The sequence below is a fragment of the Apostichopus japonicus genome, chromosome 9 (assembly GCF_037975245.1).
Source record: "Apostichopus japonicus isolate 1M-3 chromosome 9, ASM3797524v1, whole genome shotgun sequence".
Lineage (NCBI taxonomy): Eukaryota > Metazoa > Echinodermata > Holothuroidea > Aspidochirotida > Stichopodidae > Apostichopus > Apostichopus japonicus.
The window spans coordinates 18,862,162-18,934,250 of NC_092569.1; the positions used below are offsets into that span (position 1 = coordinate 18,862,162).

The 72,089-nt window shown below is 37.1% G+C and overlaps 1 protein-coding gene across 1 annotated transcript; it reads right to left on the bottom strand.

Annotated features, from left to right (window-relative positions):
- Nucleotides 1–31,509: 31,509 nt before the first annotated feature.
- Nucleotides 31,510–44,438, bottom strand: LOC139973251 (uncharacterized). The gene is made up of 2 exons (XM_071979800.1): nt 43,924–44,438; nt 31,510–35,229 (listed from the first exon to the last, which is right to left on the bottom strand). The coding sequence occupies exons 1-2, from the start codon at nt 44,222–44,224 to the stop codon at nt 33,965–33,967; spliced, it is 1,566 nt and encodes a 521-aa protein (XP_071835901.1). The 5' UTR covers nt 44,225–44,438; the 3' UTR covers nt 31,510–33,964.
- Between the last annotated feature and the right edge of the window lie 27,651 nt (nt 44,439–72,089).

The window sequence follows — 72,089 nt, forward strand, 5'->3', positions numbered from 1 at the left end:
TTTTGTTCCCTAGTATGATACAGTCAGTTGTGTAGTTGGAATCTTACAGAGGTATATATATATATATATATATATATATATATATATATATATATATATATATCTGTAAGATGTATATATATATATATATATATATATATAGGTTATACATATGCTATATATTATATAGTATACGTATGTTATAGTATATAGTATACGTATATGCTATATGAATACCATGGAAGCAATTTAAAGTTTACCGGACTATTATACACAGCCATTAAACTTACAATATATTAGTATGTATATATATATATATATATATATATATATAAAGGCTCTATATACAGGCTATATATATAAATATATATATATTTGGCTTTTGTTGCAACACTTTTGGGTGAGGTTGGACTGGTTGTTCAGAATCAGGGCGGGCCCCGGGGGACATTCGTACAGCCGTGCCCACACCCTGAAGTCTTCATTTTTACGGATACTAGTTATTAATATGAAATATTTAACACAGGCCTCCCGGGCTGTCTCCCTGACCCCCTATTGCCAAGGGTTGTGGATCAAATAGACCTATATGTAGGAAATTATCAAAAACAAATAGAAAATGTCCAAGAAATGAGTTCATGAACCCGGAGATATCACTTCAATCTGAGATCCATTTTTAACCCAATCTTATATAATAAAATCGAGATTACTTTGGTACTGACTGCTGTGTTTTGTATTACGTTTGTTATATACATATATATTAAGCTATAGTATATAGTAGGTTATACACATGCTATATATTATATAGTATACGTATGCTATAGTATCTAGTATACGTATGCTATATAAATACCATGGAAGCACTTTAAAGTTTACCGGACTATTACACTGCAGCCATTAAACTTACAATATATAGTATGTATATACAGCCTATCAAATTGTAGGAATTTGAACGACATGCACGAGTTGCAGGGGTTTGGGTTCATGACCTCCGCTCCCCCCCCCCCTCCATCCAATTATAGTCTTGGTTAATGAGGCATTGAGTGATATCAAAGAGTGTATAACGACTTCCTCAAGTAATTACCAGGTGTTTAAAATTTCCGTTTAAAGCCTCTAAAAGCGATTTATTTGATACACATTCAGATACGATATTATATACATTTACTTTAATGATTTCTCTGTCAAAGGTTCATTGCCATTCATCACTTATAAACTGTAGGTATATAAACTTGACTAAGCTGACATGCGTGTGTATATACTATATATAAGCGTTCCAAGTTTAAACGAACTCGTACAGTATACGTTGTCCAAAACGGATTTTACTGCACAAGTGCGGTATAACAAATTCATGTTATACCTTGTATCTCTTGGGGGAGGGAAAGAGGAGGGGATGGGGAGAAGTAGGGAGGGTGTGAGAGGGAACTAGGGAAGAAAATCTGGTCAACTTTTGAAAAGTCCTCGGAAATCTTTCATCGTTGAAATTAGAAAATAAATAGAAGTCAGATTGTGTATATTGTGAGCTTTACCGCAACGAAAAGTTAAATTGATTATAGGTCTAACGTAAAAGCAAAACTGAAGAAAATAATTGAAGTTTTCCTGAATATTCTGGTTTAGGTCGTGATTGAGATGACGTCAAAATATCAGCTTCGATCACAAGATTGATTACGATTTTTTTTTTTGTAAAGCTTGGATTGCGTCTTTTGCGAAATTCATAGGCTTAAAACATTCCTTGTCAAAATTAGTTGCTTCTATCCGCAGTTTCAGGAGAAAATAACAAGGTGACATTAGAAAACGTTGCAATGTTATAACTCGTTCTTCGGTATACATGAAAGTCACGAGGGGCAAGGGGGGGGGGGTGGTGGAACGGCGTGCATGTGGAAGACGGAAGGGAGGGGGAGTGGTTGATATGCTTGGCACATGGTGAAATCATTTTCTTTTATATCAACCATAGTTTCGTTTTTAGACCTTTGTTTAAAATAGAAAGCTGGCCAGGTGATTCAACGCATGCGTGCTTAAGAACGGAAAAAACACTCTTGACAGAGGGAACACATAGCAATTCAATTCAGCGCTTTCTGCTTTTCTACGAAATTGATGAGGTCAACATGGAGTTGCAACCATCGTGCCATCTGTAGTCACGTTTTTATTTTTACTTTTCTTTTTCTCTCTTTTTCTTTTCCGCTGTTAAGAAGTTGTCAAATTTGACTACACCATTATACCATGTTACCTCCATTTTGCTTTCCAATAGAGTCACTTTGGTTTTGTGTGATATCACAACCCGGCATGACATCTCAAACCAAAGAGTGAGAAGTCACTGTCTGAGAGAACGTGTCCTTGATGGCACCTTTGTTAAAGAGGAATGAATTCCACTCTTATTAACGAATAAATCTAGATCTTAGCCAAGTAAACTGTGTAAGTTCTTTTTTTATTACTTAAAGTCTCAATACCTGTTTGCTGATGAATTTCGGGATACAAACTTCCGAAGTATATTCAATGTTTCTTATTCTAAATGCACTCTGACCAGATGGCTTTAATGAAGAAAAACTGTCGTGGCAAATCGAAAGAAAGAAATTTATTTTCTGTTGCCCTATAGCGCGAATAATTTGCCATAATGTCACTGCGTCCGCCCATTTCAGCATGTTCATTACACAAAAAATAGTCTACACATGAGGCCCGATCAAGATTGTAACGCAGTCATATACTCGTATCATCTACATTTTACAATTCCACGGAGGAGACGTTTGAAAACACCTGTTTATTTATGGCAAATGGAAGGGAATGACACAATTTCACAAGCTACATCGGTAAGACCGAGAGAAAGATACAAGGGCAGGGACCTTAGACAGGCTAGCCACGAAAATTACAGTAAGCCTAGGCCTAACGGTCGTAAACAAAATAGAGAGATTTGATTGGCGCGTGACCTGTTGGGGTGGGGGGGCTTGCAAATTTCAATTGAATTTTGTGGAATCTACTGACTCGTTAATAAATCTGGCGAATTTTATTCAGCTCAAATTTTTAACGACAGATAACCCCAAAAAAAATAATAGATATTGATATGAAAATTGCATACAACGGTGTCATTTACACTGAACTTTTAGTGCAGTAAGCTGGAAAGGTCGAAGTTTAAATTTGGCAAACACGTACTACTGAGACTTTGATTCAGAATTATAGCGTAAACTCTGGCAGGAATTCCTTTGGTTCCGGCCCCTAGACACTTTACTGAGACGAGATTTTTCTTTTTCTCATCGTTTTGCCTCAAGTATGCTTACATGGATGTGATATACACAGCATGGGTGCATCCACCACTTGTGTCTGCAGGTGTAAAGGGATCCTACTTTAAGCAACCTAATAGATCACATGTGTGTACCTGTTTGCCTCAATGTTAACCTTTGGTAAAATAATTGTGGTAATTGCATGCTATCAACATATACTTTGAAAACGGTACATATTGAAATGAATATAGGTTGCTTTAAAATATGTTACTCCTGTCTATAAACATGTACGTCAAAAGAACATTTACATATAAACTATAGTCTTACAACTTCATTCACTAGCCCGCACTTTTGCTTTATTACATACATTTAATGAGACTTTTTGTTTCATCATTTATAGCCATTTATATAATGAGACTTTTTCTTTGTTTCATTATCCAGCCATTTAAAACTTATATTACAGTATATTCTGTAGTATTAGTAGTACGACATTTGACCTACTTTACTCTTTGTTTCCTTATTCTTTGTCTTATAACATTAATAAAGACATATATCCAGTCTATGCACAACCCAGTATATAGGTATTGTCTGGAGTGACGTCAACTTGTCTAAATCATTTTAATATTAATTGATTATTGAGTGAGGTATAGCAACTGAAGTAATGTATGTAATGTGATATGCATGTAGGACAGTCAAATATTACTAAAGTAAATTCATTACACGTCAAGAGGCATTTGGCACCAACTCGGATACTTCTATACATGATGAGTTAATTTAAATCTATATATGAATGGAAGTTTATCTAATATTTATGTCATTAAAGTCTTGCTTCTTCACTATTTTCTGTATTGTTCTTTTCTCTTTTCTCATTGGAGGTTTTGGGTGAGGAATGGACGTGAGGCTGTTGGGGGGGGGGGGGGGGGAGTATACCATATTATCAGATCATATACTTCTATAGAAGGTGAAATTCCAATTGTCGATATTCTGAAGTTTTCGTAAGACTGTAAATTTGTAAGTCATAAATGACATCAATATTCTTCATCCTTAAAAGTGTTGCTTTTGTAAAACGTGAAATACAAACTAAAACCTATACGAACACACGAACAGGTCAGGAAATAAAGACAGATATAAGCCTCAATTCGGGACAAATGTACGAAGTATACGCATTGGCGTATAGGGGCCCAATTTGATTTGGGGGGGGGGGGGTTGTAACGACTTGCCCGAAAAATATTACCAACATTTGTGTTCATTATGTTAATGTGCATATCATATAGGCATGTGTCGGTTATCACATCGCAAGCCAAAAGCATACAATCATTTGCCGTATTATTACTCTTCCATATTGGTTATAATTATTGGGAAAGTCGTTACAATAATAATGATCACTATAATATCAGATTAACCATTGAAAAACACATAGAAAATTATTTTTCTTTCAGTAGGTGCCCGAAAAATTCTCAGCATATTGCCCGAATTTTCACAAAACTTTTTGCTTGACTTTCGCGCATATTTAGTGCAAGAGAGGGAATGTAGATATATAGTTCGCTATAAACAGATCGGTCAAAGTAAAGGGTTAACACCGAAGAACTGAACCTTGCTGTAAATGAGTCAGGGAGATTTAATTTGCCACGGGTTAAACATAAGCCTCCTACGCCTATGAGTATACGTCGTATGGGTGCAGGGAGCTGATGATGACAATCTTGTATATATTGCGTCTGAATAATTTTACAATTCGCTAGTTAAGACCCCCAGAATCCTTTGTAACCATGCACGTGATAGTTGGATGAAAGGGGTGGCTTAAGGCAGACATTTAGTCTTGATATGCTACAGATCATAGAAAAAAATAAAATAAATATATGTCAAAACTCAGGAATGCTCCTTTAAGGCCTCAGAGATGATGACGTCAGCTCCTCAGTGCATGCCTAAAATGCACCAGTGTTATTTGTCAATCCATTGTTTTGATTTTAAATTCTAATAACTTACCCCAAATAGGCTATGTTAATTTTAACTTCGTATCAACACTAGGGAGCACCCCTTGGATGGCGTCCAACACTATATTGTCCTTGACAAAGTCGAATAATGTAACTGTAAACGTGTCATTTGAGGCTATAATAATGTCATGGTTTTCCGTTGAGCTTTGTTTTGCATTAGTGGTAAGTTGACCTAATGGCCTGTATATTATAGTTGATGACGTTCACTTGTTTAAAGGGTAATGTCTCAAACATTAAAAGTGCAAGCAAACCTTAAAATTGTTATAGAAATCCAAGCTGGACTTGAAGTAGTTTATTTTTATGGTCTACACTACCGAAACATATCAAATTTAATTGTGTACCACAAGTCGTCCTATTTAAGGGGGTTTCCTAACTACGACACGATTTAACCAGGGCGAAACACGGTTAAAACCCAGCTCAAATTGGTATATGAAAAGTTTACCAAGCCCATATACCATTTTAATGTACATTCAAATAACATAATAGGCATTTCACTTTCTGACATTGGCTTCTGTTATATAACCCATGGCAAATCAAGTCTCCCTGACTCATTTACAGCAGGGTTCAGTTCTTCAGGGTTAACCTTATACTCTATACTTTGACCGATCTGTTTATAGCGAACTATATATCCACATTCCCTCTCTTGCACTATATATGCGCGAAAGTCAAATATAGGGGCCAAGGTATGTATAACCTTGAACTTCACCATGTTATGTCCCAACGTAGGTAATTACATTTCATCATACTACTTGTCAATAAATAACCCACGGCCAAATTAACTCTGTTCAGTCGTTCCGATGCAAGGAGCTGTTATTTTTAACATGCTCCTTGTTCCGATGTTCTGATGTATATAGGTTTTTCTCGATGCAGATGTTCCGTAAATATATAACTCTATTCGCTCTGTGGATCAAGGTTAACGTTCGTTCTTGTACTATATTACATATATATAGTTGGTTCATCACTATATACGATAGGCGACGTACGGCCTTCGATGTATTCAAAATACCGTTGCATATATTGACACGTCAGAAATAACTCAATCTACATTGGCTTGTATATAAACTTGTCCTTCACAGTTACCAGGGGACGACAAAGGAATCTAATTAAGAAATAGCCTATGTCTGGATAATTTATAAATATTCATGGATAATTAAAATGATGATAATATGTAATATCATATATTTCAAATAATAATATGCAACCAATTCTCTACTTCAAAAATGGACATGATGTCATAATACATTATAACCCAAGGCCTATAGGTATAGAGTGCATGGGTCAACACCATTTGAACAACGATGTGTTATGTATAACAATAAATACCCCACTGCTACTTATAAAGGTAACATTGTAAACTTACCCAATACCATAGGCTTCTTTTTTTTTTTTTTTTTGTAGAGCGCTTTGAGAACTATATTGCTGGTATAAAGCGCTATATAAATGTGGAATATTATTATTATTAGGTTAGAACAATAAAATCTGGAACAACAAATTGTCATTGACGCATATCCTGTTTCTTTTCTCCCAAATTTAAGTTTGCGGCAAAATATGTCAGCTGCAACCGCCGAAATATCGCAATTTAAATAACTGAGTGCACAATGTACCAAGATTGTTATAGATTAAACTGGCTTCGTATGATGGTAGAAAAAATAACGATACGTGTTAACTATTCAACTCGATTCTATACTAGTGCACTCTATTCTGTTCTATTCTATTCTGTTCTGTTCGTCTCTACTTCATTCGACTCTATCCCATGCACTCAGACTACTCTGTTTTACTCTATTCTATTCTACTCTATCCAACTCTATTCTATTTTACTCTATCCCACTCAGGCTTCTCTGTTCTTCTATTCTATTCTACTGTATTCTCCTTTAGTCTACCTTTTTCTACTCTTTTCTGTTCTGCTCTGTTTTAATGTGCATGTTCTACTCTCTTCTCCTTTGGTCTACTCTTTTCTGCTCTGTTCTACTCTAGCCTATACTCTATCCTAGTCTATTTATTCTACTCTACCCTCTTCTATTCTATTCTACTGTATTCTCCTTTAGTCTACCTTTTTCTACTCTTTTTCTGTTCTGCTCTGTTTTAATGTGCATGTTCTACTCTCTTCTCCTTTGGTCTACTCTATTCTGCTCTGTTCTACTCTAGCCTATACTCTATCCTAGTCTATTTGTTCTACTCTACCCTCTTCTATTCTATTCTACTGTATTCTCCTTTAATCTACCTTTTTCTACTCTTTTCCTGTTCTGCTCTGTTTTAATGTGCATGTTCTACTCTCTTCTCCTTTGGTCTACTCTATTCTGCTCTGTTCTACTCTAGCCTATACTCTATCCTAGTCTATTTATTCTACTCTACCCTCTTCTATTCTATTCTACTGTATTCTCCTTTAGTCTACCTTTTTCTACTCTTTTCTGTTCTGCTCTGTTCTAATGTGCATGTTCTACTCTCTTCTCCTTTGGTCTACTCTATTCTGCTCTGTTCTACTCTAGCCTATACTCTATCCTAGTCTATTTATTCTACTCTACCCTCTTCTATTCTATTCTACTGTATTCTCCTTTAGTCTACCTTTTTCTACTCTTTTCTGTTCTGCTCTGTTCTAATGTGCATGTTCTACTCTCTTCTCCTTTGGTCTACTCTATTCTGCTCTGTTCTACTCTAGCCTATACTCTATCCTAGTCTATTTATTCTACTCTACCCTCTTCTATTCTATTCTACTGTATTCTCCTTTAATCTACCTTTTTCTACTCTTTTTCTGTTCTGCTCTGTTTTAATGTGCATGTTCTACTCTCTTCTCCTTTGGTCTACTCTATTCTGCTCTGTTCTACTCTAGCCTATACTCTATCCTAGTCTATTTATTCTACTCTACCCTCTTCTATTCTATTCTACTGTATTCTCCTTTAGTCTACCTTTTTCTACTCTTTTCTGTTCTGTTCTAATGTGCATGTTCTACTCTCTTCTCCTTTGGTCTACTCTATTCTGCTCTGTTCTACTCTAGCCTATACTCTATCCTAGTCTATTTATTCTACTCTACCCTCTTCTATTCTATTCTACTGTATTCTCCTTTAATCTACCTTTTTCTACTCTTTTTCTGTTCTGCTCTGTTTTAATGTGCATGTTCTACTCTCTTCTCCTTTGGTCTACTCTATTCTGTACTGTTCTACTCTAGTCTATACTCTATCCTAGTATATATATTCTACTCTACCCTCATTTAGTCTACTCTGTTCTACTATATTCTCCTTTAGTCTACTTTTTCGACTCTTTTCTGTTCTGTTCTGTTCTAATGTGCATGTTCTACTCTCTTCCATTTGGTCTACTCTATTCTGTACTGTTCTACTCTAGCCTATACTCTATCCTAGTATATATATTCTACTCTACCCTCATTTAGTCTACTCTGTTCTACTATATTATACTCTCTTCATCCCACTCTCTGTCATTCTACTCTATCCTGCTCTATACCCTTCTCTACTCAATATGATGGCCATACCAAATCACATACAATTGACTACCCTCTAGTCGAAAGAGAGTTCCTCATAACATGGAGGTTTTTACCTCCATGCTCATAGTCACCACTTATTGATTGCTTCGAATAAAAAATAACCAACAATGTAGTCCAATGTAGAAAATGATAGAATTATTTGTTTTCGGACACTCCCTCCTTTAAGTATTTAGGGTCAATAATGCGTTCGCCAAAAAAACAAAAAAAAAATCTAACTGAATGAACTGCAACACTCCACAGGTGGGCACCTCTTCAAATGGTAAAACTATAGCCAATTCTATTCTGAGGTTATTATTATACTCAAGTTTTTATTGGAGATTAATTTCTTTCTTCCGTTTCTTGTTTTCAACCACTTGATATTTTATTAAAAATTCTCACCTTTTTGCCAAAATTGTGGCCAACATTTCAGGAAACATAAAACAAGAAAAAAAAAATATATATATAAAGTCATGTAGTTGGTACTCTATGTAGGTTGAACAAGGTAAAAGGGTACACTTAAATCCCCGTTTTCTTGCGGTCTACCCCCCTGGATTACCTATTTGCCGATATCACTGAGCCGGAAGCGTCCTTGATTTAGTACGGTTAAAGCACGATGACAAGAATATAAATATCAGCTGTCATAGTTGATAAAATAAAAGTTAAATTTGATATACACTGCATGTAGACAACATTGTTGATCCGCACGCACAGATTCCAAAAAACAAGAATGGGAGATTTTGGCGGGATAATTCATGAGCAGCGCCTTTTCGTACACACACTGACACACACACACACACACACACACAAAATACGACTGTAAACAGTATGATTTACAAAGTTGAATACGTTAGAAGGCTTATAAAATTAACATAAAATACAACTTTCCAAAATGAGCTAATTCTGACGTTAAAAATAATGCCACTTGTTAATTACCGCACAGCAATGAAAGCAACAATACATGTTAGTAAGTTTGAATCGCTGATTCTATTGGCCACTGAAAATGATTAATTTGACAGCACAAATACATTCGAAAGACATCGAAACAATTTGTTAAAAGGATAGTACAGAGGAGAAGAAAATATAGTTTTGACTTTCGAAAGAAGAATTTTGGCTATACTAAGCGTGCTGGTGATATTTACATGTAATTTCCTGCATTGTATTTTCGAGATTTCCATAGTTGAAATTGTCAGAGTTTGTTCATTTATGACATTACGCAAGTTCACGTTTGGTACAAAAATATATTGTTTTCTCAAAAACGATACAAAAGAATTGTTAACTATGCAAATTTCGCCAGATTGCTTAGAATATTTTCTTCATTCATTGGTAAACAATAAATTTCCCTCTAGATTTTGTTTTTAAAACTTTGCGCAAGTCTCCCAGCACATTCTAACCTCGACCTCCCCTGCACTCTCCAGCACCACTCCTTCTACCCCTCCATCCCCTCTACCCACTCTCCTCTTGTACAATTCCACCTCCACCCTCTCCACTCCTCCATCAATTACCCTCTCACGCCTACACCACTCCACTCCTCCTCCGCCACCATCACACCCCTCCACTCCTCTTCCTCCACCCATCACCACCACGCTCTCCGCAGATAGTCTGTTCTGAAAACATATCGGCCGGTGTCACCCGGCTCATATTTTGTTCCTAAAATAAACCGCAACGGTACCCCGCTATGCTTACTGACATATTCAACTACGGTGTTATAGATCAAGGATTTGGTCAACTGTCAAAGCACACTTCATTCATTGGTAGCGAGTTGGATATCATGTCAACAGTCTTTAATTGCGCATGCGTAAGCCATTTATAGCCAAAGTTCATTGTTAAATACCGCAAGATCTTTCACTTTGGGTGGGGCTCTTATTATGGGGAACAAAACTGCACGTAAAAGCGTTACTACCCCCTCACACTCCACGTTAAGATGTGGAAACTGCTAAATACATCACGAACGCTATATGGGTGGGTGTGTTACATGTTTTTCTACTGCATAGTGAAACAGTGTTAGAGGTATATGGTAGTGTATAGTGATAGAATCGTTACCAGTTGTTGCTTGTGGTTATTTTCTGTCGAGTCGGAGCTGGATCAAACTGTTTCAGCGGTAGAGGCACATCCATGGAACTGTAACGTATCTAAGTTCAGAACTGTGACCTATGACCTTATCCAAAATCACCGCACGTGCTGTGTTATATAAGCCACATCATACCACTTTAACGTTGTTGAACGCATAAACGAAACCATCGAAAACAATATTCGTGTGTTTGAGTAAGATACATATCTTTATATTGTAGATACATATAAGCACCGTGTCAATAGTACTCACTTGTAAGAACATGCCGTTCAGTGCCTGGTTGGGAGGAGTATCATCAAGGGCGAGAGAGCACATGTTATGGTGACGTGTCGTCCTAGCAGAAGGGGGGGGGGGGAGGAGGGGTCTCCCGTAAAGATCATCTATACATCGCCCAGATAAACCTTGGAATGTCAAATAATGTTCACTCATAAACACACTCTTCGGCAAACATTTTACTGCCATGGAACGCCCAGATCACTTAGAACCTTACTGAGATATATAACATTATATACCATATCTCTAGATATCTCGGAATAATTTGTAGGTTCAAACTTTGAGAAGAATTTCTTGATATGGTTTTAGAAATTTCGAGAACATGAAAAAGATCATGAAAAGATATCGGAACGTGCAACTCGTAGTGTCGGATCTATGCTGAGCTTGGGGTATAGCGGCTTGTTAAAGATATACGTTCCGCCCTCTCCCATCCAACCGTCTTCTACCCCTTACCGCTTCGAGACGCTATCGGTTAAAACCTATGAACAGTGTTTTTCTGTTACACTGCACTATTTGGTTGATATTCGGATATTTTACTGGTTATGCCAGCAAGGCTTGCAAAGCAAGCTGAATCTGTTCCAATGATTCCAAGAAGCAAGAGTAAAGATATGTGTTCCATAGGTCAACATACGCTGCAGGGATGAACCCGACAATGGCTTACTCAGTACTCGTGTTAATGACCTCAATCAAAGAAAGAAAAATCAGGTAGAGAAAAGAAAGAACCATTTTTCTTAAGTACTTTTCCTGTCGATTTTCAAAGCTACATTCAAGTCAATGTCAAGGACCTTTTGAAATTGGACAGAAGAGAGATAGAGAGAGAGGCACAATTTGTTTTTATGTTCTATGTCTTTCATTTTACGACTATTTGCCGATCTGTGGGATGCAAAACAAGAGTAACGCCCGTAGAAACAAGATAAAAATCAGATATTACAAATAAGTAAATTAATATACAACCAGGTAGTAGGCTGCTATAAGTAGCACGTTCTTTGTTCACCTTCCCAATGCATGCGCTTCACCGTGTTTGCACGAAGACTGCACGTTTTTCGTGATCTGACAGTTCTAACACCTGATTGGTCGAGACGTATAACACGGCATATGACTTACTGTTCGTTTGTTGCTACGCAACAACCTTCTAAATATGGCACTTTTCTACCTGGCAACAACCACATCGTTCACACTATCTATACATCGCGTGACGTCAGCGCCTTGAAAATCCAGGGTAGCGGTGTGATATTTATGCCATTGAAGCAGCGCTGGTTGTGGAAATCGTACATTGAAATTAAATTTAAATCGAAGCAATTAAAAAAATATCGAACGACTTACGACGAAATGGTGATCTCAGGATGAGATTTTTGTGTTTCGTTACATGAAAGATACACGCAATGTAAAATGCGGAGAGAGAGAAAGAGAGAGGTTTGACAATCACTCACGAGAGGGTTGGTTCATCGAGGGTCGCGCAGAACCCAGTATTTTGAGCGGTGATGTCAGCACTGCTGCATTTATAGCAACATCTCAGTATATGCAAGTTTGAATGAGAGATAATTTTACACATATTTCTACTAACAAAGAAAAAATTATGGAAAGATGGGAGAGAGAATGAAAACTAGTAGCAGAGAGAGGTGCTGTTCTAACCTCCATGAGGTGCATTTTGTTGTAGAGTTTGCACACACAAAAAAACAACAACAAAAAATACACGAGGAACGATATAAATTGAGCATTATATAGCAAAGATTTGCAAACTGAATGTTGTACATATGAAGTCTATACAAATGCATGGAATGATTCTTTTTCTATTTCAAGTTGGCTATTTCCTATCAGATACAAACTAATAAATGTGCTACCATTTAACAACCTGTTTAAGTGGTTACATAGATTTGCTATATATACGTAAAGCCTACACGGTCTAATAAACAGCTATAGGAACCCTGGTCTTTCATTTCAACATACACCCTAGCAATCTTTGAGCCTATATCGGTTTAATTTGCACGAAGGGGTATCTCATATCATATCATAACTTACGTGTAGTTCTACTTTCGTTTCACATAGTTTGTGACGTCACTCAACTGTTTGTATGATGCAGTGTCGTTTTATTGGTACTTGCATATCTAGGAACTGACCAGAATACAGCTCGCTGAATCAGCTACGGAAAACGTCAGTATTTGAGAGTAAAACCATGGTCGATTACACATTAAAACTAAACAAAATATGTGAAAGTGAAGTAACTATGCCTTTCCTTTCTTCATAGTTAGATAGTTCTGGGAGCTTGACTTCCCCCTCCCCAGCCCCCACCCTTCACCACAGTGAAGCCAGCTTCCCATTCCTCTGGCTGGTTCTTATTTACTTCTTTATGCTTGAGTCTACTTGGCACCTTGCTTGGTCCCCCCCCCCCCACACTTTATTCTGTTTTTATCCGTCAACGTGCAGAATCGATCAGGCTTAACCCCCCCCCCCCCTCACCACACTCACTCGTGCTGAAATGGATTCATGTGAATTGATCAGTTATTTTAATCTTCTGTATTGGTGTACAAAAATCTAAAGGATTACTAGTCAAATTTGTTTGCAAAAAGTAAGGTAAAAGTTTGATCAATCATAATCTTATCGTGATTAATACTGGCAGATGGCTTGGTAAAATCGTTTCGACGCAGCAGCTTGGGCGCTGTCAATTTGTATTGCTTACTTATCTCTATAAGTCAAAATAACACGATCGCAAGAACACGCAAAAAATCGTGCGCACACGCCGGGTGACCTTGAATACAAAACTGTTCTTCAGTAATTACGAACAAACTTGTATGTTATAATAGTGATGAACTAATGGAACTTCCATGCTAATGTAACTCTTAGAAACATCGTGTAAAGTTTCGCGAAACCATACAGCCCGGCGCCTCTGTAACTTTATTCGCTCATTCCCCACCCCCACACCCACCCCACCCCACCCCATCCCACCGCTACCTGCAACTTTCATGACTTCAACTATAATATAATAATATATTTTTTACAGTATATACTATTTGGAAAAGTTTTCCGCTGGGGTTGAACGTTACTGCGGAACGTTAAATAAAAGTAAGAATGACGAAACATAATCAAAAACAAAAGGTTTTCTTGGCAACCAGTGCATGGCGGTGAGAGTTCAAAGACAATAATGCACTTTTTGAAATACGATCTTTTTAGTTCTTAAATATTTCCCAGGCACCTAATTGAGTCCGGGCCCCGGGTTTGTTTGAAACAAAAGTCCTCACAAAAGCTCAAACCGTGTGTATAGGCACTAATGTAATCCAAAATTGTAAAAGTCGATAAAAAAACTGGCTTCACATAGAATTCTTCCCCTTGCTCAGTTTAGCTATGTAGCAAGTTGAGGGTCAGATATGTCTAGTCGATTTAAAACATTAATATCTGTCTACCAAGTATACTAGACTGAATTTTGACTTTTGTCATTCTTATTTTATTTTGTCTATGTTCTTACATTTCTGTCTCTTTGTCTATAATCAGGGTAACAGAGTTAGCAGAAACCCTAACTACAAACTGACCAGTCCATGTATGCTTATATATATCTAACATGGCTGCCATAGCTGTCGACCTTTTCCGCTCTCACAATCAGTTGTTTATTTCATTTTGTTTTTCCCTTCTTCATCTTAACCTTTTTTTTCATTATCAGTCTTTCTTGCAATCAGCCTATATTAGCTAAATCTAGCTAACATTCCATTTATGGAAATGGCTACTTCACTTCCCGTTCGATCGCTACTAACACGGCTGTTTCTGATGGGACCCTTGGACCCCTAGTTATATGACTGAACTGTCAAGAGCTTGTTTACTTTCGTATTAATCTATATGGCTTATCACCCTAAACTAGCAACGTTATGTTAAAAAGATAGAAAAAACTGACTCGAGCGGATTGGTTCACCGTCTTTGCTTTGTAAACTAATCATGTTTGACTAACGGGGGCTGTTACTTTAATACGACCGATAAAAGCAGATGGTACAAAGATCGAACGAGCCCCTGGTTTTTGTAGAATTTGGTTAACGAGACGCACATGGTTCTTAGCGTGCATTTAAAGATTCCGTTATATAGGTTATAATATAATCACCGTTGAAACTATATACGGTGAAGAAAGAGCCGGCCCTTTTTTTCTTTAATTTCAAATACAGTGGTGGAATCCATTCCCAATCATTGGTCTGTTATATAATATTTAGAAAATTGCCTTGTATTATTTTGTGATCTTACCTTTGGTTGAAAGACCGTAATATTCACAATATGATATCATGACCCATTTTGTGGTTTCTAAGCCTATACTAAATAAACTATATTTATTATGAATCGAAAGATACGTTTTGTCTGTTTTACTTTTGTTTGGTATTCAGCTGGTTAGATTAGTTTGAATTTAAGTCGGTAATTGATTAACACTACATGATTCAGATTGGTTTTCAGTTTCTACAGGGGAGGGGGGGGGGGAGGTGTGAGTGGGAGTGGGACACTTGCAGTTTCGGATTAACAAAAAAAAAAACAACGATTTTGACTTGAATACATTACTTGTTTTTTTGTTTGATTGGCATGATATACATATCTATGGCTTTTACAGCGATCATTAAAAAAAGAAAGTAAACAACTTGAACGGAAATTGATTTCTGCGAAAAGTACCCAATTGATTATAAATAAGTCATGTCATGCAATAATATAGACTATTGTGTTTAGGTGTGATGGTTGGCACCTTCGTTATGAGTAATTTATACTTAGTTTGGCGTTGATAAGACCATGGAGGTTAAAACAGACTGATGACTATAAAGTGAAAACAAAGTTGATATTTATATAACATCCTGGTGATATTTGCACTTAATTAATATAAGATGTTATTATTGAGAGGTTTATTTGAAAGTTGATGATGCCAAAGCAAACTGCAGTTGGCTAAGAATCTGGTTGAGACAAGCTTAGCCAAAGAGAAAAAGATAGCTGATTATAGACTTGGCTAAAAAAATGTAATTGTTAACTCTGTCGCACATTGTCTGTAAGCAGAAGGTTTGAAACCTCAAAACGATACATTATCATATATATATATATACATATATGTATACGGCAAATATCAATACTTGTAACCATGGCTAAAGTATCAGCTTATATTAACTAGTATCTTTTTTAAATTAATAGCGAACGAACCTATCGGTTTTAAACTGTCAGTTTATAAGCACACGGATAATGGAAAGATGTCAACCGCTGTTTGCGTTGACTTGGGTTTCATTTTGATACAAATGGATACTAAAATCTCGATACAATATACACTACAACAGAATTGTTTTATTTAAATTTAAACAAAATCCCGTTTAAGTTAACTAACCGTATTAGTTGCCAATGAAGGTTAATTAAGAGGGATATTATAGGAGATCGTGTATTAAGTAGGATGATTTGCAACACGATTTGGAGTAATATTGACAAATAAATAAATATATAAACTAATTAATTAATTTATTAATTAATGTAAAAAAAAACACTGTTATATTGTCAGTAATCAGCTAAACCAGTATACGTATACGCTTCTGCAACACTGGCTTTAACTTCAAAGGAATGTTCAAAGGAAATTGAATTATTTCAAACCAAAAAACCTGATGAGGGTATAGTCATCTGGATTTGGCAGGGGAGGGGGTAAGGTTGGGGATGAGGATGAGGTGATGCTCGTAGGGGAGGATATAAAGGGGGGGGGGGCTATACGGGCCAATATACGGGTAAGAATTCCAATACTTTTTCAAGGTGCAGGTTGAATCAGTACAGGCGGTAATGTAACCTTTAAAGTAAATAATTGTAAGGCCTCTAGATGTAAATCCCTTTTTTATATTGTTTCTTATAACTCAACTAAATCGTGTTCATATAATTAAACTTTGTAATGCTTTGTAAAACATGTTATTCTAGAACATACATCAAAGTCTCACATTGTCCTATTGAACTTGGTGCTATACATGCGAGGAACATAAATGGATGTGTGTTTGACTACATGGGTCCAGTCACTTTCACTGATGAACCTCAGCTGTTTAAAGAATTATTTCTCAAAAATTAGAAGTGATATAAAAACAATAACATTGACATGTTAGCATGTATATTTTTATATAACAATTTAAAAATATCAGACATAATTTTGTGTGTGAATTCATTCAGGATCGCAGTATAACATTTTACAAATTAATTTTAATATAAAATAGACCATCACATATATACCACTTATATCAGTCCAGGGTTGTATTTGAGAAATGACCCTTGAAACAGTTAATGTTTATCAGCTAAAGCGGCTGGACTTTGTAGTCTAATACTCATACCGATCGATCAGTTCCCTCATATATCACAAACCTCCTTGGGCAAATATATGACTTTCATGGTTTCAAATGAAACATTTTATAACGTGTTACAATTTTTGTCAATAATATAAATGGCGTCGAATGTCGTCTATGGATATCCTGTTGCTAATATGTAATCAAATGTTTTGGCATATAGATTTTATTAGAATTTGAAAAAAAAATGAATTAACAATAACATTAAAGGCAATCATCGAGGAGAAAATGTCATCATCAATTTTAGTATTAAAGGAACATTCGACAGATTTAGCATATTTTAAAAGTGAGTATCGTGAAATCCGCAATATACAGGAAGCTTATACAAATATTACCAGCACACAAAGTGTGATTTTCATGTACTAGAACCTATCAAAGCTAAAAGTTCTATTTTCTTTTGCTTTTCTTGAACTAAAACCTGTCAATGCTAAAATTCTGACTAATTTCATCCCTTAAAGGAGCAATCCAGGGATATTATTTATTTTAAAATTGAATATCATAAAATCCGAAATATCTGTAGAAACATACTTTCTTGGACTAAATAATACAAATAGACTTATACATTCTGCCTAAAGCCATCCTTGAATCAGCTCATGAATATTTCTCATCACTCTAATTATATATATATAAACTACTATAGGACGTTTCCTGCTACTATATCACCCACTTGATATCTTCTTTCGTTATTTTTTTTTGTTATATAGCTTTCATAAGTACCATGTGATTATCAACACTATGAACGAGTTGATTAGTATCGCCTCAATCATGCCAACCGATGAAATTAACTGGCTGTTCGTCTTATCACTTAACGTCAAGTATAATTTCCGTCCTGAAGTTTGATATTATTAACGTTATTCAGGCCTGTGTGTATTCGTCTGTAGCGTTCACGGAGGCCTTGAATTAGGATTCAACATTATACTATACCTTTAGAATTGTTATTGTATATGCTATTAATTTTATGCAAACTGGTGACTGTTGGTTTTTTTTTTTTTTCATTCTCAAATTAAGCATTTCTTTTTTTACCCTGAATCAATAAACCATAAAAAGCAAATATATTATCAACGTTTTGTGTAGCCGAAAAGAAGCCGCACGGTGGAATGGGGGGTCCATTGCAAACATGTATAGTTTATCATTTTATTACGTTACGATTAAACAAAAATCTCTTCTTATAAAGACGAGCTTGTCATTCTATGACATCGTCCGCTAACCAACGATAGAATAAAAATAAATGAAAAACAAAAAACAAACAAGCATTATCTGGATTTCGGCGATTTTGCTGGGTGTACAAGTTTACAATCGGTTTCTTGGAAACTTACTGTTCTCCAATAGAAAGATGAATTACACGGAAGCTTGTTATTACCTGATAACTGCAAACTTAAAATTATTGAAATGAAAGAAAATCATCAAATTGAGGGATCTCCTTTAAAGCTTAGAAACAAAGAATTATTTCAACGCACGACGTTCATTATTTTTTACTATGGTGCCTATTTATAGAGCTGACCGCAACTTTATCGCAAACTGAAACTATTTATAGCGATTTACCCGTGTACTGTAATATTATTCAGGAAAAATATATGGGTATTATAAGAAAGGGTATACACAATGCAGGAAACTACTGCAAATCATATGAACTAGTTTTATTTAGGGACATTTTGGACTAATTTCAAGCTATTGGTAAACCATAATGACCGGTCAGTAACACTTTGAATGGGCATATACGGTCGCTCTCATTATAGTATTGCAATAACCAGCAAGTATATATCCTTGGTTTCTATATATAGAGGATCATTAAAGCGTTACTCCATTCTATGTTAGGCTACTAGACCAATATGTATGAAAACCAATACAATTGGAAAGTATAGGCTATAGCTTGAGTTGGAATTATAAGTAAGTTACCGTCCATTATCTGATCTTGCTTTGCTTTCTCTTTGCTGAACCATTTCATGCCCATTGTTTTTTCTTTTTCATAACTATCAGGTCCGGTAACCTATAGCCTTACTGTCTGCGTTCTTGAAATTTCCGTCCAAAGAATACGCGGGAACATTTGATCTTGATAGACGTTCATGAATTTCAACGACAGCTTCTTTTCGTTGACGTTACTAGCATATAGGCTGGAGTATATTAGATGCGTTCCCGTTATTTCTGAAACATCGAAAACGCGTGCCTGATGAAGGTACATTACATGAGAGCTTAAAGGCATTGAAGACTCGCCCCAAACCGCGTGCCACCCTCTGAAAAAGTTAACTTTCCGTTGCTTGAATGCAGAAAGTAATGAAACGTGATACCTTGTTATTTTTTATCTAGACCTGAGATGTCCATCGCTGCTATGTACACTGTGTTGTGGGTATTGACCGTAGCTGTATGTATTGACTGTACACTAGTGTCTAATTACCGACGGTAGCAAGCTGTGTGTGTATTTTCTGGGATCGATGGTTGTGTCTAACCCTTCTGTTACACCTCATTCGAAACTAGGTCAGATTACCGGCATGGGACGTTTCTTTGTGCGCGAGTCTTCACACCCCTTTTAACAGGTTGGTTATTTCGATAAAACGTAAGAAGAACATACCTCATGAGTCATGACCTTGTTGGCTTTCCATATTACTGATACACGTGATGATTGTGACCATTTGTAGTTTTCAGGTCAATATCAATTGGCAACGCAAAAAAGAAAGCAAAAGAAACGGGTTATTATTTTTAAAATGCCGTATGCAAATAACACTGTGTAATATGTAAATCGGCATAGATACAAGAAATACAGAATACACCCGGCGGATATGCCCCTCCCAGTGGATGTCCTGTTGGTGCTGCCCCAAAATTATTACGTGTATAATATTATTGCACGTGACAGGATACACATTTTTGGGAATGGTTTGTAACGACACCTTAGCCATAACCAAAGCATAGGCTACATAGAAATGCTTTCCTGAATACAGATATATATGTATGTATCAATAAATATATATAGATGTATATATAGATATATATATATATATATATATATATATATATATATATATATAGGCTACATAGATAGATTATTCAAGTAAATTGTTTAGTTTATCCATCGCACAGCGTTGTTAAGTATGTTATAGAGATGGGTTTTTTTAATTTCAACTAAACGTGCAACATATACCGAAAGTGAAATACTAAAACTGATGTATACTTTGTATATACATTATAGTAGTTCATGTGTCCCTTTTCAGACCGCATCGCAACCTTCCTTCGAGAAAAGCTGAAAGCCGTTATATAGCCTATATTAAGATATCTATGTACATTACTATTGACATGACAAACTATGGCCAAGTCCTTGTTGCAACATATTGGATACATGTGATAACGTCACTTATATATACGAACACTATTTCGATGTTGGTCACTCATATATAATATCAATATCGCTTTCTATATTGTTAACTCTAACTTTACGGTGATACTAATACAATGTTGCGACTGCTATACGTAATTCCCATAACTGTATGTGATATCTATGAAAATGACTGGGTTATTATGCTATATGTATATCTAATGCAAATGATATTCTTGAAATCTCCCTCGTAAAATCTATGGCAAATAATGACTCATGCGATTCTGTTTGCATAAGCTACCCAAAGCTGATGGTTGTCCCCTGTTTGCCTTTTTGCCTACTTTTTCTTGGCTATAAGTTGCTTGTGTGTCATTGTTCAGGTTGGACTTGATGGCATTTGTTGGACCTTGATGGCATTTGTTGGACCTTGATGGCATTTGTTGGACCTTGATGGCATTTCTTGGCCGTCGCGCGATTGCAGTTGTTGCTCGTTTTGTTTGAGATTCTTATACTTCACTCAATACTGCAACAGATTATTTCAGCTCCTTCTTCTGTTAACGGAAGCAAGGACCTCACCCTCCCCCCCCCACCCCTCGAACCAAACGACTTAGGGTCTACGCTTTGTATGTCGTAATAACCGTATCACGATAAATTAACAAGTAACTTACATTACAAATCAATTTTAACAATTGGAAATCTTGAAGTGGATTCAACTTTCACTTTAAAGTGTATCAGTAAGTAGTTCCGCGAAGTCGTTAGTTAATATCATGCATTGTCCAACCTCAAAGCCAAATGAACATTGGCCGATACTATACCGGTTCCCAATTTTGTTGAGCAAAAAAGGACGTATTCCTTTGCCTTAACTTGTTGGCAGCCTACACGTCTATTTAGCCTGGTCTAAACGATTACTACCGCATTCAAAGCCGATGCCTTTATTACCAGAATGGGGAAAGGAAAGGGTGCGGGGCCGGGGTGGGGGGTAAAGGAGAGAAAAATTCAGGAAAGAAGAGAGAAAAGTCATTCGATTTTGAGCGAATTTCATAAAGACGCGGGTAGTCTATCGATATAATTACTAAACAGCATCAGTACAATTATTTATCATTGCAGGATATCTGCGTGATTTCTCCACTCTCTTTCTTCTTAACAAAAGAAATTTGAGCAGGTTATAACATGTGACCACATAACCTCATTCTATGCTTCATCAAATGTGCGGAAACTGAACATTAATGTCGCACTATATATATATATATATATATATATATATATATATATATATATATATATATATATATATATATATATGCATGCTTACTGCCTGTTTTCCTGTTGAGAAGAGCACGTTACATTGTTTACATGACGTGTAACGCACTATTCTATTACATACATTATTTTCTATATGTGTGTAATGTATAGACACATGTAACCTAAACAACACTATTTTTTGTTATACATTATTTTGAAGTAATTTGCCGTGACTAGTAAGTGACCTACCCTCACATTGTATGATTTAATGTACGTTCAATTGTTTGTTAGATGGACTATAGTCACGCACGACGTTCCTAGTTATCCTTGAATTTTATCTTCATTTGATTCCCCCTTTTGTATTACCATACACGTTGATGCTGTTTGTAGTACATGTCATCAGACAATGCCAGATACTTCGTAAATCAACGTTTTCTTCCATCACAAAGTGCGTTATATTTATTTATGAAACATGATCTACCCTCATATTGTATGATTTAATGTAATATATGCGTTACCTTGTTTCTTATCTGGACTATACAGGCACGCAGGCACGACATTTCTTTAGTTGTCCTTGAATTTATATACCGTATCTTCCTTGTTGATTCCCATGGTTTCACTTTTGTATATTGCAATAGTTTAATAGTAGTATTCACCATGCATACACCGCGTCCAAGTAACTCATGTATGTCAGACAATAATGTCAGATATTTTCCTAAATCAATCTTTCCTTTCATCACAAAGTGCGTTATAATGTTACGTAACTATATTTTATTAGTAAACTATAGAGGGAGAAGATTTGAAGTGGGCAAAGCATTGAAGAATTGCCTTTCTTATTGCTCCATGCATGTTTGAGAGGATCACAGGAAAATTAATGGTACATATGAAAATTCTATGTTTGACAAATGAACAAAGGATATTATATACTCAGTGTCCTGGTGAAATTTTCATGCAATTCCTACATTGGGTTATCGAAATATTGATAGTTGAAATTGTCACGGTTTTATATAGCAACAGTGAACTTGCAGCAAACAGGTGTGATGTCATAGTTGCCACTTGATAGAAAGCAATTTTACAGTCCACAGCAAAATGTTTTTGTATTTTTTTTTCTGGATTTTGCCACATTATTGTTTTTAACTTTGAATATTGCAAAGGTTTCTAAATTTGCTTTACGGAATGGGCAAGCATCAATATCAATGAGTTTCATTTTATTCATAATGATGTGAACGCAACCCAATTTTGAACAAGGGGAAAAAACGTATTTTACCAGAAAATAAATCATAAAATAGGTTCCCTTGCTGGTATATAAGAAACGGTTTTTCCCATAACAATCCCAAGGATGGGACGATCCGTTTCTCTTGGAAATGCAAATTATACCCTTGCATCTTCGACATACTAAGGTCTACAAGGATCTGGTCTTGATCTAAAGAAGCATAAAATTCCCAGTTTTTTTTACTCAGTAATCAATTTCAGCCAACGGAATATATACCTTTTACAATTGCTGCGTTCTTCTGTGTAGCTATACGCAAAATTATTCATAATTATAACTGTTGGATTAAACATAAAAATGAAGAGAATGAGTAGTTGATCAATTCATCTGTCGGTGACATTCAAAAATACATAACCTGTTATAGCTACGTGAGTTACGTGATAAAGTGGCGAATCGGATAACAAGTTATACTTACAATATAGCACGGTCTGAGAAATGAAACCTTATGAAATATACATCCCTGCACTTGTACTTTGTACTTACAACCGGTAAGCACGGCATACGTTACAAATTACAGAAGTGATTCACAAACAGGACATTAGGAGGGCAGTGACATTTCTTAGCTTATCTAGGTATAGCCTATACAGGACTGTTCTCGCTAGGACATGATCACGCAGAACGCAAACGAACATATATAGAAGTTCAACGTTAGTTACAGCAGAGTATAGGGTAGGGGATGGGTTGTTGCAGTGGCGGAGCGTCCATACAGTCAGAGGGGGCGGATGCCCTGCCCCCCCCCCCCTTGACGGACTAAAATTGACTGCTGCCGCTCTTTTCAGCTTTTTACCACCTTTTACTTATTAGCAATTATTGACTTTTTTATTGCGCTCTCGAATACCTTTTTTTGTTGGTGTAATTTTCTGACAATATGGCGATGACACCTATTTATTCTTCGTTTATCTGCAAATTAGCATGGCCCGGATAGGGTCATTTCCGGCGATCTAGGGAGTTTCTTTACTCAAAAAATTTCTGTACGCTCCGCGCCAACCTGTGGTGGCGCTCCGTTTAGATAGTGTCGAAAGCGCCCCTACAGACCATTCTCGCCCCTCCCCCCTGACCTAATCCTAGCTCCGCCACTGGGTTGTTGGCGTATGAACTGTGAAGGAAATATAATGGTGTGATGAGTTTTATGTATGATGTAATTTACCCTGTTCAGTCTTTCATTGTATTTGTTCTTCGCTGTCGTTGTCTCACGAGGATGACGTCACAACATCGTCACGTCACCACAAGACCATCATAACGTACTCATAATGCCATCATATAACGACATCGTAACGCCATAAGACTGTGGGGTTCCATTTGACGAGGTGATAACCATGTGTTCAATATATAATGTTCATTAATAGCGCCAATAAATATGCTGAAATGTCAAATCATAGTTATTAATATTAACATTTCAAATAAGCAGTTTACTCGGTTCACCGTTACCTGATCTTAAAGTCACAACTTTATGAGGTGCTATATAACACTGTAAAATCGTGTGTCTATAGTAATTTGAAAGGTCATAGGTACATATTTACAACAAATATATTACAAATATCAAATAATGGTTACTATTATTTACATTTCATATACGACGACTGCATGCCAATTGAAAAACCTTTAAAAGTATTATAACTTCAACAAACACATTATTCTCTAAATACTTTTCGTGTCAATGTATGTGATTTTTTTGGAATAGCCCGAACCTCAGGGAATATAAAGTTTTGAAATATGTTAGCACGATTAATTAAAGGATATCATGCTAGCTGAATTGATTGCTTAACAAATTTACTGGATATTATTGTACATGGCTATATATAGCTTTTCAAGAAAAATATCTGCCACAACGACATTTCATCGCAGAACGCAGCTTTAACATACTTTTGTCAAGACTGTATCCTGAATTTCATTGAAATTACATGGATGATATTCACTCCTAAATATTAAACGTCAAAATGATTAATTCGCTTGTTCAACTTCCTAAAAATAATGAACGGGGATATCCGGAATGCGTGTTTTTTTTTCCTTTTTTTTTTTGTTCATTGAAGTGGCAGCATGGACTTATAGTAGAGCTCATATATTAAATATGTTGGGTCACCGGTGTAAAGTTAATGGGAGAAGACCTTGTAATCTCTAGGGTAGGGGGGGGGGTACCTATATTCATTTTACAGAGGGCAAAAGAGACCACATTAGATTGAGCAAATGTTCATACAGAAAAGTATATATCACCATACCTACTATTGAGTCATGTGCAGGATATAGTTTGTATTGGTTGCCCAAGGCTATAGTGCTTCAAGTGATGAGTTTATATAGGCACAACATTATATTAGATATGCTGCAGATCATGAAAACACACTGCTATTAGCCCAGGTTGAATTCTCAGTTTCGATAAATAACCCTTTGATCAAGTTATAGGCTCATCGACTGAAGTGCCTGGACTATTAATTCTAAATGACAGGGCCTAATGTCAGTTCGTAGAATGCAACCCCAAACAAATCAATGGTAAACGTAAGACGTTTATCGCCTCAAATGATGAAATATTCACACGTCTTCATCTCCGGAGCCTTAAAGGAGTATTCCAGAGTTTGATATATCTATAGAAGTCCTGCTCTAATAATCCTCCGCAAGCTCAAATGGTGTAAAGATTGTGGTTCGATTTTACTTCGCGGACCGGACTGAAATTTATTATTTTTTAGACTTGCTAGTTGATTTGACCTGAGACAATGTGACTTGAGACATCACTTTCAATGAGATATTTTAGTGGCTTATTATGGATGTTTTAAATTTTAAAACGAATGCTCTCAACACCTCGCATAAGTATAGCATGAATCCTTGCTCGATATAGCATGTTAACGCTATTAGGTATGTATGAAATGTTTCCTTATAATATTTCAAAAAATTATCCACAGAGGAGGAAAAATAGTTCTCCAAAAAATGCTCTTTGAGAGAATTTCTAATTGCAGAGAACTATACATTGACAGATAGCAAACATTCGAAATGTATTCGGTTTCAAGGATCATAAAATCGAGCATGATGACGTCATAGGACACACACGCCACGTGATCCACTTTAGTTTACGTTTAATCAATCTCGATTTATTGACCATATATATTGAAACAGGGATGTCAGCTAACCATTTAGAATTATTTTTCTTTTCTGTATATTGGCCTATATGGACATCGCATTATCTCAGTGTCAAAGTTACATGGTTACTTCATAGTCACACAAATGCGATATGTTGCGTATCAACGATATACAACAGTTTTCATTACATATATGACCATTTAAATGACCGTCTGCTATACCTACGTATAGGCAGTTAGGTCAGCTCTGTAGATATAACAACGTAAAAACCTATAGATAGTTAATATAAGAGCCTTTTATCGTACAGTAATATCTTGTTTGACAAATTGCGCTCAATTACACCCTTGGGTATTTTTAATAATCTAAAAATAAACTTTAGGTTTTTTGATTGCGATGCAATTGTTAGGCTTAGATAAACGCGGGAATCTACGTGCCTAGATCGAGGAGCTGACGTCATCAGCAAGTTTGTCTTAAAGGGGTGTTCTAGACATTCTATATATTTGTAAAGTGAATATTGGGAAATATTTGACAGAAGACATATCACTTCTGGATTGACTACTTTTTGACTGTTGTTCTCTTGCGTTCTCGAATATGACATATCTAACACAGAAGTGATACCTTACTATATGCTTTTATTTCACAACTGATACTACACAATTCTACGAGATTACTGAATAGCCTTGAATATTTTAATAACCTTTTTTTCCAAGCTAAAACCCTAGACAATTACAATCATTTACCTCTGTTTTAAACTAATTGGAGCCCAACTTTTGAAATATTTTCATAATTATTACATTTCCTTTTTTTTATATTTCTTTATGTGATTTATGTTAGTATAGGCCCCTACGTGAAAAGTGTCTTGTCGAACGACAACATGTTGGCAAAGAGAATCAAATTCATTAATTCATGAGTCGTTAACCTTCATTTGTTAAGAACAATTATCTTTAAAAATGGATGCAATAGTTCCATCAGTTGACATTTTATTTTGAGTAATCCTATAGTTAAGTTTGGTGAAATTGTTAACCAAACACAGGTAGGTGATTTCAGGTTATAGGGTTATTACCCCATAGGATCTAGCTACTGCACCTGGCCAGAAATCTGACCCATCTAGCCGTTTCTATGGGAGCCAATGTACTATCGCTTGTTCATATTATACGGCCTAGTGCAGTGTCCAATATTAAGCTAGTACTATAGCTCTTTATTTCCTGAAGACCAGAGAGGCCAAACTTCATCAAACGTTAGACGATTAATTAAGTCAGGAAATTTTAAGCAGGAAATAGATGTTATACATGTCTGGCGCTCGTTCAAAGTGACAGCATAGTCTACATGGCTTTAATTTACAACCTTTAGCTAGAAAAAAAACTATAGCCAGAATGTCAACGAGAATGACAAATCATATTATGAATGGTAATACAATAATTCTCTTTATTGGCATGTGATTAATATTGAATAAATAAATTTGAAGAGCATGTATGTATGTATGTATATGCTATTATGATTATTACAATTATTCATGAAAGGGTTAAATAATTATTACACAACAAAGTAAATACTGTTTACTATTTTTCTGTACATATTTGTTGAAGGCGTTTCTAAACTAACATTGAAAGCATTTCAATGTAAGTTTTCAAAAAAAAAAAAAAAAAAACACCCAACAGATATATAACGATAACTAAGAAATCCTTTGGTGTTACCATGGAGGTAAAAGCAGCCTCCATGGTTTTACACAACATACCAAGGGCGTAGGAACCGGGGGGGGGGGGGCTGGGGGTGCCAGCCCCCCAGTGAAAAATGTGGAGGGGCGGAAGTATCATTCCGCCCCCCGCTTCGCAAGTCAGAAAACCCCTTTTTCATTTCCAAATGAGAAAAAAAATCTCATTTGGAGCACCAAATTGCATCTAAGGCCTGGTGAAAATACAAAATTAAGTTTACAAAATGGAGTGGGTGTTGAAGTGTGCTATATTGCACCAAATTGCATCTGAGGCTACCTGGAAATGCAAAAAAATCCAAAGGGGAGGGGGACACCCCTCCCCTTAGACCCCTCCCCCAGGCCGGCCATCAGCCTTCAGCCCCCCCCACTCAAAAATACCTTCCTACGCCACTGCAACATACAAATTTACCCCCCCCCCCCTTCTCCCGCACGAATGTACTGTTTGTGCCAGGTTTGAGGTTGCTACGAAATGGACAAGAAATATCTAAACACGATCAGATCATGCAACACAAAACTCAACAGGGAAACATAAGACTTCTTTGACCTTAAATAACATGTTTACAAATGTATTAAAATATTTGGCAAGAGCAAATGGTGTTTAGTATCATCCAGGTGTGTGATGTTGTTTGCATGAAGCTAAGAGAGCTAGGACACAGGAACTGACCTAGGGGTAAGCGTGTTGGGCTAGGTAGTCAAGCCCCTTGATTTGGATGACATTGAGTTATCTTAAAGGTCATTTCTCAAATGAAAGAAAAAAAAAGGGATATTGAAAGGGAACCTGAATTTATAGTATAGTGTTTTAATTATAACGGTCGACAACATATTATAACTGTATATAAACGACTTCATCCCTGACTCACCTATGTAAAGAAAGCTAGGCTATAAGCATATACATGTTAAGAGTACGATAGGATAAGTGATTTATTTCATCAAGCAACAAAACCTTTGCAAGATTTCAGCAAATCCCTTGTGACTTAAACTAACAAAATAATTCTGTTCTGGGTATATTTTGATGGCTAGAGAAAAAAAGGTGCTGCAAACGCACCTAAAATACGTACATTTTTCCCTCCAAAAGTCACATGACATTCCACTTGTACCCGGTTATAATGGAATGAGCAGATGAATGACTCTATATACAATGATAGCTCGTTATGACAATGTTGGAAATTATTGGTACACATTTTAGTACAGAGATGTCAAACAAATGGGTAACTTTCGAAGATTTGACCAGAAATGTACTGAGTTTACGAGTACAATACTGTATGACCGCGAGTACTTAATTTTGCACTAGTTTTTTTTATACTACTTTCCAAATTATCTGTACGCATTCATGGGAGCTAGTACACATACTGAGGCAACATTGCTCGGGTACAAGCAAGGACTCACTATATTGCTATAGTCTCACTTGCCCCTCGATGTAGTCTACTAACCTAGAATAATAAAGTATATTGACATTCACTGCAGGTGACTAAGTTTATCATCAAATCACGTCGTTGCAGTTGGACGTTTAATTTTCCCGCATTTAGACTGTGTAATAACACACTAATTAGGAACATTCAAATCGTTTGTAACCATGGAGATCTCTAAATTGTGTATTTCTAACATTTATTATAGCGCATGGATTTCTGCAGAATCATGTTGCCTAAGTTACAAACCAATACGGATTATTTTTTCCCTCCAATTTTCAAAGAAACTTTATATGTTGATTCGTTTGTAGTAAGCAGTATTGAATACCTTATAGCTGATGTAAGAATATACACAACACAGAAACTGGATATGCTGTTTTTGGCTACGATGTAATAAATTTTCAAAATTCAAATGATGCAACAAGAAATATTGGCACGAGAATTTCATCATTTGTTTGTTAAACATAATCAAATACTAGACGAGACCTTTCATTTTAATATACTTCTTTGTTTCCTCGTAAACATATTTCTGGACATGGTGATTTGATATACAACTAGGTAGAATCGTATTTTCCTGTTTTGACCTCAGAGATGTTTTCACAACAACGCGTAAATATTTAATATATAAATAAAGTATTCCTGTTATTGATACTGTCAATGTAAGTACTATTATATCATAACAAAATAATCTTTGAAACTTGAAACTCAATTGGCATTTGACTGCGTGTAACTCAACGCTAGGATTAAAATATTTCGATATATATATGTAGTTAAACAGTTTAAGATATGTCGACTGATATGGGACTATAGTGAAGTTGGCTCGGGGACATATATAGGAGAGGGTGGTAGTAGGGGGGGGGGGGGGGTTAGGGTATAGACCAAATAAGTTGGCTTAACGAATATTTTAAGGAATACTTCCTCTGTCTGAAGCGTACATTGAATTTTAAATTTCCTATTTATGTTGTATGTACGAGGGAACAACAAAAAATATCTGAAATATACATCGGGGGCTTGGCTACCTGGACCCCTCCCCCCCATGCAAACACCATGATCTTCCCACTGTACCCCCAACCAATAACAGTGCAACCCACAATGAGAGATACCCAGCTATGCCTCTGAATTATGTTGCTGTATATGGTCTATTGGTTTATATATGGACCCAGAAAAAAATGCCTTTTTCGCGTTGCAAGAGCTGTTAAACTGTGTGAAGTATATAGTACGGTAGCAACTTAGTACAAGTGCTGCATTTAAAATATATTTCAAAGTGTAAATTTCTTATACTCTAGAGATTTTTAAGAGGGTGGGGTCACAAGAATGAGAGTGAAATCTTGGGGTGGGAATGGGGGGTGGGACGTTATTATAAGCTATATACACCGTCTTGTGATACAGAGGTTCCGCTACACGGTTTTGCAATGTTCTACGTTTTCAAAAAAATATCAGCTTGTAAGTTCACACAAAATTTGATGTATTTGTAAGTATAAGTAAATAGAACCGGTAAGATGGGGCGAGGGGGGTGGGTGGGTCGTCTCGTTAATTCGTGTGCCGCTCCGCGACCCCCCCCCCCACTCACGCCACCCTCCCACTGGATATATTCATTGTAGTGCTCGGTTATTTCCTTAAATATACATGTAATTCATTTTAAACTGTTATGGTTAAGATTGTGTTGGATTAATGTAACCGGTTATGTTTTCTAGCTGTCATTAATTTTGTTTTTTTAAGGATGAGTATTGACACAGTATTAATGTCGATATATTGTAGACTGTTATAATGAATCTCAAACTTGTGTTCGGGCCATTTAATAGGAACTTAGTTATAACATAAGTTATAACATCTGCCAATAAGACCATTTGCTACATTCACTTTGTGGTGATTGTATGTTTTTTAAGCACGGCTGTGAGGGAGGACTCGGATTGGGGGGGGGGGGGTGGGGGAGGTAAGGGATGGAGCAATGGACCGTTGATTCGTGGGGTAGAGAACATGAAGCCGAATTATGATATTTTGGTAAGATTTGATGAATTTAATAAGATGATTAATATCGATACATGAGCACCAATATAAATTTGAACATTCAGCTATTCCAACTGTCAACAAAATTTGAACTGTCAGCTATTTCATCTAGTAATAACTTGTAATAATAAAAGTAATAACTTTCTTATATTATGCAAATGATAAAAATAGACAAAAATATAGAGAGAAAGAGTGAGAAACAAGAAGCCAAGTTAAATTTTCATCGATTTTTATTCTGTCAGGCTTAGAACGTTTATTCCATGTTTGTGAATTCAGATCGCAGACTGCGTAAAGTTGGAAAAAAATATGCACAAAAGAGAAAAGTGATCAGGTAACATATGTGTCGATTGGAGGTATTGAGGAACACAATCATTTAGATTGTAATCTTAAAAACATGAGTATCGAAACATCGCAATTATACTAGAAAACATGACAAGATTTCTTTACACGTCATGAAAAAGACATCATCGTTCGTTTACCTTGATAAGCTAAACACACACTTTGTGTAAGTGCTCATTAAAATTGACAGACATTAAGAAGATCGGATGTCTGTTTGTAAATATGGAGAGAGAAAAAAATGGAAGTTAGATGGAAAGAGTGTGAGAGGTGGAGAGAGAGAAAGGTTCTATAATAATCGAACCTTAATTAACAATGCTCCTGTGTAGAATTTTTGTGAACAATATCTAAAAGGAAAAAAAAATGTAGGAAGTGATAGTGGAGGGGGGGGGGGGGGTGTATTGCGTTTGGAGAGGTGCAAGTTGCTTTTCGACTACACGAGAAGAGAGGGAGAGATAACGTCTCACTAGAAATATACATAGTGTAATTCTCCAAACTGCATTGATAGAAATAACAAACTCTATCTGACGGGAAGTGCGGAAACTACCAGAAGTGGAAAAAAAAATTGTATAGGGTTTTAAAAGAACCTTATAACGATGATGTGTCTTTTTGTTTTACAAGTTGTTTAACATGTATTCGTATTGATATAGTACTTCGTTGCCGAAATGAAATTTATTTTACAACAGTTACTTAAAGAGAGATTAAAAAACAAAGCGAATGAAGGAGAAAACATGTTACGTTTGAAACCTTTAAAATCACTTCAAAAGTTTAGAAGTGCTACAATACTGATATGGTGACGAAACGTTTTAATGAGGTTATCCTAGGTAATTAAAAAAAATCACAAATTACATTTAAATCAGAGGGACGAGATTGAAAAGTACAATAGTTTTATCAATTAAAGGGGTGGTATTCTACCATGGTATCCTTTTTTCCCCCTTTCAAATATAAGGCATTTCTCTCTTTTGAGCTGGTTAATTTCTTCGGATAATTTGCATGCGACATGCATGTCATTGTACCTCTAACATTCCCATGCTAACTTCCGCTGAGAGTTGTTAAACAGTGGCACATCCACAATTAAGCGATAATATTTCATGCGCGCAGCAACGCGTTGTTAATCACACATACTTATGTTATAAGTATATATGTTTCTCAGCTATAAACATGATGTTAGCAATTCGCTAGCCTAGGAACCAATCGGCGGATACCTTTGCTGTTCACACACTAGGAAGACTGTTTTTTTTTCTTCTTTCCAAACGAAATGAATCTGAATGTTTTCTACTCTTCTCTGTTGCCCCACCTGTCTTTTAAATATATTGAATATTATCACACACACATACATACACTTCTCCTTCTCCTCTTCTATGCTCACCTCTTCAAATGGTTTGAAAATGCCCCATGACATGGCGGTTTTACAATGTTAATACTGTTCATGAACAAGACGAGATCAAAATCAAAATCTGCCAATTTGTTTTTTTTTCCCCGACTTGTTGTCAGCCAAATTTCCCCAATACTGAGCTAATCGACTCATAATTTAAGCTTTTTAACTTTACTGCAAATCGTGTAATTCAGATTTAGTATTTACAGTTAAAGCTTTTTCCATATTCATCCGTATCTTTCGAATTGTATACGTTTTCAAATATCGTCTAAGAAAATAGAATCCAAAAACGACCAGCGTTTCCCTAACCACCCCCACCCCCATCACAAAAAAAATATCTGCTTTCCCATCCAAGCAATTTATCTTGCATTTTCTTGCATATTTCTGAACATTCTTTGTATACCAGAGAGTGCATACATAGGGCCTGACCAGCAGGTAACAAATTTACACACATCACAGTATTATCTACAAGCTTTCCTAGATTGCTAGAGTTTAGTCTAGGTGACTAACAGGCACGACTATATTTCTACCCGTCTATAATTGTGTTAAAGAACTAGAGATTCAATAAAAATACATAAACAAATACATTTCCAGGATTTGTTTGTTTATCCCTTCGCCATTTGGAAATTGACACGAACAAGTAGTTATTCTTCTCAAATGTTTACATTTTGTACAGACGAAATCAGACTATGGCCTTTTTCTTTGTTTTTTACTTTCTTTCTTACTTACTTCCTTTCTTTTTTTTGGCTAAAAACATCACGCAGTATGGTATATTCAATGCCACTAATGGAGATAATGCGTAACTACCGTGCTTCTTGTGCTGCGGCGGTTAGGCGCATTTTTTCTGTTAACCCTCAACCATTCATTATACCTACTATACCAAGTAAGGTATTACAGTTTTGAGCTGTCGTCCATCACGATGACAGCGGAACTAACAGCTGACATTTTGGAACCGTTCACTGGTACAATGAGGTATCGTCCAGATTCGTGAAGAGGGTTTGCTCGTACTTCGGGGTGTTGTCGGCGGTCCCGACTGGGTTTCCAGTGTTGTAAATACTACCGGCTGGAAGGGCCAAGTACATGTCGAAATCTTTGTCCATGCCATCGAGCAGGTTGCTTCCACAGAGTTGCTCAAGAGACATACTCTCCAAGTCTTCTGGTCGGATACTACTTAATTCATTCTGCATCTGCACCTGTTGCTGTTCATCCTGGAGCTGTCCCATCTGAAACGGTTGTGGTGATATCGTCGACACCTGATCCAGCAGAAACTGTTGATGTTGTTGCGAAGGAAACGCTAATGACCTTGTCAACTGTAAAGCTTGTTGTGTTACCTGTTGCTGCGAGTTGCTGCAAAGCTGCTGTTGCTGCTGTTGTTGCTGCTGTTGTTGCTGTTGCTGCTGTTGTTGTTCAGAAGGTTTGGATAAAGCTGCGTACAAAAATCCTCCGACTGAAGGCGTTTGCAAGTCACAGTTCGTTGCGCCTTCCCTGATACTGACGAGAGCGCGAAGGCTACTCAACGCTTCGCTCGCAGACATATTTATTGAGTTTCGCTGCTCATTCAAGTTCGTTTGTAATGACGTCTGTGTATTCTGTTGATCAAATGATGTCAACTGCATTTGCGGACAAACATCTGGCTCAATTTTAGGAACGACTGCTGGAGGACTCGACATTGGAGTGAAATTATTCTGGTTCATCTCGGTGGACTCTGTTTTGACTGTCTCTGGAAAGATGAAGAAGTTGTTGTCATCCACGATACCGGAGGGCGACATTTCTGGCGTCAGCAGTCCATAGGAATTTGTAACAGAGTCAACGACTTGGTATGCTCTGGTTTGCAAGTTCATGTCGAATGACATATCTTGTGGAAGGGTATTGATGTCACACACGGTACTCGTAGGCGGAAGGCGCAGTTTTATGTCATTGCTACCGTTGAATGTGTCTTGTGGGCTCGGCGAAGCGCTCGGAGAGGCCTCTGGCGTTTGCAACACACTCATCAATGTAGTCATCTGTTCTGCTTTCAAACCCTCTTTCGAGTGAGTTGGTGGTGGATTCTCACCAGTTTGCGTCTCGTCCCTGGTTTTGCTGCTACGTGGCTTCTTGTTCTTGCGCCTGCGCGGTCGATATTTGTAGTCGGGGTAGTCAGCCATATGCTTGAGCCGTAGGCGTTCAGCCTCCTCGACGAAGGGCCGTTTGTCGACAAGTGAAAGACTTCGCCAGGCTTTGCCTAAAATAGAAAATAAGAAAGAAAAGTTGATCAGGACAGTTTGAATATTCAGTGACAAAATTACTTTTTATTCTAAGCAGGCGGAGCCCGCCCTCCCAACATTTCCCCTTATGTCATATCAAATGCACCCTGCAACCAAACTACTGTAGTAATGTGGATATTTTTTTTTTTCTTCCGGTTGCACCCCCACTAGAATCCAAAATTTTTACCTGAAATATTTTCGTTTATTTATGTTCCTAACTTTTGCCGGGCAGGTTTTATCTTCGCTGACCTTTTAACCCCATTTCCTCTGCTAGTTACGTCCCGCGGTTTCAAATGTTATGAAAAACTTTTTGTTTTATGAATAGAGACGCAATACATCATGTCTTGTTTTCCGCAAGCAGTTCAGTTTTAGTTTAAGTCACAACTCTTAGTAGTTAGTACTCTACTATCGGAACACCGTAGAAAGATCAAGGAGCGCCCAAAATTCCCAAATTGACAAGTGAACGCTTTTACGCCGCTGACGTCACAGTGATTACCGCTGTGTTCCAAGGTAATCCTAGGCACTGTGGTGCCATGTTCAGAAACTTATGGGTGGGCGTTGTCGTCAAAGGGGTGTGCCATACAGGGTTGACGATAGAGGTATACAGCAGTGAAGTATAACGAATGATCAAGCCCGGACTCGATTGCGTACACTAGAATCGTTGTAGGGTGAAATGAAAATAGAAGTAGCTGTTTTACTGACTTTACTCAGATTCAATAAATGCCTGTTCCAAATATCACTGCTCTGTGATTTCTTAACTACAAAGAATATAGCACTTTCTCGTGTGAATGGTCACCATGATCCGAACTCGAATGATTGTTTCAATATAAACAACAAGTAACAGATCAAAGACGAACGCGCACAGTAAGCCTGTGCTGGCTGTCGGTATAATCGGAATAAACTATTATAATAATGGTCGTTAAGTTCAACGGTATAACAGTACATTGAAATATTAAAATTTCGCAGTGAATTCTTTTCCTTATTCCATATTTGCTTGAATTACTTTCGTGTGAAATATTGCTTAATTGACCTATTCAACCTTGAGAACCGCCCCCCCCCCATCCCACCTCCCTCAAAGGTATACGACAAAACGAAACATGCCATGAAATACTCGCTCTGGCAACACTTGAATAAAAATTAAAGCTTATTTGCCAGGCTGTTTTCCTGCTTCCCTCCTTACTAACGCTCATGAGATTTCTTGGAAACGTTGGATGTTTATATAAACCTAAACAATCTCTTTCGTGTTTCACAATCTCTTTTCATTGCCTGCCAACATTGCCTAAAGTTTTTTCCCGATACCGACTTTCAACATAAAAGAGAGGTCAATGGTATTGAACAAATGAAACTTCAATGCTTGAACGCTTCATATGTTATCTTTTAGTGGGATGAAAACGTTGATTTAGGCAACGCTGGTGACAGGGTTCGTCGAAATCCTACACAGCTTGTTTCTTCTTCTTCTTCCAGAGTGTTCAGACGGTGCAAACAAGTAGATGAAATAGATTATGGGGAAAACAGCAAACTGGTCACATGACCGGTTAAGAGTAAACACACCGGTCTTGCGGTTAGAGGTTAGAGCGAACCCTGGGGATTTCTTTTGTCCGATTGACAGGCATATGAGGATCAACTCTGAAAGAGTATCACCAGCAATCGGTCCTGTGTTGACTAAGTTGATAAGCCTCCCCATTGCAAAATCGATACAAAAATACGAACTTGTTAAAACCGTAAATCCGGTCGCCAATAAAGTTGAATGTGCGGATTTTAGACAACAACTGTCAGTGGCCGAGCTATCAAAGTCTCTTACGTGGTCGTAATTGACTTGCAAGAAGACTATAATTATGTCTAAGCAACAAAACAGTTTAAATCTTATCATGTTCCCAACAGATGGACAGCGCAATAACAACACATGGTAGAAATGCTGCTTCGTTTTACCGCAACTCTTGGCAATATCGCATTTGGTAAGCCCCCCCCCCCCCCAACAAAAAGGGACAAAACTTTGCAACATGCATGCTTTAAAGGCATAATCAATGTAGGGACAGCCATTCGCCGAATGTGTCCAAAGAGCAAGGGCACCCATGCGCCAAGTTCGTGCAGTTAAGTCAATAGGGAAATACCCTTGAGCATAGACCGGTTGAGTCCACCCTTTATTTACACAGGTTATTTTGATCAACTTGTTTACTGCGTGAGTCAGGTTTTAAGTGGTTAATATCTCTTGAAGTGTACCTTTAATAGCTTTGTAAACATAAATTTATGATTAATGTAGAAATTACGATTACAGAATTTCGAAACACGGGGAACTGGATTAAACGTAATCTTTTTTTTTTATATATATATATATAACGGTTTGCCGGTGATCTGCAGCTGTTGTAGCCTATCGCATACAATTCAAAGGATAAGCAGTGAAATCTATGATTGATGTTGGTGTTGAAAGCAACTTTACGTTTAACCCGATATCCACCTTGCTGTTGCATCGAATGGGATTTTATATTTCGTATAAGCTCATGTGAAATACCACAGAGTTATCATAATAAAATATATGTATATAGATAACAATGTTATAAGAATAATAACAGGGTCGTCGCAGTTACTCAATAGCATGGACGGGTTTTACAATCAATATGTGCCAAAACGATAAAACGATAATACCTTATGCCACGTGTGTTATTGGATAAACCCCAAACTTAACCTCGTGGCCTCTTCCTAGATCCCCGGGATCTTGTTTCCTATGTAAGGGACCCGTTTCCTGAACAAACCACAGTGCCGTGGAACTCAAACATTGTTACTAGCCATTGCTGCAAAACCCTTTCATATTGTTTTGTTACTGTGCCAAACAGCTCCTCAGATAGCAAGCCCGTATGGCGAGCGCATTCCTGTACGGCTTGTCATATGAAATTCTTCTTCTGGCAATCCTCCGTTTTGCAAGTTACCTAGGCTTGTTTGTTATGTGTTGGCGGCATGCAATGAGTCATCCTATTGAAGGAAGTGATATTAGTACCCTCACAAAATCATCATCGTAAGCATCCAACCATCGCGTGCAAAGCTAGCGCTGCTGGATACAAACCCGAAACCTGATTTCATTTCAGGCTGCCCCGGGAAAAAAACGCTTAGCCGTTTGTTGAGCGCTGGGCAAAGGGTATTCTTGACGTTGGCGGAGGGAATAATATCGTTTGGATGTGTTTTAGTGGCAATCAAAAATGTACGGTGGAAAGTGCATGAACCACACTGACTGTGTTGTCGCTGAGTTTGCTACAGGGATATCCACATGGGGTTTTCCTTTATAACAGCAATACTGGCGAGAATATCGATTGCGTGCAAACATTACATACTAAAACCCGATCGAGCCAGACAATGTTTCTGATAAAGAATTGATGAAAAATGAGGGCGAATAGCTTGAGATATGGGCTCACACAACACGTGTGTCCTAATGGTTGGGCAACAGGTCTTGTATACATAATGCTGTCATCAATGAGACACCGGCATGTCACGAATTAACATCACTATGGCAGGAATGCGCGCATCTGATTTGCATTTGCAGTCACATGCTGGGTGAATTTGAACAGCTTGGTTGACCCATGGAGGGTAAGGGAGAAGGGTGAATGTTATCAGAATCATGAGGTTATATACTGTCTTGAATAGAGACAGTCTTAAATGATCCAGTGTTGTCCACATTTGCTGTCACATACATATTACACAGTGACTCGAACTATTGGTAGTGCATACTTCTGTTACACAAGATTTTCGAATATCTGGTGTTTCAGGGAGAGATCTAATATTCCTTATTTTTTGATAAAAAAGATTCGCTTAAGTTCTATGGCTGAGTATATCCTTCATGATTTCACCTCAACTTGTTTGTTTTTACCGTCAAGTGTGTCTGCCCCACAAGTTATCATTTCAAGGTGCATAAAGCTGCCAATAATGAGACCATGGGGATGTACTGTCATGCTGAGACACTCAGTCTTTTCTCTTATACATGCAGGCAGGATATGTATGGACACAGTGATGGCAAAATACGTGACCCAATGTGATAGATGATGATGTTTTGAAACGTAATCCGTCGACCCAATTGTAGAGTTCTCTCCAATGAGGGAGTTTGTTGTTATGAGCGCTAAACTGTACAAGAGCCCCAAGGCAACACAATCAAATCGACTTACACGCAGGTTTGGTAAACAAGGCCAACATGACAAACGTGAAAGACCTTTGAGGGCCAAGGTTAAGCATATCAACAAGTTTGGAGCTGTTGTTTTGCCCGTGCCCCTATACAGTCCGCCGAGGGCGATCATCATCATCATCGTCATCTTACGAATGTGCTTAAATAATATACTGTCAATGACGTAATACTTGGGTAATAAAGTACGGCAAAAGGTGTATATAAATATGTATATATATATATATATATATATATATACATATATATATATGTTTCTATACTTCTTTATTGGTCGAGAACAGGGTGCTGTTCAATCGCATAAGGCTTTCAAAATAGTTACTGAGAACAAAATATACAGTACTCGGGCCCAGTGTTTTCGTGTACAGTGTGCAGAGCAATGAGACAACACACTGATTTGGCAGTGCCGGTTTTAATAGCTGGTAAAAATGCATCAATATACACATATAGCCTAATGACACGTCAAAACTTTTCATAAGTTCCGCTTTTCCATTTTTCATGTCATTTCTTCCAGCTTCATTAAAATTTAATAAGCCTAACATTTTTACAAGGTACCAAAAATTTGACACGCGTACCATGAATGATGATTGCATCACACTATGTGATTCGATGAGGTAAGAAGGATGAACGATATACTGTTCATCCAACGCAAAACTTCGGGTATGATTCTGTCCCTATTGTACGTGGGCCATATCCCCACCCCCCCCCCTTCTCTCTCTCTCTTCACCTGGATAAGGTGCATGGGTTGGCTATGGATGGCCTAAACAGTTAGGACGACATCCGTGCAAACAGCTGTATGTTTCTGATCCCTGCTGTAAGGCATAAAGAAGTTGCTACAGGTAAACCGGTATTTCTAGTTGTGTCTTGGACTATTGCCAATCATGTAAACATGTGTGGCACTTCGGAAGGTCTCTCTCTCTCTCTGCTATATAACGTTGCATACTGCAAGACACACATTAGTGCGTCACTCGCGAACAGAGCGTTGAACTTGATTTGTGTTGATATCACATCAAGAGAATTTAAACTATGCTAGTATTATGTAGTCTTAATTTGACGTTGTCCAATGCATTTTTAATAGAAAACTCCAAGCCTGTACAGCAAAAAAAAGTAGCGTATTCCTACCTACTAATCTTTTGGGCATTCCTTATGAACTTATCGAATTGCAACAACAACAAAAAAAGGGGGGAAAATAGCCCAAAAACCCAAAACCGACAGAGAGATATACTGGACGTTTTCAAGTTAATCTTTGCACCTAGAAATAAATAGATCCTACTGGGAGAGAGTAATATACGATACCCGCATAATATAAAATATAGTAGTAACGTGTTGATACAATCTAGCTCTCGTCACGTTCGTTTCTGACTAGTCGGAGGGTTTCCTGTGCACTGTTACACAGTGCACAGTAAATATTCGGCTTACATCACGTACAGCTGACAGGCGCTATGAAAACAAAAATTGTTTTAATTAAGGACAGTATATAACTTCTATTTGCGCTGCTCAACTTGACCTAGCAGTGGAAAGCAGGGTATAGGTACTTGCAGCAGATGTGAGAGGGCTTTTAAGAGCCCTTTCAAAGATTATTTATTTGTGGAGTTGTAAATACTGTATTGATTGCTCGACCTAGCTTTCAATCACCTAGTTCTGACTATCGAACGCCCGAAGGAAATGATATGAATTGATGATGTTCATTTCATCCGTGTCCCTCCACACCATAGATATATATGTATATATAGATATCTCCTCGCGCCAAGTTAGCTCACAAGCTGTTAATGGATGAATGACACATGTCAAATACCACTTTCAACTCGCTGTTTAGATGTGTTGTACTACTGTATATGTACAGAAGAAGCTCAGTGAACGAGGATGATAATTAATAATACAGCTAGGATGCTTTTAACCTGACCTTTTCATATGGAACTGCGTGTATGGTAGTTTAGTCATGGAGGTAAAGCAGACCTCCGTGGTTTAGTACACAATGCGTGGAAACCAGGTACAGTAGCGACTGTAAATGTTAGTATGCTACTTTCTTTTGTAAAGTTTGTTAGCACTTACCGGCAGTAGGCGGTACACGTAACCTACATGCACATGGTCAAATCTGAAGGGAGAGGTGTAAGGGCGCCGCGGAAAGGTGCCGTTTAGAGAGAGCGACGGGAAGAGGGGGGGGGGGGGTGAAGTTAACGGTTGAGGAGAAATATTGTAACTAATCGATACACTGCAAAAATCCACTACTAGTGCAAAAATCTGCATTGAACCCTTGAAAGCCACAAACAGATTTGAAATCTAAACTGGTGCTCACGTGGAGAGGAAGAACCTCGCTGATACCGGTATGTTATTTAAACAAAGTGCGCATAATAAACTAGAAAGTATAGAGAATCGAAAATGAGTAAGCGGGCCAGGAAACTATAGAAACGGTCAAAGCTATCTGGCGACCTTATTAGGAGCTTCAACCAGGATCGGCTATATCCGATCACTTGTTGACAGGGAGGAATACCTCACCGGAACGGTACCACACAAGCACGTGAGGATGAGTCAAGCAAATATAGGCTACTGTGGGAACCAGATGTTCTACCAGGAAAACTGGGATCAATGAAAAAGAAGTTGTAACGTTTTCCAGGTTTTCGCTTTCGACTTTCAGAGCTGTTGTTGAAAGTTATGCATTAATAGGGCGATACCAATAGAGAGAGTGGTGTCCTAAATATAGTTTCGTCAAATAAAACTTGGTCTACGGCATTTGATTAGCCTAGCTATAATTGTGATGAAATGTTATTCCCGACGGCTCACGTGACATGTTAAATATTTGATTCCAACGTCGACCACGCACGCGCATATACTGTTCATGCCTCTTTGTGTCACGACATCAACTTGCAATGTTGCCCGGACTTCCTAGATTGGCTATCCCTTGACTTTCAGCAAAGAACACGTGTTTCATTTTTAAAACTCATTCGATAACCCTCCTACGATTCAATTTCATTGTCACGCGTATTTACGAAATACGTTGTGCGCGCAATAGGTGCGATCATTCTCTCCTCCTTCACGTTATAATCATTACATTATCGTACGGCTTACACAGTAACATGATATATATTTCCCTCACCCCCCCCTTTTTTTAATTCTTCATTAATCTTTCTCTAAATATGATGCCACCTTTCTCCCGTGCCGTTCATTATGAACCTTTTACCCCGCTATAGTTACCATGACCTCAATGAAAGCAACTTTTACGTGGAACAAGTTACAAAAACCGTTTATGAATCTTGGTCTGGGGTAACTGTAGAAAAAAAATACAACCTAGCTGTCAGTCACGTCAAAACCTTTGCACGCAATCTTTTCAAGTACGTTTTCTTACTACTACTATGTGATGGCAGGGTAATGTGACGCTCAACTTCGCGATAATTGTATTGCTCTTGGGGTTATGCGCACTGACATTTGACTCCACACGTTCGTATCGGTTGTTTGCTTATAATTTGGGCTCACAGAATTTGTCTTAGTCAATCAAAGGTTGATGTTTCTCCCACAGGTAGAAGAAACGATTAAATCCAACCTAAAACGCAGGCTGCTCCTTCATTCTTTTATTCTATTAGAAATTAAATTATCACTGGCCCCGGTGCCAGTGTATGAGGGCAGAGAACTAAAACTCAGTAGTTAGTTTGTCAAGTATTACACATGATATTGCCTTAAGCTAACCCCAGTGCTATTGCAGGTAGCAGCGCTCTTGTTAAACAGCTCCCTCCACCCACCCCCCCCCCCCCCCCAACACATAACAACTATAACCACATCAATCATCTTACAGTGTGTATGACGTGACTTATTTCTTTTCATCCTTTCTTGTTGTTGGATTTTTCCGCAAGTTTCATTTGCTTTTGTTTTTGTTTTCCTTTGACATACGACACGATATGCATGGATTATTATATTAGTTACCCGTACCTTCGCTAGTGGACAAAGCGGGAAATCCCACAGGAACGATAGATTCTACAGTGCAATTGCGTAATAATGAGAAAATCTGTACAGTAATACATTATACTGCGACTGATCAATTCCTACAAAAGTACCTTGGATTGGTAACAATGCAGAAAAGTTGGTGGGAGGGGGAGGGGAGGGGGTGGGAGTTAGAGATTCTCGAGACAATAGCATTTATGACGTGTGCAAGGGTATCTTAAACCTTCTAGTAATAAAAAACCGTACATTAAACTTTGCACAAGATTGAAACAAAATTGCGCAATAGGTAAGAAAGTCATCGCAAATTACACGTGTGTCAATGCATGATAACAGCAATGTCAAATTCGTTATTGCGTAATTAATGAGGAACTAACGACAATTTCAAAGATCTGCATAGGCTAATGAATGAAGTTGATGGTGAATACCAAATTTCAATCTTTATAGCATAATTTTGACCAACTCGATATAATGAGCTCATGTAACCAAAACAAAGGGGGAATTCAGTAGCATAAATAAGCGATTTGCAGGTCATTTTAATTGAAATTTCGGAATTGGAAAAGTTGAAAGAAGAACTTACCGAGTAGTTTACTGAGGTCTGCATTGTGTAGGTCTGGATTGAGATCAGCCAGGCGTTTTCTTTCATCTTTCGCCCAAACCATGAAAGCATTCATAGGTCTTCGGATCCGTTGTTCGCGTCTTCCGCGGCCGGCGAATTGACCGTCCATCCCAGATTTAGGGTCAATGGTACTTCCTGGCAAGAAACCGGCTGCGCTCGTAGATTGGCCGGTAGCAGTATTGTAAATAACTCCCATTCCGCCATTGACTTGCATCTGAGTTTGATGCCTCCTAGGCAATAACATCTCCGAAACAGTCCTCATGTTGTTGAGTTATAATAATTTCCAAGAGAATGTATAAAAGGTAAATTTTTATTTTCTTTCTAAAATAATGACTACAACGTTTAGTGTGTATGTAGTAAATGCGACCGAAGACACTAGAGCGGTTTGTTAAATACCCCAACTCGGCTAGCAGCGCTGCTATATGATGTATATAAGCTATCAGTACGAACGAAGCACCGTCGTTATTCGCATGAACGATACAATCAGCTGGTCGATGAAAGAAAATCAGCTGTTCGTCATTGACACTTTGCCCTCTGCGGTTAGTAATATCGAGGGTTTTCCCAACCGTCAACCAATCACAATCCCGTAACTTAGGCATCAGGCTCCGCCCATTAACTCAGCGTTGAATGAACAACGCGGTATTGCTAGGCGACTTTACTTCATCGCTAGGGGGAATATTGTTTACACGCTCAATTAAATCGTTGATAATACACAATTTTTCACAGTCTGTTCGATATTTTAATAATATTTTGGCAAATTAGGGTGAACATTAATAAATTTTATATAGTTAATGTTGAGATGATGTAAAACAAAGGAATGTATATTTTTGAAAATTACGTTGAATAATATTTATCGCCCCTAACAGCAAGTGTTCTCATACAGATCACATGACGACCAACTTGTTTGTCAGTCCAGAGTTCTTCTTTACAGTGTGTATACACGCAGCATGTTCTGACAGGTTTCGTTTTAAAGGTATCTCTTACTAAATAGGCTCCACCCCACTATATATCAAATCATTTGGCAACCGGTGTTATTAGAGAGGGAGAGAGAGAGAACGTCCACAAGAAAAATCTTTGGCAAACAAATTCGATTCCCTAAATGTTTCAGGTAGATGCTGCAAGTAGTATATTTAATATTATCGATTTAAAATAGGTGAGGGTCACGTTGGGGTTGTAGCAGCCTTGTAGGTCACTTATTGTGATATGTAATTACAGTTTGATTTATCTATAGTTCCGTAACTTATGCCATATTTTGATGTTTAAGGTCGAGATTATGTGTTCAAGTTGCAACTATATATATATATGAACAAGAGGTGGAGAGAGAAAGAGAGCGGTATACACCAATTAGAAATGGATCTTACTACTAAGATTAGCCGCCTTGTAATATTGACCTCGATTAGTGATAAAGGAATAATAATAATAATAATAATGACAATAATAATAATAATAAATACGGTGCATATTCTACGTGTTGTATATGCTTTCTGTGTGGTTGCTCAACAACGACGGTGATCATTTGTATTACCTATAGGAAGATTGTATATGTACAATAGCTATTAGGAACAGTTTTGAACATCAGTTTGGAACACGCATGACTAACAAGTTAAAGAGATATATTGCGTTGAGCCTGTTGTTGTCGTTTTCATGCTATGATTTCTGTACAAGGCAGCAGTTTCACTTTAACAGTTCAACTTTCATTTCAACAGATTAACATTTCGTCTCATTTATACGTATTTATATATATATATATATATATATACATATATATATATTTATATATATATATGTGTGTGTGTGTGGGTGTGTTTGTGTAGTGTAAATGAGAGAGAGGGGGTGGGTGAGTAGGGCGGATGGGGTATTACATATGGGCACAATGCGTTTTTTTTGTAATCTTGCCCCAAAATGAGCAACAGTCAGAATATTTTGGTATCATCATTAAAAACTCTCTATTTCTCTATTGTTTGAAATGAAGTTAATGACCTCTCACATATTGAACATTGCTGTTCGGCTATGTACGCCTACTTCGGGGACGTATAGTATCCCATTTAACAAGATCGCCCTAAATCAACAACCAAAGGCAAGGTACTGCTGTAAGACGACCTTCAGAAGTAAATAACATATATATAGTACCACTGAAGAAAAAGAGAAACATCATCTAAAGATCACGATGAACTCCTACTTTATCTTTTCCTTTTGAAATATTGATAGTATTAAATGTCAAATTTTGTGCCAAACTTGGAACTTGAAGTAAACAAATGATGTTTACATAGGTATATATCACACTCACACACACATAGAAGAAGTTATACAGGTTTCTTAAAATAGTTGCACACCATGTTCTGTTTTATGATGTGAATCAACTCCCAGCTGAGTGACGGTGAATGCATCGTTTATGAAAATAACCATTTCCTTGTTGTTATTTTGGTATAACTTCACACTTCCTGTAATTTAATCGGTGCATGGTGGGTGGACCATGATCCAGCTCCGTGCTATGAGTTCAGTTCCAACCGCGTAAAAACATAATTCAAGGTCAACGCATGATTTGAGGGTGACGCAACCCCCCCCCCTGCCCCCACCCTCACGCACTCCATCCCTCCCCACCTCCGTTGACATTATAGTCTCTGGATGAAGACAAACGTAAAGAACAACTTCCCAAAAACAGCTTAGGAAAACTTATACTATGTGGAAGATTTAACGTGTTTTATACACACAACGTTGAAGACTCGACGAAGTCTTCGTGAAGATATCATTGGGCAACATGTGTTTCAATTTTCTTATGATTTGTGTTTCTTCATTTATTAAAATGTATATTTTCTGTCATTGAAAAGCATTTTGCAAATTCTAAGTCTAACATATATTGAAGCTCTTAACATGACCTTATGTTATCCTTGTTTTTTGTTTTGTTTTATTGTTTGGATAGTTTTCGTTTTTACTTCGCCGACTTACATTAAAACAATACTTCAACACATTATATTGAGGCTCGTAGCACACAACTTGGCCATATGTCAGTTCCTTAGGTGCGGGGCAAACCTCAGTTACGTAAAGCATAATAATTTTTTCTCGTTTCCAATAACACAATGTACGATGTTATACAAATCATTCAAGTATACAAATGCTGTTGTTTGTCAGCCAAAACTGCGCTGACGTTTATACGTTTGACTGAAGAACAAGTTACGTTTGAGTGTTATAGTATTCATTAAAACAATGGATTTATATTGAACGTAGTGTAGCATGCACATGAGGACTCGACGTCATCGTTAAGTTAGGGCCATAATGGCCCTATATTATCGTGGAAACCGATATATTTATGGCAACATTTCAAGCACTCAAATTCACTTTTCTTGGACTTAGGATATAGTTCTTACTGCAACAGTCATCCTTGGAGAGAAGGTCAAAAGGACGCAGACATTTCCGATGCGCATGCTCTTTGCATATTCATTAAAATAATTTAGGCTATATACGTCTGATGGGCGAAGAAGCGTCTGGAAATGAGACTACTCATTAAGTAATCACAGGTTAAACGGACTTTACTTTTGGGGTTTACTAATTTGATGACTATTTTGTAATCTTGGTTTTCGTTTGACAATATCAGATTTTATATATTAGTGCATGGTCAATCTTAATGTAAAATATAGGCAGTAACCGATAACGCTCTTCCCAGCCGCAGGGAACGGCTAACAGATTATTAACGCTAGTATTCTGCTATCATATGTTGACTATATACTTTCAACAATTCATTCAATTTTGTGCAAGGCGTTTACGTCATCAATGTATACTTATACGAGAATTTTTTTTTTGAAGATGATTGCTATGGCGCTGTTGTTCTTCGGACAATTTTTAAGAGGTTTCGGAACCGGCGTTTCCGGGAAATAACAACAACAATAGTTTCCGTATCAGATATCATCCTGACGTGGTTAAATTTGAGTCACGTGTTTAGTTCTACTACACGCGGTAACTAATGGTTTCACAAGTGCGTGAACTATACCGTTTGAAAGAGAATACACACACACATATATATATATATATATATTTATATATAGCCTATATACATATATATATATATATGTATATATATAGCCTATATACATATATATATAGCCTATACATATATATATATATATATATATATATATATATATATGTATATAGCCTATACATAGGCTATATATATATATATATGTATATAGCCTATACATAGCCTATACATATATATATATATATATATATATATATATATATATATATATATATATATATATGTATATATTACACAGGAAAATTTATGATTTGACTGATGATGGAGGGAACATATTGTTATTATCCTGGTGAAATTTGCATTCAATTTCTATGTACCGTTTGTTTGTTTTTTCTTGTTTTTTGTTGTTGTCGAGATATTAGCATTTGAGATTGGCACGTTTGGTATGTGAACTTATTGAATGAAATGCGGTAAGCTCCACGAACTTTGGAGGGTCATTTTACACTTCAAGTTTTCATCCAGTAATGAAACGAATTGTAAAACAATATTCCATTTTTACAAAATGTACACATTGAATATATAATTATTCATAACAATAACATACGTTATTTGATGTTTTGAATCATTTTCAAAGGAATAGTGCGAGTAACATATATATCATGGAACGAAACGTGACCAGGAGCATTGAGATTCAGATCGGACCGAGGGACTAGTTCACCCCTCCCCATCCTTCCACCCCCCGCCCCATTTTCATTTCTTCATCATTTACCTTACTATATTGTGACAATGAGAAACGAAACTATTCTTCTTCAAATATTTTTTTCGCAGGCCTTCTTGATATTCTTCTTGGGCCCCATAATTGACTCTGGACCTCAGGTCAACCGCCTCCCCTTCCTCCAGTCTCCCCCACCCCACCCCACCCCACCCCACCTCCTCGTGAGGCCTGGATATACCCAGTTAACAGTGGAAGGCAATTGAAGTTATCTCTATACTTTCTGTTTCGTGTTTATCCAAAAGCTCTCACAGTTGACCGAGCACATGAAGGTTGACTGAAGGTCACCCTAATGTTATTCAACCATGTATATCTGTGTATATATATATATATATGTGTGTGTGTGTGTGATACCGCAGAGCTATTGACGGTAAATTCGATCGGAAATAAAGATATATAGGCACACTTATATATCGAGCGTATACATTTCGCGGCCCGACAGAGCGATGACGTATCGTGTATAGGCTGTTTATAACCCTCCTCTCCATGGACTGTCGCTTTCCCTCCCTAACAGTGAGTGGTCAAGGATTCAAGGGCATTCTATCCCGGTCAGTTTGTATTCTTCGTCGCATCGAGGAATCGATTCAGGAAGATAACAAAAATAAAAGCGTGAGAGAAGAGAGAAGAGCAAATAATTGTCATCTCTGCCACATCGTTTTCCCTTTCTCTTTATTTTGGGCTGCAGTGCATCGGTTTGGAAACCTTGACTGATGATGATCTTAAGATGGGGGAATGACCCTGTTTATTGTACTCTTGGTTTAATAAGCAATCCGTTTGCGGTGGCGATAACGACCGGAAGAACATATATAGTACTCGGATTAAGTCCAACTGACAACTATAAACGGTGGAAGATATATAGGTGAAACTAAAGAACAACATGAATTTGTAAACACTTTTTAACTATAGTGAACTTGTAATATGGGATATACCTAACACCTTGTAATAAGTATATACCTCACATCATTTGTTATATATCAGTTAAGAATATCAACGTGCGTGGTCAAATCTGATAATGATAAATAATAATGCAACCATAACGAATTTTTGTTTTCAGTGAATAACTTGATTCGGGAAACCTACAACCGACCAGTCGTTCATTTCACCATAGAGGCGGGAAAGAGTGTTCAGTGGGTGTGAGGGTGGGGGATGGGGATTCGAGAGGCAGGGGCACATGTGGCTTTGATTTAACTGGGTGGGGAGGGAAATCAAAACTGCTTTGATCATTCCGCAGCACAAATTCTAGTATCGTACTAATTGATTTGATTTAAAGCAAAACGGCACTTTTTAATTACAATTCTGTTAATCTGTCAACAAAACGTTTTTGTTTTTCTTTAATGTTGTCTTACATATAACGACAAAGACATGTGTACCTTAATCAGAAAATCGAAATAGGGTACTTTTAATGTTTTGTCACAAAACTGGCTCCCTTGCGAGCACGGAACCGCGCGGCCCTGTCGCCATCATGAGGTACATTTGCACGCCTTGTCGGGGCTCCACAAAACTCTCTTATAAGTTCAGACAGACAGACAGACAGACAGACAGACAGACAGACAGACAGACAGACAGAGAGAGTGTGTGTCTGTGTGTGTGCGTGTGAAGGAGAGGAGTTGGGAAGGGGGTAGGAAATCAGGATACCGTGATAATTGGTTTGCAAGAGCGAATGGAAAACACATCTCAGTGTGAATTAAGTCTTTGGTTGCTCAATTAGTTTGCATTTTACATGCAATCAGTACTCAGTTGCAATTATGCAATGCCGTTCTTTTGTTCTACATATTTGCTATTCTGTTGCATCTATATTCTTGTGTTTGGTTTGTCAGTACAGCGCTGTGATATAAATTTATTGTAAGAGCGCTTTATAGAAATGCCCGCTGATTATATTATTGTTTATATTAATAGCGAAACTTAGTAAAATGAATCGGAATTACTGTTGCTGCTGCTTCACAAAGAGGGCTATAAACTTGACAGAAAATATCAACACTGTTGTTAAAACTGCTTCGTGTCAACTTAATCCTCTTCAATAAAACGTAGCATGATATAGTCTTGTATACCATAAAAATGAAAGAAACATGAAAAGCGGCCCGGTGTGAAAAATGAAAAGCTTTCGTTTGCCAATTTTTTCTAATTGTTTTATTTCAGTTAAAGTGTAGGGAAGCAATTATGTTTCTCTTTCACCAAGATACACAGAAGACCTTTATACGTCCAAGTCCTATATGTACTTTCTCTGTAAATATTAAGTTAATGATATATCATCGCAGAACTGTGGACAGCAAAAATGTAATATACAGAAAACCTTTATATACGTCCAAGTCCAAAATTACCTTTTCTGTAAATATTAGTTTAATGATATCTCATCGCAGAACTGCCGACAGCAAAAATGTAATTCACAGCAGATCTGTAAACGCCAAAGTCCTATACACTTTCTTTGTAAAAAAAAAAATCATTTACTCAGAACTGACGACAGCGAAACATCAATTGCGTGACCATTTTAGCATATATAGACAATTGCTGAGACTCTTTAGTTGTGTTCAAGGTCAATGGACCACCTCGAGCCAATTAAGCAACGAACATTAATGAACATATTTTCATTTTCAAAAGTTTGTCACAAATTTTGTCAGAGTGGAATATAATCTCATACAAATTCCAGATCGAAAATGTTCAAACTTTTCCAAATTATCTCTATTATTGATATATTTTATTTGATAGACCAAGCTTAAGAAACAGATCAAATTGTGATGGGAATTAGCTACAATTTACTTTCCAAACTATCTTAAACAACAAGTCAATGCAATAAGATTGCTTTCAATGATGACTTTAAGCAAAACTCGTGATATGTAGTAGTCCAAGAAGAAGAAAAAAATTGGTTGGAGAGCTATAATACATGTTTCAATATATATCTATAGCTATGCGGTTAACATGCATGATGTTCAGCTTTAAACTATAACTAGCTTAATCTCTGGAATACACTTATAAGGCTTAATTGATTCCGTTCTTATTATTAATTCTTTTAATATGATAATATTAATACAATCCGAACATGTTCTGTCGATATGAACAACAGAGAAACCTTTGGACAATTAGATGGCATTCAACACCATTGATCCTTGACAAATGTATAACCTATAGGCCTATCATTGTTACACTGTTATAATGAGGCCAGGGACGTAGCTAAGGCCTGATGATTGTGGGGGGGGGGGGGGGGTGTAGTGGCTGAAATTCCAACTGGATAGGTTTTGGAGCCAGAAAATTCCGCCTGTCGCACTCAAATTTTCCAACTATCGTCAGTTTTACTAAGATTGGGGGGGGGGGGGGTGAGACACCCCCCACACACACCCTCTAGCGACGTCCCTGAATGAGGCCATATAATTCTTACCGCATGTACTCATATTGAGTTTAGTGTCTTGCATCTGAGGAACTGACTCTATGATTTCTGTGTTAGCAACTTTAATTAATGAAGCTGAGGTGTTCTAATTAATAGGTCCTTTTATACAAAAATCCAACCTATCATACGGATAGCATTAATTTATAATGGTCTACACCAGGGGTGGGCAACCTTTTTGAATGAATGGGCCAGATATAAGGGGTGAAAATGGACTGGGCCGCACCTAACCAACGACCTGCTGTTGATTTCAAACCTTTGATTCCGAGGACTTTCAAGCAATAGGTGTGTGTACTTAATCTGTATTCACAAATACAGTACAGTACAGTTGATAATTAATGTGGATAATAAGCCTACCTGACAGCATCATTAGTGCCGATAAATTCTAAGTAGCTAGCTCGTTTTTTTTGTGATGATGAACAATAGTATGATTTTTTTTTCTTTTCCTTGAGACATCTCACGGGCCGCAAAAAAAAAATCACAGGCGGACCGCATGTGGCCCGCGGGCCGTAGGTTGCCCACCCTGATCTACACTAACATTATTGTGCCTAACGTCACCCATTAAAAGGCTCTCATAGTCCCACGAAAAAAATAACAAGTAACTCGTTAAACGTCAAAAACAGAAATCATATCCAATACTAAGAGATGGAAATTGTACTAGACTGACTGCGTATCACATTGCAAAGCAAGCGGCGACCAGTTGTGGTAGTATTATGTGGTTAGCAGGTTAGGCGCGGTTACGAGGTTACCACGCATAGAACTGCTTTTGATAACAGGAGTGACAACTTGTGGTTGTCATGCTGCTATAATTGACAACTAGTAGTTTACGTTATACTGTCCGTCTCGGGAAAATATTTACAACATATCCCAGACGTTCCCATCGTTCCTCCCAGTTCAGTAAATGATCTTCTTCTAAACAGAACTGTTTTTATATTTTTTTATATTTTTGTTTAGCATAATAACCTGAGTGGTTTGTTCGAAAGGAGGTATAAAGTTTGCAAAAGATGGGGGTTTATATGTCAAACGTGAACCCTAATTCATACACTGCATGTGGTTACAACGTCAAGTGGATTTCCAGTTTAGAAGAGAAAAATAAAAAAGATTTCAGCTGGTTAGCATGTTTGTATCGTCAAGTGGGTATAAGATAGAACTCACTCATGTCCGTTATGTTGTAGAAACATGAAAATGTTCAAGTACACCATGACAACGAACAACATAAAGTACTAAATAGAAAAAATACTCTCCCACCCCTTCCGGACACACACATAAACACTTCTAGAATATATGATAAACTGTTATTTTACACTTAATTTTCTTCGTGGACGAGAGATGATAAAAAAATATCAACTTTAGGCAAAAATAATGATGATGATGATAATAATAATAATAATATTTTCGTTATAGGTACATTTCACTGTTGTTATATTTTTTAAAGCCAACTAACATTACCCAATAAACATAATGGTACTAACCAAAACTTCAGGTACATTGGCTATTGTATAGGGGTTACCAATTTATGTATCAAACAACATATTTTTTCATTTAAAGACATGTTAACTACATAATTAATATTATCAACATTTACTAATTTACTGATACTTATAGTACAATTATAATATTCATTTGATAATGTTATTTCTAACATTGACATACAGTGGAGTCCCTATACGATTCTAGTAATAGCAACCTTTTTGAGAAATGACGGTCTGCCGTGACTGGCAAAAGGATTTGTACCAATAAAGTCTTCGGCTTTGAGTACAGCGTTTTTGTATGTTGCCGTGATCTAACCGTAATAGTAATTATACTGACTTTGCGATCCGCGTTATAGTCTTTACCGACTTTGCAACCCTCACAAGCTTGCAAGGTCGGTAAAAGCGACTCCATAGTTTCCCCTATCGGGGACACCCAAATGAAAGACATGATATGTGTATACGTTGAGGTGTTTGTATGTAGGATCTGCCTTTGGTAGGAATACTTGATCATAACAGATGGTCAATGAACGTGGCTGCAGATAGAAATTGGTATTATTTCCCATGCAATGCGGTATAACATTATAATTTTCGTCATGGGACAAAAATATATATCTGGCTGTGAGCAAGATCCGGGCATTTGGTTCAAACTCACGTGGTCAATCCCGGTCTGTAGTGGTAGCGACGGCTATACATAATGGGATCAGTTTGAAGATGGTAACGCCATGCTTAATACCTGGCTCCGTTTTTCCTTCTCCGAGTGATTGCTTACCCCCTCCCCCCAGACCCCGACAAAGCCACGTAGGCCTATATAAGTCAATAGAAGTATATGGTCTAATTGCACAAGTGAGGTTAGGGCGTGGGGTGGGGGTTACAGTCCCAAATAGAAAGAAGGTGCTTTCCATCATTTAAATATGTTTGCTTTCTACACCATCCCCCTCTTCATCATCTTGTGTGTGTCTTCATTGGACAACGTTTAACCCTAACTAAACTGATATTCGTAATATATATTTTCACATTATCACCCATATTTGTATTTACCGAATAAAGACCACACATATTATTTTTTCCTCCTTTTAAGTTTATTGCCTTTTCTGTCCATCTTCTTTCCCGCCTTTGTATGAATTACGTTTATAAGTATATACTAACACTTCGTATAGACATCATATACCGCTATATACTATAATATACTATTTACAACTTGCAGTTCCTTTTTCTGTGTTCTTATTTCGTGTTACGTCACAACTTGTTTGTGCATGGTATACGGTATCATTCTATCGACGTCTGTGTGTGTCGTGTTTCTTCTTAGTGTCGTGACAAGAACTGGCGGCGGAGAGCTTTACAACTTTGGAAATGGAAACTCGAAACATTTTACAAAAAAAGCTCCGCCATAATGCGGGTATCTTTTAAATGGTACAAAATAGACAGCATGATCGTTTCCTTATTGCTATGACCTGTGTGCAGCGTGACTTCAATCTTCTTAGTTGACTTGCACTTTACTCTTAATGGAGAGTACATCGAACTAATCATTATTTTTTTCTTCTTTTTTTAACCTTAAAAAAAAAACCGAAGACCTTTCTTAGACCAAAGTTACATATGTAGTACAACGTCCGCTATAGGCATAATGATACGTAAATTTTTCCTGAAGAGAGGGGGTGGGGGGGGATGGGGAAATAAAAAAATAAATCCATCTTCTGATAGTGACGCAATGCTTAAAGAGTGATATACTTCCCATATATGTACCTGATGACTGTTCTATTTTTCTTATCTACAACTCAGTTCTATCCTCGACAATTTGAACTACGGGTACTTTCCAAGAATATTCGACTGATTTATCTGAAATTACGACTATTTTTGGATCGAAATTCCCCACTTCCTTATCGAAATTTACGCTTTTTGTATATGTATAGACTATCAAAATATCGACTTCTTCCTCAGTTATCTTCTCGACTGTTATCTTAACATTCACGGTTGATATTTTGTTGTGTCATCGATTTTTTCATGTCAACATATTTTAGACTCTCGACCGGAACGGAAAGAAAAAAGTGCTTGGTTGCTCGGTACTCCTTTTGCCAACTCATGGTTACAATACAAAGAATCGTGCTAAATGCCTGAATGCTGTGGAGAGCACCACTATAGTTGAAACGTCGCAAGTAGATATCACCTACCATCCCATACCGGGGAACCGGGTACCCGAGGGCCGTTACCCGTCGGGTATCCGGGTACCCGGAAAAATTGTTTACCCTCGTGTATCACGATTATCAAGAAATTACATATTGAATGCTATAATAAATGCATTATATTCTCTACTGACACTGTTTTCATGTTCAAATACGTAGGTGTAAGATGAGGTATCAAACCTTCCTCAATAACTTTTATTTGCTTTTGTTTCTTTCATTAACTTGTTAGTAAATTAATTATTTAATTATAATTAGCATTACTACTAACATCGCACTGCCGCCGCTGCTTATGCTCGCTTGTGCACGTCTATTGGATCAAACCATATAAATATCCAATGTAGCTCTTAAACAGTTGTTACTACTACTTCTATCTATTATGCAGGCCCAGGGGTGGCATTAGCCGCGAGATTGCGCGATACGCGCAATTTGATCGCATTTGGAAGAAAAAAACGATTAGTAAAAAGCCACTTGCGATTACTATTTTTTAGTTATCCCGTCTATAATCCGTAAACATCTTGTAAAATTCCTTGTCAGCCTTTCATTCTATGAAATAAACGAATGAATAAATAATAATTTCTTTCACATGGTAGCCTAACACCACACTAAGTCAATGAAAAATCTAGCTAAGCCTAACCATCTGTTTATTTGCTGAAGTTGTGACGCAGTTATAAGACATCGATGGAATTCTTTCGTTATTGCTGTTACGTTCGACCACATGGTTGCCTAACACCACACTAAGTCAATGGGGGTAATCTAGCCTAGCCATCTGTTTATTAACTGAAATTGTGACGCAGTTATAAGATATCTATGGAAAGCTTTCGTTATTGCTGTTATCTTCGACCACTTGGTAGCCTAACAACACACTAAGTCAATAGTAAATCTGCCTAACCATCGGTTTGCAATTTTTTTTCTTTAAAACAATCACACTTCGCGTAGGATTCGAGTATTAAATTAGGAACCGGGTAGTACCGCGTCGGGCGGGTACCTTCGTTATTGCTGTTATCTTTGACCACATTGTAGCCTAACACCACACTATGTCAATGGGAAATCTGCCTAACCGTTGGTTTGCCATTTTTTTAAAAAAAAATTTTTAAGTCACACTTTGCGTAGGATTCGGGTAATAAATTAGGAACCGGATAATGTCGCGTCGGGCGGGTACCCGGGTACCCGGATAACCCGTGCAAACACTAATATAAAGGCAAAAAGAGGGGAAAGAAGAAGAGAGACTAGAATACTTTGGCCGATGCGGAACAAGTATACCGGTACCTTGTTATAATATTAACTGTATACCATTTCCTCTTGGGATTTCCCCTAGTGTACAATTTAGAAATGACATGCCGATTCCAAAATCGGAAACTTAAGTCTTTTCCCTCGTGCTGAAATTTCGGAAACTTTTTGAGTCACGTCCGTTGTATTACTACATATGAACTCCATCAGTGCATGCAGACAAACAACTTACCTTTCCCACGTTTGATGAGCCTGCGCGAAAACGGTTTCTGAATGACAAACTTAGTAGACGCCAAACGGGTCTCAGTTCGCAGATTTTTGTCGAATTGGTTTTTTCCCCATTTTTAAAGAGAATAAATATAAATTACTCAAACTCTATATGGCGCCAGGTTTCCGATTCCGTGCGTATTTTTCACTCAAACACATGGAAAATAGGATTTCGGAGAATTCACAATACCGTGGTATGATACACATAACGTTAGTACATAGACCGGTGTATCTATCATATATATATATTATAGATACACGCATACCACATTAGTCATGAATTTTATTTTTATCTTCATTTATTTCAAAGCAAAGATACTCGTGCTATTTAAAAGTTTAAGTCATTTTTCACTTCAAACTTTTGTATATTTTAAAATGAATCCGGGTCATGCAATGTAAATTGCAAGAAGCTCCCTTTAAAGTTTTTATCGTTTCCATAACTTACATCAGTTCTTAAATCAGCATAATTTTGGAGGAAAACATTAATAAATTATAGTCAGTAAGTCAAAGTTACGTAACTGTACAGTATTATAAGGGAGCAGAGGGAGAGGGGGGCGGGTCTAAGTTTCCCCGACTGATTTAGGTATAACCTTTATGAAAAGGCCAAAATCGGATCCAGAATTGAAAATTAGTGTTTATCCTGAACATCCTGGATCAGTGGTCTATAATTCTTCCTCGGTTGATGGTTGGGGCCTGCCCAACCCACACCTTCCCCCTTCCCCACGCGCTTTGCGAACGCCACTTCTTCCCGGTTACATATTTTGTACGTTACCACAAACATTGATCTGTCATGAAGAGGAGCAGTCCCACCCCCCCCCCTCCCCACTGCATCCGCCCGACCAAAGAAGATATGTTAAACTCAGCAACTGTTGGAACGTTACCCTCATTCTCAAAAGCTTTTTTTTTCATTTTAGGGGGGCAAACCACAAAGTTGCCTCAACAGCTTAAGACAAATGATGTCTCAATTGAGTCCAATATTGTACGGTATACTGATCTGTTCTTAATACGGCGTAAAGTAAAATTTTGAAAAGTTGGCTATTTTAGTATAATATGGTTGCATCGCTGTATATTGTAATGGAATAAATATACATATTTCAGACTACAATGTCATGTACTTGCCACGTTGTTGTTTGGTGCAAGAACAAATATATTTAATTGAAAAAAAAAAAAAAAAAACAGTACTTGATAGAAACTGATATACCTTTACCAGTAAACGGTAATCAAACTCTTGTTATAAGCACTTGCATTTTTTATTTATTTTTTATTTATTTAAAATAATAGATTGTGTTACAAGTGGATGGAAAATCATGTTAGACCACGGATATTTGAAATACGAGTCTAGGTTATTCTTGGAATATTTCCGATAGGTTCAGAAAATAAAGTAATACCATCGCTAGAAGCTGGTATATGATTAGGTAAAAAGAACACAACACGTATACTATCACTTTCAAAACCCCAAATACATGAGGAAACTTAAATTTCCGAGCAAGTAACCTTTGGCAGTACTTTGATTTTCACTAATGTCGACACTCGAATTAGTGAAATGTCGAATTACAAATTCAAATTTTGAAAAAAAATACTGTTTGAATGTTAAACTTTTGGCAACTTGATAAATAATTCCACACTCGAAAACATTAAAGAAACATTTAAGTACATGCCGTTGATGGGTGTGTGGTTGTACTCTTACAAAATCTTCCTACCTTGATAATTAGCAGGACATCTTTTGGATAAAGCTGACTAACTCTTTAATTATATTCCCCCCCCCCCCCTCCACGGTTTTTTCCGAAATAGTTCGCTTACTGCTCTCAAACTTTCAATTTAAAGTGTAAGTTCAAATCGACCAATCAATTTCATGTGGGTATTTTCTGTCACGTCCGATTCGTGACTGACAACACGTTACAGTCATTGGCGGATTTGAGCTTGGATTTTCCGTAATCTGCACAATGGATTTAGCAGGCACGTAGCCAAGGGGGGGGGGGGGCGAAGGGGCGACCGCCCCCCCCCTTGAGCATATTTTTTTTGTATGTTTTCATGATATCGCTAGTAATTTCAACTTAGATGCAACTTACAAGGCCTGGGAAGTGCTATTTCCAGCGATCTGGGAGGCATTTTCAGCCAAAATGTTCTTGTACGCGTAGCGCCAACTCATGGAGGCGCTACGCTTAGATACTTTTCAATGCAGTATCTACGGCTCTGATAGTTTGCATACAGGTTCGCCCCTCCCTTGGCAAATTCCTGGCTACGCGCCTGGGATTTATTCATGTTTTCTTTGTCGATATTGTAAATGTTGTACAGGTAAGTTTCATTTTACATTTTAAAGGGTTTAACGTCTAACTGAAAAGCCAGTAATGTGTTGCTAAATTAAACAGATTTTCGACGCAATATGTAAGCTCCGTTTTTCCCCTTCCTATATAATGCACTAAACTGTGTACATTTGTATATATATATATATATATATATATATATATATATATATATATATATATATATATATATATAATATATATATATATTATAAATATATATATATATTTATATATCTATATATATATAAATATATATATATATATATATATATATATATATATATATATATATATATATCGTTCGAACACTGGTATAGTATATGGGACAGTCAAAAATCCAGATATTCCACTGCATGTATAGCGCAGTACTGAGGCAACCCGACGCGACCTTTATGCATGGAATGCATATGTTATAGAGATGTGGCGTATCGTGGTATAATTAGCCATTTTGTTGACGAAAATGTTCATCCTTTTTACTAATTTCTTTTGTAAGATTTGAGACGTTTTTCGTTCAAAACATGATATGTTTGGGAAAAGTTTGGAGAAGCGTATAAGGATCACAATTAACGGTATGCTGGCATCATTCGTACTTTGGGTGATACTTTAAACGCAACATGCTCCTTTTAGAGTTGACTAGTTTAGGAAGCCATGACGTCATCACCGGTTCATTGGAGGATTTGGCTACATGAGAGAGATTCCTGACGTCATCATCCGGAAGTACTTGATGCGGATTAATTTCATTTTCATTTTTCATTGCCGTAAAATTATAGAAAGTGGGGTGAAACATTTCTTCCTTAGATCAGATTTTATGAGGTTTTTCTTAAATATCTTCAATGTTAACACGATGATATTTATGTTGCTAAAACCTACACACTATGTTTTCTCTCTTTATATATGTCTCTCTCCGTTTTGTGTGTTTCCAAACACCGCTGAGTGGTACACATTCCCTCCCATTTCCTTGACTATATATATATACGTCAGAGAGCATAGGAACCAGGGTAAGTACATGGTCAAAGTCACCTACCCTGTTCGTTCCAGGCATTGATATAGCACTGAGATATGCAGTATATCAACCGACATGAAAGTCAATATAGGAATGGATACTTTGATAGATAAATTTAGACACGTTGTGCCCTGGTTTATGTAACCGTAGTAGTCCGCTTGACCCACTGAACTTAGTAGTAGAGAAGCTATACCGTGGATTGTATATATATATATATATATATATATATATATATATATATATATATATATATATATATACACCGTAATGAATTGGAAACTCAAGAACAGTGAAGAAACTTCCAGCCCGGTCCACCTGGATTCGAACCCGGGCCTCCCGCTCTGTACGCGGACACCCTGACCACTAGGCTATGGACGCTGATTGTATGTCAAGAGGTTCGAAACCGGTAAGGAAGGTCGTAATTCCACTGTGGGCGTTTGTGTGTATGTATGTGTGTATGTATGTATGCGTGTATGCGTGTTTGTGTGAGTGTGTACTGGTAAAGTCGACGTCATATGTAGGTTGTAGTGCTGCCCACGGGCGCGTATAGGCCTACAATCCGCGTGTAAATACCTGAACTGTTTGTGGAAGTTGTTCATCAATGTCATATGAAGTTAGAGATTATTGTTGGTTTTTGTGTTATTCATTGAAACTGAAAGTCTGTATCGAATTAGAACAAGTATTCTCCGTACAACTCGATTCAGGCCTATTATATAGTCAGTTTACGAAACACTCATCTTTCATAAGAGTTGCTTTTTCGTTCCCTTTCTGTTGTTTTTCTTTTCTATTTTCGTCTCCGATATCTGTTGGCGAATATAAACACAATCGCTGAAAAACAGGAACATATCTTAGGAAATAAAAACATATACCAGATGGAAAAAATAATATATGTGAACTATTTTTTCATCACTTAAAGCAGCATTTTGCGTCCTTTTCTATGATTTTTCTCAACCTCACTGATTCCACTTTGCCATAACGACATACATAACTAGCTAATCTATTTATATTTTACTTCAAATGGTGGCATAAAAGTCGAAAAATTTGCAACTTTCAACTTTGTTGTTCTCCAAGATATTTTCCGTTGGGAACGCAATAAACCTCGCCCATAATATGAATATTTAAACACTACGAACGTCATTGACAAATACGTAATATAACACCACGCTTGATTTGTGTACAGTCTATATGGCAGTTGTACCAGGGAGTTGCATAACAACTCCCTGGTTCATGTGGTTGTACCAACGCAAAGTCTTGAATCTATTTTTAGCAATGGCTCATAACTAAACCTGCATCTCTGATTGGTTGCATTCAAACTAGTGGGTTTGGCGGAATTGTATACGATTAATTTTAACTGTGGAATTTGTCGAGGACACTCTAGGCAAAATGCTGCTTTAAAGGATAAACTTACTAAAAAAAAGGTCGTTTCGCTTTCTGATATGCATCAGGTACTTTTACGCTATTCTTTTTGACAATGACAGATTATAAAGGTATACCTGCTTACATTTAGAGGTATACTGCCATACGGTAAATGTAGTCGTACTTTGGTGTCTCATGTACTCTATCCATGTTTTTCTATTGCAATAAAATAATTGTTGAAATCATATGAACTACAAAATAATGGAGTTCTTTATTTTTTCAACTTGTTGAAACTTTTACGCTATTCTTTTAGTTTTTCTAGTTTTATTTTTTCAACTTGTTGAAACTATTTTCTAATCTCCATGAACCACACAGGTAGCCTACGACTTGCTTGAATTGAATTGAATTGAATTGAATTGAACTGACATCATCGAGCTACATATGCTTGAATTTTTGAAGGTTTTTGAATTATTACAACATTGACTCTCTGAAATGGAGATGGGGTTAGCAAATGTTTAATCTAACTTATTCAATTTCTTATAATGAGTCATGCTATGATGGCCTTAATGTCATTGTCAATTATATATCATTCACAATGAATGATGGGAAGGAAATAAGCAAAGATTACAAAATGGCAACTCGAATATAATATTATGAAACTAGGAAATCTTCCAAACGGAAACAGCATGTTTCTTGTAATCAAAGTTAGAAGAATCCTCCACCACCAGAGAATCTGCATCACAAAAGCTAAAGACTAATATAGGCTTTATGAGGCTTTGCTTAGCCGTTGTTATATAATGTTGAAACAGATCAGGTGTTCATTGATAGGCCATTGTCTTTTTGTATTAGGTTGTATTTTGGTAATTAAACACTTACACAGAGAACATGTCGGTTTCAGTTTCGCACAGACATTAAATTACAAGGCAATAAAGTTATAGTAAACCAAAACTATAGCAAAGTGCGATGCTCTAGTTACTAGAGTTGATAGGACTACAAGTACTTAAACAAAGGGGGGTCAACGAGAAAGTTACATAAGAGAAAGTTACATATTCAGGAAGATTATACAAACACCATCTGTGCCGGGAATTGATCCAGTTTTTTACCGTCCTGCTTTCGTTCGGCTCAATCCATATCAAAGTAGTATATATATATATATATATATATATATATATATATATATATATATATATATATATATATATATATATATATATATATATATAAAGGCCTATATATAATGGCGAAGATAACGTAATTGGCAGAGCAGTCTTTGTGTCTGCTTCTTAATGCGGTTAGGTGAAGCCTGATCAAAGGGCGGGTGATCAGCGGCATACGTCCCTTGGGCTCGGAAACACTCGGAAGGGGACCCGAGGAAGGTCGGGGAAAATATGTTAAACAGTACGGTGTATTCTCTCTGTGGAGGGGTGGGGGTGGGGCGGTGGTCGGTCAGAATGTAACCATTTATATATCAGCCCCTATATACTTAGCCCTCTGGATAAACGCCTCTGGACTCGCGGAACTTTTAGCCTTATGTTATGTATGTATGTATGTAGGTATATGTGATCTTCCCGCAAGCAGGAACTCGCGAAAGAAGCCATGGAGGCTTATAGACTCGCAAGCTGACCGAAGCCAATCTCTCGGCACACATCCATTTAACGTCCAATAACGTCCATGTCGGGAAGTTGTTATTGAACAACACCCTTGCCAGACGACACACCTTGCTGTCGGCGGGGAATCGAACCGGGGATCTCATGACTGGGAGACGCCGGCGTTAACCACTAGGCTATACACTCCGCCTTATGATTGAAATGTTATGATTTGAAATCATAGGCTGAAAAAGGGAACGTGCCCGAAAAGTTTGTAATACAGGGTGACCCAACGCAACGGTGGGAAAGTGTTAGACACTGCATAGCAGTTCCACGATGTGACTTTTGGCTGCGAATGGCGGACAAACCGTAGTCGTGTGGTTTATTGACTCTTGCGTACATTTCCTTTGTACGAATCACGTAGGCTAACCTTTAGCGTCTGATACATACACACGTTCCCGAACATGTTTAATTCTCATGTGACATCAGCAGGGATACAGGCACGTTCGCTACTCATGGAGTCACACGGTGGTGTGCGTTCCATCATGGTTGAATCAGGCAATATCTATAGCTGAAACTTCCTGTAGATAAAAAATGTATACCACCCATGTATTCTGTATATTACATAATAACCCTCGAACAGCTGTATGATAAAGTAAATATTAATTCATGAAAACAATATATTTTAATACTACCTGTATACGGGATCATTAAGACTTTCATAGGTTCGTTATACTCAAGGGCGGCGGAAGCACTTTTGATCTGGGAGGCACCGACGTCGAAGGGCACTTTGCAGAAATTCGATTTGACTGATGCAGCCTGATATTTAGTACCCTTTATAACTTTTATTGTATTGTCTTATTTGCGTATACACATCACTCTATCAACGCCCCGCCCCCCCCCCCCAGTGGCGGAGCTAGGGGTATTGGTCAGGGCGAGAATGGTCTGTAAGGGCGCTTTTGACACTATCTAAGCGGAGCGCCACCACAGGTTGGCGCGGAGCGTACAGAAATTTTTTGAGTAAAGATACTCCCTAGATCACCGGAAATGACCCTTTCCGGGCCTTGCTAACTTTCAGATAAACGAAGAATAGATAGGTGTCATTTTGTCAGAAAATTACACCAACAAAATGTGACAAATATAAATAGGTATTTGAGAGCGCAATAAAATAGTCAATAATCACGAATAAGTAAAAAGTGGTAAAAAAGCTGAAAAGGGCGCCAGTAGTCCATCTGAGTCCGTCAGGGGGGGCATCCGCCCTCTGTATGTATGGACGCTCCGCCACTGCCCCCCCCCCCCTCAAGGAAAAAAATGCATACTATAGCACTGCAATATCCAATGTGCAAATTGGGAAACAAGGAACAAGTTTTCTTTCGAGACAAAATGAGGTGAAATCAATGTAAAATCCAAGTCCCTGCACACACGATCAATACATGCATGAAAGCAAATGAACTATGTCAAAATACAAAAGGATGGGGTAGGTTATGGGTTATTAAAACTATACTCGTTATTCATGGTAGGCTATAAATGGCTTCTGCTTATTACAATGTCACAATGTAATATAGCAATGCATTTTTGGAAATGTATTAGGATTTTTGGACAAATTGAATATGCATAATGGCACTCACCAGAATGTTAGAAGCCTTGTGGTAGTAAACATTTGAGTTTGACCCACAGAAATTCGTTAATACTTCTAAATTAGGATTAGGTCTCTTAATGAAATATCGCTGACCTAATAAGGTGATCAAGGGTACAATTTTTTTATGTAGAAAAAGGGCACATTTTTAACCTGAGGAAAAGTGGGGGGGGGGCACGTGCCCCCTGTGCCCCCCCCCGTTCCGCCGCCCTTGGTTATACTATAGTATTAATTGAACCAACGATATGCCGTAAACGATGCATGACATGTCATAGGCTACTTACTAAATATATAAGCCTACGTGCAAAATTAAATGTTTACTTTGGCATGTGAATAGCCGCTACACAATCGTCATAACGTTTAGATATTTATGACAGGCGAAACAGTTTTTAATGTAAATATTAAAATGTAAATAGCATAATAAAGTATCGGGCTGAATTTCGTTCTTGTTGTCGAGTGATTAAAAGAGCAGATACGGTAATATGGATTGCCGACTGGTATTTTAGATCAAAGCAGATGAGACGAGCATATAATATTCGCACATGACAAAGTAAGGTAGCCAATCTCCAAGCCACGGGCGCGTGCGTTGTACTATACCGTACATAAATCAGTAACATGTAGGCTAAGTTTAGTGAAAAATCTAAATAATTTGTGATGTTTCAACTTTGTTTCAAAAGTTGCAAACTATATATCATCATTTAGTTGCATCTAAACAAATTTACCAATCTTTCTCACCCTAGAAAGGGGTTGCCCCCATCACTCCTTATTATCCGAAGGGTAACAGGGTATTTAAGCTCACCCCTTCCACAATGTGGAAAAAAGAAAGAAGCATTTCAGAGCTAGACGAGAACTTGGTGGTGCTGGTGGTGTTGAAGGTGGTGGCGAAGACAGTGATAATGACGGCGATGACGATGACGATGACGGCGAAGATGCAGGTGTCACTGACGATTGAGAAGATAATAACGATGAAGGTGACGATAATCGTGCAGGTGAAGATGCAGGTTAGGATTAAGTTGAATGTGTCGGTGACCTTGATGGTAATTGTGACGGCAAAACGAGATGATAAAGATGGATGTGTCGGCTAATATGAAGCAGGTGATGATGACGTCGACAGTTCGGCCGGGGATGAAGATGAAGATGGCGTAGACGGTGAAGATGCAGGACACGATAACACTAGAGGTAAAGATTCAACGCCACCAAGCTGATTTGTAATCAACACATGGTTTATCGTTGATATTTGATCGGTAGAAAAAAATATTAAATCGAAAAAAAAGCATCAGCCATTCCTATACAAATGTAAACGGAAACAAAATGAGGGGTGGGTGGGGGGGGGGGCGGACACACACAAACGTAAGTAAGTAAGAAATATAAACAAAAGAACAGTGAATGACTATATTACATAAACCTTCAAAACAGAAAGAAGCACTGAGTTCATCATAAACTGAGCCTACACATTATGTAAAATACAGTACAATAAATTACGTTAATAAATGACGTTTTCCTCAGGATGTTATACTTCAATATATTTATATATATACATATATATGTATGATATTTTTATGATATATATGTATATGTATATATATATATATATATAGTTTATGCAAGAATTATACCTCAATATTATAACAAGTGCTTTGAGCTTATGAAACATCCCATATGGCAATGCTGTTGTAAAAATAAATGAAAGAAGATATACAAAATTGCTTTAACCACGACTTATTTTATTACACCTACCAAACAATACGGATTAACTAGAAAAAAAAGGAAGAATGTTCTTTTTTCATTATGTTACATCTGTTCAGTCTACAAGGTGTGGGTATTGATGGGTTGTTGTTGACGTGTAAGTATTTTATCAACATGCAGAAGATATTAACTTACTTTACTGCACCGTTTAATATATATATATATACAACAACAAAAAGGTCATATTCCGTGAGTTCATTCCTGCCATTTCCTTGACAAGGTTCCAAGTTTACACTATACGTATCATGTAAGTGTCTTTATATATTGCATCATTTGAAAATGGTTGCATTGTTCTTTCAAGCCCATTGTTCCAGTCTGATTAACTAATTTATCTATTCTTTTAATTATTATTTCCTCAGGATTCATAATAACCTTAACATTTACCGTATATGGAGGATTATCTTAATGTTGTGACTACGTTAAACGTTTTAAAAGGTTAGTGTAGCAGCTCCCTGGTCCAGGTGACTTTTTTTGGTTGAAGAGGGGGGTGAGGGGGTGAGGGATGAGGGGTGAGGGTTGAGGGTGGATGGGGGGGGCTGATGAAATAGGAACATATGTCAAGCATCTTGGTGAAATGTGCATTCAATTCCTATGTATCCTTTGTGAGATCACAACGAGGGAACTTGACATGCATTTTGTATTAAACGTGAACTTAAAGAAACTTGATGTGATGTCAAAGATGCACTCTGAAAAGTAATGTTGCTTTATGTTTTCCTTGAAATGTCTATCCAATTTTCTTCATCGAGATTGGGATACATTCACACGTGAATACACTGCAGTCATGTAGGTGTATGAATTGCTTCACACCCTCTTAAGCACTGCTAGAACTCTATCCAATCCACTGGGTCAAAACAATGAAGTGAAAAACTAAGGAAAAAAACAAAACATTTTGCTCACAATGGTCAACTATGAAATCACACTTGTTTGCTTCAAGTTCACTGTTATGATTAAAAAAAATCTGACAACTTCAACTATCAATATCTCGAAAAGCAATGTAGGATTTATATGCAAATTTCACCAAGAATGCTCTATATATGCCTATATGTTCTTCTTTCATTAGTCGAAAATAAATTTTGCTCTGGACTATATTATTTCATGGGTGATTCCATTATACATGTGATAAAGATTATTTTCTTCATTCTATCCATAGTTTATCACAAGCAACAGAAAAAAAAAATTGAAACCATATTTCATTTTGGCTTGGTGACAAAAATAATTCGTTACGAAGTAACAAAAAAAAAGAAAAAAAAAAGAGTTTTGTATCATGTTTTCAATTGATACCTTTGCTGCTTCGAATGCCGAATGATTTATTTAAGGTTATATATAGGTCTAGTCCGATGGTAATCATCATGATTTAGTTACACTTATTTCTGTAAACTAAAACTATATACTTCTGAAATAGAATCTATGATCATGATAATAAGTCGTTTTGTCAAATTTAATATTTATCCAGCCCACCCCACCCACTCTACTTTTTGGAAGTTCTTTAAAAGTAAGAAAGTAAACTGAGTAGGCAGTAGAATGTTTATTGAAGATTGAATATAAGAATCGATCTATTTGACATATAAAACGGTATTTTAGGAGAATTTGGAGCGAGGAAAGATTGAAAGCTGGATTGATGGAAATTTGCCTAGGACTTGTTCGTTGGGACCATGATATTAGTCGGGGAGCGTGGGGGGTAGTGGTGGGTGGGGGGGGGGGGTTAAGACCTTATGAGACTATAGGAAACCGACTGACGACACCGGCTCGCAAAAATGAAAAAAAAAACTTGTATGACAGTGGTGATGGGAAAAAATGCGGCACGCGGGCCCAATGCAGCCTTTGTAAATGTTTCTTCGGCCCACGAAGTTTTAAAAGCCTATTAATGATGCCAGTAAAAGATGATATTGCAAGAAAGAAGAAAAAACAGAAAACATGGGATATGCATACTGTTTGAAGCTGGTATGTATAGGCCTTGTAGTAATCAATCGATAGGATGTTTCAACGTAGCATATGGACAAAGTATGTATAGAAACATTTTATCCTGTATTTCACAATAAAATACAACGTTTCGATTTCACCGGGAGTTGCTGTATTCTTATACGTGCTGTAGACTATGGGATATGGGTACAGAATGTCACTCGTAGACCACAAGATTCATTTCATGACCTCCCTTGCTTGCAACAAGAGAGGAAATACTGGCACCCCTCTCTCTACCCCCATCATAGCTAAGTATACAGTCTACAGTTTTATGTTACCACGGTGTTCACAGGTACTCTTTAGAATACGTATATATATATATATATATATATATATATATATATATATATATATATATATATATATATATATATATATATATATATATATATATATATATATATATATATAATACGACATTAAAAGTTTAATGTCATTTCTTTATGACAAGGAAATGAATCCATGTTACATGCATTCAAAACTAACACAAACAGTTAACTAACTAAGTTGTTTGTAGAGAACCGTTTGACGTATAATTATAAAATCGAGGCCAAATGTTTTGATGTTTGACGTCACACTTGTTTTTGAAAAACTCTGTAGTTAAGGAGTGCTACTATTATTACTTTCTGTTTGTTTTATGAGTAAAGTAATTTTGTGTTGTGTAACGATTGTCGTGTGAACAAGGAAAAGAAACTCTTCTATATATACATACTTCTTATTTTTTCTAATGAACTTTGAATGAATCATCACTTTCTAATGATCTAAATAGCCCAATCAGGAAAAAAAAAACGTAATAAGGAAAAAGATAGAGAAGAAGATAAAAAAGAAGAGAAAACACCCAAACGAATGAAGAAACTCATTTTGGAAGTTATTGCTACCCTGTGTGACAGACCACGTACATCGTATATATGTCGTATTTAAAGGTACAGAGTGCCTGGCCTGGGAGCGTGACTTTTAAGTTTAGTATTGAACTATTGCTAGACTTCTATAAAATAAAATAAAAATATTTAAAAAAAAAACGCTATAAATTCCAGTCTTCTTATACCAATATATTGGTATAAAATGGTTCGTCAAATCAGATGGTTGCATACATAAATACTCATGAATATTCAATTTCATGAATATTAAAGGTGTGAAGACTCGCGCACAAAGGAACGTCTAATGCCGGTAATCTGACCTAGTTTCGAATGAGGTGTAACAGAAGTGTTAAACACCACCATCGATCCCAGAAAATACAGACACAGCTTGCTACCGTCGGTAATTAGACACTATAGTGTACAGTCAGTACATACAGCTGCGGTCAATACCCACAACACAGTGTACATATAGCAGTGATGGGCATCTCAGGTCTAGATAAAAGATAACAAGGTATCACTTTTCATTACTGTCTGCATTTTGTAGCGACAAGAAGAAAACTTCACTTGCAAGCAATGGAAAGTTAACTTTATCAGAGCGCGGCACGCGGTTTGGGGAGAGTCTTCAATGCCTTTAAGTTTACTGTATATAATATTAAATGGAATCATCAACCAGAGTAATATTTTCATGGTATATACCACTCTACACTGTTCGCTTATGTATCATGCTTCAGAGCACCTCCTACTGACAGTATGAACAGTCCGTTAAAGTGCTTTTAATCATATAAATGAAAATAGGAAATTCATACTTTCATAGATACTCATACTGTCCGTATAAGTGCTTTGACGCAGGGAAGTTCAAGTACAGTCAGTATATATTGAAAATTGCCCTAATTGGGTGCATTGGCCTCATTATTATAACCGATACTGAAATATTCATATTGCGTCGAATTACTGAGTATATTTAATGTTGTTATCATACAATCACATTTGACCTCTTAAAGGAAGACTCAGATAATATATATGATCTTGAAAACTTATTCTGTTGCTTTAGTTTAACCAAAATCACAAGATTAATTATGCAGTATTGCCAGTAACAACACAGAACATTACATTAAATGTTATGGGATAAAAAAAAAACATTTTACAATCAACCCCTCCTCCCTCCCCCCCCCAAAAAAAAACACGGTTTGTGATTTTCTAATTAGCAAAAAGTCAACTGGATGTTCCAGAATAAATCTCATTGTTACCGTCTTTGACGGGTGTAGCAGGTTATATATGTTAATAATAATAATAATAATAATAATAATAATAATAATAATAATAATAATAATAATAATAATAATAATAATAATAATAATAATAATAATAATAATAATAATAATAATAATAATAATAATAATAATAATAATAATAATAATAATAATAATAATAATAATAATAATAATATTAATAATAATAATAATAATAATAATCGACATTTAGAATGCGCCGGTATCCGTCAAAAAAAGACACTCATGGCGCAGTGACACAAACAGTGCGACAGCAAAGCAAAACAAAAAACAGTAAACATAGTACAAGACAAAAATACAAGCAAAAATGGGCAACAGTGAACAGTTAATTAAACAGTTCTCATCAGATGAGTCTTGAGAGAGCCTTTAAAGGAAGCAAGAGATGGACTGTGTTTTTACTGGAAGGCTGTTCCACAGAGAACTTGGGCAGCAGCAGCAAAAGCTCTTTAGCCCCATGATCGATTTGAGCGATTTTCACACAGACGTTAATATGCATATTATATGGCATTCGTAGAGTTATCCTAAGGTGCACCAAAATTGCAACATTTCAAGTTTATGTTGTTGCCTTAATGTATAAAGGAGGGTGTGTGTGTGCAGTATATAACACATGCACTATATTGACAACGAACAGGCATTATTTATGTGTCTATATAAAGTGATGCCTCTCCCTTGCTCCATTTAATCCTTGGCAGATTGGAAACAATTACAGCAGGCTCTTTAATTAAGTGTTTTCTCAATTAGCCGTGACGCGCCGTTAATTTGATTTGCTAAATCGATACAAGATGAATAAACAGTTGCAGTGATAACCATTACACCATATCGACATTAACCTACAAAATTGCTGTAAATTGATTATTCATGTGTCTTCTACTTTTATTTTATACCTCGCGGAAATATTGAACAATTTCCCTATATATTGTACGTGCGTGGAAGTCTTACAGTCTGTATATCGTAAACCAGAGTTGGTTGACTCGAGTCTAGTTAACGAAACCACAAGTAGAATAATCCGTCTAAAGGCGGGAAAATGACAAACAAATTAAAAAGTACAGTCTTTGTTGCAGCATATTTCTCATATGTTATCGTTTCTTTGTTTTCCCCGCTCGCATATTAATGAGCACCAAG

Coding starts and splice junctions, on each gene's coding strand:
- LOC139973251 (XM_071979800.1), bottom strand. CDS start 44,224: ATGAGGACTGTTTCGGAGATGTTATTGCCTAGGAGGCATCAAACTCAG. Junction 35,230..43,923: donor AGACCTCAGTAAACTACTCG/GTAAGTTCTTCT, acceptor TTTCTATTTTAG/GCAAAGCCTGGCGAAGTCTT.